Source organism: Equus przewalskii, chromosome 15, assembly GCF_037783145.1.
Source record: "Equus przewalskii isolate Varuska chromosome 15, EquPr2, whole genome shotgun sequence".
NCBI lineage: Eukaryota > Metazoa > Chordata > Mammalia > Perissodactyla > Equidae > Equus > Equus przewalskii.
This window is the reverse complement of record NC_091845.1, coordinates 21,429,808-21,501,896: the sequence shown is the minus strand read 5'-3', so window position 1 is coordinate 21,501,896 and position 72,089 is coordinate 21,429,808. Positions and strand designations below refer to the sequence as shown.

Sequence of the window (72,089 nt, the reverse complement as noted above, 5' to 3'; positions counted from 1 at the left end):
GATTCATAAATTAATAAATAAAGACAAACCTATTAGAAAGGTTGTGAATCCTCACAGTTAACTTCTGAATAATGTTTGGAAGCTTTTTTTTTAAGTTGGTTATTTTGCACGGTAAACACAGTGACACCCATAGAAAGCATGCTCTCGAATCTGCAGAAAAGTCTTTCACTGATATCACCCAAATTTCAGTAAAATATTGATCTTGTTTCTCTTTGTCCTGAGACCACATCTATGATTAAACAAGGCTGAAATAGAAAAATGCAAATTTACTTACATAAGGTGAATTCTCATGAACAGTTGGAGTTGTATCACTCATTTTTATTCAGTTTAGGATTTTGGGGTGATAGTGGTATTTTTTCTTTTAAATTTAAAATATTGTTTATTTATTTTTAGATTTTCTAGGAGGTTTTTTTTTTTGTCAATTTAGAGACAGAATTTGTTTGTTTGGTTTTTTCTTTTTTTTGAGAGAGAGAGGACCCAGGTGCCAGGCAACTTCTCATAAAGGACCATCGTGACAGTTTGACCATGAAAAATGTATGCCATTGAATACCACGTGTTTCAGGCAATGGCTGGCCGCAGACAACCCTCCACCCCTAACATTCATCTCACCAATCTCCCCGGATTGCTCACTTGCCCCTTTGCAGCCAACCAAGAACTGTCAAATGTCCCTGTAGAGAGTCATCCTGGCTGCCCAAAATCCCACCTTAATAGAACACTTGCCAATCAGAGGCTATCTTAGCCTTTCGTTTTGCATGCCATGAAACTTACTCTCCTTTCTGACACCCTTGAACTCCCACTGAAATGAAAGTGATAGCCAACGGTTCCCTTGCAAGTTTATAAATAGTCTTTGTTAATTTTGTCTCAGATTTAGTTTTGTCTCTGACGGATGTATCCCCAACTTAGCACAATACCTTGCCCATAGAAGAATCAAATATTTACTCATTCAACAAATATCTACTGATTACTTACTACATGCCAGGCAGGTACTATTACCAGCATTGAGATATAAGATATATAATTTGCCCTCTGTCCAGTATACTAAGATTAATTCAAGAATTCCGTAAATAGTAATAACGTACCATTAACAATGCTTACTGAAATATAAACCTTCTTTTTGTAGTTTAGAGAGAAGTGGTTACTCTTTCACAAGCGTAATTGAAGCCAAAGTGTTCTACACAACGTCATAAAGTACTTGTGATGGAGAAGCAGCTCTTATTGTTGTTGCCATAACATCACCTTAGTATCTGTGATTAGAGAGGCATTACATTTTCAAATAAAAGAGGAAATTAGTTGACACTCACAGAAGAGTTTTCTCTAGCTGCTGAAATGCACTATCTTTTTTTTTTTAACTTCTAGAACTATAGCATAATTGTATAGTGATATATATTGATAATATTCCTCTTTCACCCATATTTTATATCTGTTTTCGTGATTAAGTAAAAAAGGATATTCTCAAAAAGCTAGCAGAAACAATGGAAAGCAAGACTTTATGCCAAATATAAACATATTTCTGTTTAGCAAATAGCAAGAGTATATAAAGCATTCCCATTTCTCTTCTCACATAACAGAATGTTCTATGCTTACTGTATTAGTTAACAAATTCAAGTCTGTTTATTTTGTTTGAAATTCCACTTCATCCATAAATTACAGCATTACACAATAACACCAGAAGGACAATATCACCATTGTTTGCTCTTACAATCATCTCAGCCCACAAAGTTCTGTTCCATTGTCAGCTTGCTGTCATCAAGCCATTGTGGTTTTCCTCTTTCCAGGGTCTCCCTACTAATATCATTCAATTTATTTAGACACTCAGCAATGTTTTTGCTATCAGTGCAGACTTCTAAAGAGCTGGAGCCCCAGTGTGATGACCACATAACCCTTGACTATTTATCTTTCCACAGTCATTATTTCCTGAGGCCCCAGAGTAGCTGAGTTGCAGTGTGTGCAGGGCAGCGGGGGGAGCTTCCCGTGCTGAAGCTGGTTCGTTCCATTGGACAATGAGGCCTTTTCTGCTCGACTCTCTCTCTGGCCACGTGCACAATGAGATGGTTTGGGGGGGCGGGGGGTTGGGGCAGATCATTTGTAACAACAATTCCCAAACTTCGTAGAGCGAGGAATTTTCAACACCCCCCCCCCCAAAAAATTGTACTTATTAGTTCTTTCTACTCCCTTTTCTAACTGCAAAAGAACTACAAGCCCTTGATAAATATATATATATGAAAAGTAAATCTCTTTTTCTCCCTAGGTTCCCTGTTCTCTTCCTTAGAATTACCTTCTTTTATCCACTCCACAACTATTTATTGTGAGCCTCCTGTGTGTCAGCCATGGGAAATTCAGAAATGACTAGGACAGAAACAGTTCTTGCCCCTGGGGAACTGAGGTCCTAAAAGGGAATAAGGATGTTAAGTTGTTTCTAGTTTTCTATGTTTTTTAAAGAATACTTTCTGTATGTATATACATGTAATATGTGTTCGTTCTCTTTCTCATTTTGAAGAACACAACTGGTGATTTACTATGCATATATTGTCAGGTTTTGTTTTATTCCTTTAACAGTATATAGAGGACATATTGTTTTACTGTATAGCATTCTTTCTCCTTTCCAAATAGCACCTTGACTTTTGGGGGGAGGGAATCACCTCTTCCTCATTTTGCATGCTCCTCTTGGGAATGGAAGTCAAGTCCCTTGTCCTCTGGTAAGCCAAGGATTAGGTATGCAACCCAAGTTTTCTCTCTTTCGAGTGAATCTCAACAAGAGTGACTCAAGGATTGAAACAATGTTTAAGGGGCACCGCCAACATCCAGACAAGAAGATGGGTGATACCTGATACTGAGTGGTCTGGAGCTGTCAATTCCTCCACTAAATATATTTCTTTAATTCCAAATATATGGGATTTTCTACTTAACATTTTGTTTTAGATTTCTAATTTAATTGCTAGTGGTCAGAGAATATACTCTGTATGGTTTCAACGCTTTGAAATGTACTGGGACTTGCTTCAAGGACCACTGTATGATCAATAGTGGTTATATTTATGTGTGCCTTTGAAGAATGTCTTCTCTAATTTTGGGCAATATTCTTTGTCCTTGCTTTAAATTAGGGTGACAAGTTGTGCTATTCAAATCTTCTACATCATTACCGATTTTGCTTACTTGATCTGTTGGTAACAGAGAAAGGTACGTTAAAATTCCCTACTATGATTATGGATTTGTCTATTTCTTCTTATAATTCTGTCAGTTTTTGCTTCATGTGTTTTGAGGCTCGGTTGTGAGGTGCATGCAAATTTAGAATTGTTGTATTTTCCTGGTGTGGTAAATATTTATTATTTAGATTGTCCCTCTTCAACTCTATTAGTGTTTTTGACTTAAAATCTATTTTGTGTTATTTCACAGCTTCCTTTTGGTTAGTTTGTATGGCATAAAATTTTCTTCTCTTTAGAATCTTTTATTTTTAAATCCAGTCAAATAGTCTTTGTCATTTAAATGAAGCATTTAGTACATTTATATTTAATGTAATTATTGATATATAATAGATTGTCTTCTATCTGTCCAGCCTACTCTTTCTTCTTTTTTTATTTTTCTTTTTTTGCTATTATTTTGGATGAATTAAAGAGTCCTTAATTGTCTCATGTTTACTCTAGAACTTGGAAGTTTTACTCATATTCTTTTGTTATTTTATATGGTTATTACATCCATCCTTGACTTATAAAAATCAAATATTAGTATTTCTAACCTCTCTATGGGTAATCTGAGGACTTTAATGCTAGCCACTTTGATGCTATTTATCCTCTACCAATTAATATGACATTGTGCATTTTAATTTTCTGTATTGCAAAAGCAAATAAAACAGTGTTACTGTTTTTTACATTTAATGTCCATTTTGACATATCCACATATTTACCATTTGTGTAGCTTTTCGCTCTTTTCTGCATTTTTCATCTGGGATAAACTTTCTTCTGCTTAAAGATCTCCATTTAATATATTCTTTAGTGAGCATCTGCTGGTGACAAATTCTTTTAGTCTTTTCGAATGAAAATGTCTTTATTTTCTCTTCATTGGGAATTAATGTTTTTAATTTGCCAGCTTGACAGGTGATAATGGTATTATACTGCTTTAATTTGCATATATTTTATATATTTACTACCTATTCTCTTTCTTCTCTTAGGTACTTAATTTTTTACAAGGTTAATAGCATCTTTTTTTTGGCAGAAGATGAGGAAAGGCTAAATTATTCACATAACTGAGGTTAAAGTATGATATATGTTTTTGGTAACTTATCTACTTATTGTGCCGGTGTGTCCATGCACACACAAAGACACAGGGACCTATGTGAGTTATGTATGGCTAATAAATTAACTCTTTATATGGACAAGCACACTATTAATGTTACCATGACTTCTAAACAATTCTTGACAGTCATTCTGATTTCACATGACAAATTCCTGGACCAACATCTTTTCCTCAACCATGAGATTCTTTGAGCATTTCTCTCTTCCCTGCAATGTTTGAGAAGAAGAGCTTTTGCTTTTGAAATTGCTTTGAAGGGAAGAGATAATCCTAGGTCAATAGAAACTCACTCCAACCAGATATTTTATTCTGAGCACTTCCATGAAAAGTTATATTCATTCCCTTACCACTCTACCTCCATTTAAGTTATCAATTTTGGGGTCACAGAGAACCTAAAACTTAGTGGTTTAGAAGAATTGTGGTTTATTATTTTTCACAGTATTTACATCCGGAATTCTGGTAGAGCTCATCCGGGCACTTCTTCTGTTCTATATCGGGGAGGGGGAGGATTGAGCTGGAAGGTCCAAGAAGATGTTACTTACTTGTCCGGCATTGCATCTCTGTGCCTCTCCATGTGTCCTTTCTCTCTCTGTGTGACGCCTCATCATTTAATATGCTGGCCTAAGCCCTTTTAGAGTTTGGCATCTGGCTTCCTACACTGAAAGTGAAAGGCCTCTTAAAGCCCCTGACCAGAGCTGGCAGAGTGTCGCTTCTACCATATTCTACTGGCCAAAGCAGGTCACAGGGCAGGCCCAGATTCAGAGGAGGGGAAATAGAATCTACCTTTTGATGGTTGGAGTGACATGCAAGTACATGGAAGGAAGGAATTGATGGAAGCCATCTTTGGATACTATTCACCACTCTCCCTTAGCAGTATTTTGTATTTCTTTTCTGAAGACCAGAACACATTGCTTCTTTCAAACTTATATTTATTTTAAAGCATAAATTAGAACATGAGTCGCGCATATGCTTACCCACTTGGTCCTTTCCTTATTGACTAAAGATAGAACAGACTTGTTCTAAACAGGCTGCAGTTCATGCAAAGAATGTAGGCCACCCCTATAGAAGCTTGCTTTATAATCAGGAATTCATATAATGTTTTAGTTTTTCATTTGCTTCAGCCCTCCTGGTATTAGCCAATAAAAGAATTATAGTTTTAATAACTAGTTGACACAGCTGATTTTATCAATTTTAATAAGTAATCAAACATGCCTAAAAGCAAAAACATCAAACAAATGATTTAATTCCCTAAAACCTTGCCTGTGCTAATCACGAAACTCAGTTAAATGACTAAGATAAAAACAGATTAGTGTCATTAGGCAAAAAAAGAACAGGCACCAATTACAGAATATAAGTCTTATCAGTTTGCTTAATAAAAACCTGAAATGCTAAATGAGCAGCTGTGCTCTTACACATTTGTGGAATGCTTCAGCCTCTTGTTTTTAATCGTCATCCAATGGAAACCATTAACCACAGCAAACGGAGGAGCAAGAGAACTTGATAGACATTTGCGAGCCTGCCCTTCCTTTATTGAATTTTCTCTTTTGTTCTTCTTATGAGACCTATGAAGTTTGACAAAAATGGAAACTAAGACTCACAGAGATGAAGTAAGTAGTCCAACGACCCACAACTACTGAGAGATGGAAGTGGGTTCCGACCCAGGACTCAGTTCTTAACCAAGTCCACTTGATTTCCTGCTTCCATCTGTCTCTCAAAGGTCCTGTCCTATTCTATCATCTCCTGGTGGTCTCACCATGGTACCAGGGAGAGGATGGGTGCTCAGTCTCATTGATGTCTTTCTCATGTTTTATTTTTTCTGGTAAACCTCCCCAACTTCCCTTGAATAACCTATTCATAATTTCTTCATATATAATCTCTCAGGAATAATTGGCTCATAGTAATTGGTACATAATAATTGGTATGTACTGCAGAGCACTGGTTTTTACACTTTGGGGTGTTACTCAGGCGTTCTTAACCTCCTTTAGCAGTATGGTGGAAGGCTCCTCAGATTAGTGTTTCTAAATCATACACTAAAATACAAAGGAAACCAATTTTATTGAAATACAGTTTAACTTAGTACCCCAATTTAATTTAGCTCAAGCAAAAAAGAAAAAAGTCAGGAGCAGGAATAAGCTTATTGGCTTAAATAACTAGACCAGGGATTAGCAAACTATGGCCCATGGCCAAATTTTGCCCCTTACCTAGTTTTGCAAAGTTGATTAGAACACTACTGCTTTCATTCGTTTATGTATTGTCTATGACTGCTTTCTAAGGAGATTAAAAAAAAGACAACGAAGTCTCCCATTTTCTTAAGCAGAACAACCCACTTCTCCCTAGCTCTTCCTCTAAACTCCATTCTAGGTCTCTGAATATCTAAGGATTTGGTCAAAGCTTTGAAAGTACCTATAGTTAGGGTCTGACCAATAGCATTCTTAAATTTAGGGCCCTTCTTCTCCCAGCCCCAGTAGATGTGTGGGGAGAGTTCGTTTTTTTCTCTTAGTCTTTAAAAATGTATATAATTTGTCTGTAATCTTAACAAAAGTCTACTTTGGCCCATGACTGCTTTCATTTAATCTGAAATTTGAGGGATGAAAGAGATCTCAGAAATGCGTATAAGACTGAAATGAACATAGATTAAAAGTTTTTTTATTATAGAAGTGAAGTCAATTGGTTAAGAGGTGTCTGAAAAGAAAACCGTGAGTATTTCAGTTCCATTTCTTTAATAGCAAAGAAAACAAATAATGGGAAAATCTGATAGTGCCCATTCAAACATGACCTGGGAAGGAATCCAAGAAAGCGAGCTATAAAACAACTAAGTCCCTTGCTCTTATGAAACGTGGAAAGCACAGTGATCTCAGACTTAAACAAGGGAATAGTCACTATTCATATTATGTTTTAGAACACAATTATTAAAGAGAGACCTGTGGAAACTTATTCTGGAAGTAGTAATTGAAATTAATTCCCACAGGTGACCGCACCCTGGCAACCACAAATGGCAGTGCTCTGAGTTAAAAGGCAATATGACCTTTGGCCCATAAGAGACAGGGATAATTGGGTGAACTGTCTCCACCCCCTTACCTGAGATCCCTTCCAGACAGAGCAGGAGGGCCTGCTGGTTCCACCCCAAGATCCTGAGCTGGAGTAGAGAGACGCAACTCAATGCGGAAATCATGAAGCTTGTAGTTATTTTCTAGAAGTAGCATCTGTTGGCTTCTGAGGAAGCTAAAACCTCCTTTGCCTACTGTGGTTGGCAGAATGATGGCTCCTTAAAGGTGTCCATCTCTTTATCCCTGGGGTCTGTGGATATGTTACCTTACCTGGTAAAAGGGACTTTGCAGATGTGATTAAGTTAAGGATTCTGAGATGGGACCCTGGATCATCCAGGAGGGCCCAACGTAATCACAAGCGTTCTGATAAGTGAAAGAGAGAGGCGGGGGAATCTGAGTCAGAGAGAGATTTGAAGCTACGACATCACTGGCTTTGAAGATGGAGGAACGGGCCACAAGGCAGGGAGTGCAGGCAGCCTCTGGAAGCTGAAAAAGGTAAGGAAATAGAATCTGCCCTAGACCCTCCAGAAGGAACCCAGCCCTGCTGACCCATTTTAGATGTCTGACCTCCAGAAATATAAGATGAGGAATTGTGTTGTTTTGAGCCACTGAGCTGCGGTAATATGTTACAGCAGCAACAGGAAACTCACACGGCTTCTTGCCTCTTTCCCCTGTACCTGCGAGAAGAAACTTGTTCCTCCTCAGTCGAATGAGAGGCCATGTATCAGGCCACACTTTAGAAGGTGTAACTTTGAGTACGATGTAGGGAAAAGTGGGCTTTTGTGTGGCAAGTTTTCTGCTTCTTACCTTTAGTTTTCTGTGGGAAGTTATGATTTTTTGTTTCTTAGAAGTTCTGGTTTCTTATGTTGCTGGGATGGCATAAGGGTCCTGGGGCCTGTTCTACCTTGGAAGGAGGCACTTCTTTTTTATCTTTAAGGAATTTGTTCCTTTATATCTACCTTAAAAGGCCAAATAGGGGTCAGCACCATGGTGCGTCCCTTCGGATCCCAGGTGCACAGCTACATCATCAAGCCATGCTGTGGTGGTAACTCACATATAAAAAAGTGGAGGAAGATGGGCACAGATGTTAGCTCAGGGCTCATTTTCCTCAAGCAAAAAAAGAGGAGGATTGGCAACAGATGTTAGCTCAGAGTGAATCTTCCTCACCAAAAACAAAAAGGCCAAGTAAAGAAGATTGTACCTTGGCCAAGCTTGCAGTCTCTGGAGCAAGACCATCTGGTTTTGAAATATACTAACTGTGATATTTTAGGCAAATCAGTTAACCTTTTCTTCTCATTTTTGAGTAAAGGATAATAGTGTCTATCTGAGGAGCTACTTAGGCAAAACTCTTGAACAATGCCTGGAACAAAGTACACGTGTTTATTATTATTAATTATCTAGATTTTGATTTTGGCTCTCTTATTAGGTTAGTAATCTTGCACAATGTTTTTAAACCTGAGTATATCTCAGTTTTTTTCATCTATAAACTAGAGATTTTAGTAGTAACCAACTCAAATGTTGTTATGAGAACTAAGATCCTACCTATATAGCATGTGGCACACAGTTAAGTGCTCAGTAAATTTCAGCCATACTGCAATTAGTGGGGCTCCAGGCAAAGGAGGCCAGGAGCCAGTGCTTAAGTTTCCCTAGGACGTAATTCTTCTTCCTCTTCTTTTATTTAGCCTTTCCTTGCCTTGCCTTTAAGATTGAAAAGACTAAGAAAGGTACTATTATATTCTTATTCCACAATCATGCAACTTAAAACTGGGGTCCTCAGCAATGAGATAGGGGGGTAAGAAGACACTATATAAACGTGGCACATCTTCCTGGAAAGTCAACTTTACTCAAAGGTAAATAATTTAACATATTTTTCTTTTAAAGTAAACAGGGATGTATTATGAAGGAGAATGCAAATTTTGCATGAATTTTTAAGAATAGGGTGGATTATTCAGCCACTTTCTTATCGAAGCTTTAGAAACCCAACTCAAACTAGCTTAAGCAGAAAAGACATTACTGCTCCTGCCATTTGGAACTTCGGAGGGCTATATTTCAGAGGCATGGCTGGACCCAAGGGGTCTAACATTGTCAACAGGAATCTTTACTTTTCCATCTTCCACGTCTGTTTTCCTTGGTGTTGGCTTCGTTTGCAGGAAGGCCCTCTCTGCTCTGATGGCAATGATGGTCTCTGTTCCAAGATCTACTATTTTTAAAGGGGAGAGAGAATCTCCCACTCCTAGTGCCCCATCTTGGCCTGCAACACAGGATTTTATCCAGGGGACAGAGGAGATGTAATTGGCTAAAGTAACCTGCCTTTCAGTAGGGTAGAGTGTCTAGGCCCTTACCTTGCCATACTCTCCCAGTTATGGAAATGTCTGAAAGGAAAATAAAAGACATTCTGATAACTGAAGAGGGAGGAGACGATTTCAGGAAAAACCAACCCTAGTCCACCATGAGGAGACTTCAAGAAAAGTTGCTCGCTTCTGCGGACCATGCACCATGATTCCTCAGGACATAAATTTATTCTATGCTTTGACATATTTGCTTGCAGTCTAGGCAAAATCACTACCATTCTCTGAGCCCACACATTCTAGCCAAATCCAAATGCATTGGTTCTTCTCTGTAGAGTAGGAGTGGGAACGAACACACAAAAGAGGCACTTGCCTGTGACTTCCTTCTCTGCAGAGTCTGAAAAGGTGCCATTTATGGAGAATGTGTTTGGGGGCAGAAACAATCGCCCTGACTTTCCTCCAACCCCCAATGTAACTTCTGGCCTTAATGCTCAAGGGTCTGCACTGGAACTGAGAGAAAGAGATTTTATTCATAGAAGTCAAGTGTATAATTTTGCATGAGTTGTCCATCTCCCTATTTCTCTCAAAGATTTGTGGCTTCAGCTAAAGATCCAGAGGTCTGTGCCCTAAACATCATACCAGCACTACTAAGAATGATTACCAGGTTTCTAAATTCTTCCCTTAAATAGATAAGATGGACTTGAGTTACCAAATCCAAATGAATTAAGACAAAAAGAGCAAATCAAGATGTAAAACCATCTTGAGACTTCCTCAAGCATTTTCCCAAGTGTTGAGGACACCACTAAATTCATGAAATGCTCTGTGAAAAAGTGTTGGATGATCAAAGAAGTGCCTCTCTGGGGAATTTATGTCTCGTATCTGCACGTTAAAGACTCTGAGAAGTCTTGCAATAAGGGTCCCTGTTTGGCTTTGTTTGACATAGCCTTTCTCACACTGATTGACAGCTTGTATAACAACTATTAAAATTTGGAACACTTTCTGTGAAGAAATGATGCCTCAAGTCCAGGATCGGAAGCTCAGGAAATTCTTGTTTAGGTCCTCAGTTATAGGCGAAGAGTATCCAAAGACTTTCAGGGGAGAGTTCAAAAGTACACCATGTGCATCACAGCCAGACAAAGCCTGCCATTTCTGCAGCATACAAGGCACTGGGCTGAGCACCGATTGTGAGTGTGTGATTAGGCAAATACCTGAACACTAAGCATAATAAATTTGGGTCTCAAAGTCATCTTTATCTAATTTATTTTTTTTTGCCGGCAAAGATTTACCCTGACCTAATGTCTGCTGCCAGTCTGCCTCTTTTTGCTTGAGGAAGATTCGCCCTGAGCTAACATCTGTGCCAATCTTCCTCTATTTTGTATGTGGGTCGTCCCGAAGCATGGCCGTTGGCAAGTCGTATAGATTCGCCCCTGGGATCCAAACCTGGACTACTGAAGTGGAATGCACCAAACTTAACCACTAGGCCACGGGGCCAGCCCATCTTTATTTTTAAACCTTTCCTTTATTCCTTTTTGTCCCCTCAACTCTTTTTCCCAGTAAAGAGCTAAAAGATTAAAAATTCAACAGGAATAAGATGATTTAGTGTCACCCTAGATGAAAGAGTACAACTTGCCGTGGGAAATGGCCAAAAAAGTGGAAATCATCCAAATGCCCCATATTTGCACAGATCTGCTTGTACTAACCCTGCTGCTGTAGACTGAATATTTATGTCCCCCGTCACCAAATTCGTCTGTTTAAACCCAAGCATCAATGTGATGGTATGAGGAGGTGGGGTCTTTGGCTCATAAGGGTGAAGCCATCACGAATGGGAATGGTGCCCCTATAAGAAGAGACCCCAGAGAGCTCCCTTGCCCCTTACATCATGTGTGGACATGGCAAGAAGATGACCATCTATGAACCAGGAAGCGGTCCCCCACCAGACACTGAATCTGCTGGTGCCTTGACCTCGGACTTCACAGCCTCCAAAACTATGAGTAATAAACTTCTGTTGTTACTAAGCCACCCAGTTTACAGTATTTTTGTTATAGCAACCCAAATGGACTAAAACATTGGTGCACCCATCTGGAGATTGTGGCATCTGTGGCAGCGGCAAATAAGTCAACACAGGCAACCTTGTCAAGGAGGTGGTGTTTATCCCAGACCCTCCCCCTCCCTGTGCGGTGTGGGACCCAGAGCCTTCAAACTGCCCATCTTCTGCTGCTTCCATACGTGCATTTCTCTCCACCTTCGAACCATCTGATTGAGTTGACTTGGGTCTCATTCCTTTCCCATTAGCTAATGGGAATAGTAATAATAAATAATGATAATCACAGCAGTAGAAGCTACTCTTGATTGAACACCTTGCCCAGTTGATGAGGCATGATGCAAAGTAAGCTCTTTATAGACATCATTCATATCTTCTCCCCAACAACTATTTGAAATATGTATTGTTATATAAACGTACATTGTTGTATACCAATGAAGGGATTTGGATTTAGAAGATTCAAGCAAGTTTCTCAGTTCCGCAGTGAGATAATGGCAGAACCAAGTTTTGAAAGAATTGGTAATCATGAGTGAAATGTCTTACCTACCTACTCATAATATTTGTATTTCAGCAACGGCATGCTGGAGATCATGACTCCCTGGCATCAAGGAGGGAGCTAAAAGTGCGAATTTTCTTTTTCATGGGAAATGACTTTAGAGATGTTTTTCTTTTTACCACATCATTTATTCATGGAAAGAATTCCCTGTGCGTGTGTGTTTATGTGAAAGGGGTAGAAAGGGAAGGAAGACATGAGGAAACTTTACTCAGTAAGAGGCTACCAAAACACACTTCCCGTTGGTATCATTCTATAATGAGTTTTTGTTTTCAGTTAAAAATGTACCTTTTTTTTGTATCGAATTTTCTTTTATTTCTGTTTGGTATGTTTACTTTTTAAGAAAGAAGCTAGCATATGACTTATCTTTCAGCCTTGTTAACCTTTTGCTGTTTTTAAATTGTTTACCTTATTTTTAAAAATTTCATCTATGAAGTGATAAAGTTTATCCACTTATAAAATAAAACATCTGTGGCAAAATAAAGAAGCAGCAAAATGCTAAAAGAGCAGTCAAGAAAAACAAAGTTTGTTTAAATAATGCCAAATGGACGTCTCCTCTACCTGATTGAGTTTTTTTACTTTTCAAAACCTCTCTTTGATATTCTGTAATTAATTGTCATTAAAGATCCAAACAATTTTTGGCGCAACATCTCAGAGGATTTCTCAGATTGTGATAATATTAACAGGGGAGAAAAATCAGCATTATTATATATTTTATTATGTCTGGATTGTTTTCAAGCCACTGGAGTAATTGGCCTGTAGCCTGCTCCAATTAATAAGGCTTTTAAATGCGTTTCTACAAATCTGCTTTTTGGAAGCAAAAATCTTGACTTAAAAAACTTACTCACAGCTGAGGTTTATTGCTATGCATGGAGAAAGCCTGGGAGCCATTTCTTTTTAATAATTATTTTCAAAGAGACCTGTGAAAGCATCAACATTTTTAAAGAAGTAGTCCCTATCAAGAGAAGAAAGACTTTGAGATCTAAACACATTTAGCCACCACCATAGGTGAGAGTCTCCTGTCACCTGCTGAGAGAGAGCGCTTGCTGGAAGGCAACATCTTCACAATAAGGGCCTTTGTTTTTGCCAATGTAAAGTTTTTTTCCTCCAGTAATCTGTTGTCCTTGAGTTGGGGCTGGAATATATGGAGATTTCTACAAACTGATTCTTTACGAAAACTCAGAAGATTCAAATGACAACATGATGCCCCTCGCTGGCCCCCAAAAGTACATAATTTGATTTCATTAAGGAATTGCGTTGTGAGATAGCCAGTACAAAAGAGAGACAACCAATTATTTCTAATAGTCATCGTGGGTTTTTTTGGTTCTTTTGCTCTTTCAATTGGGAACATTTATGGGACTAATTTCATTTCTTATGGCAAAATCTATGTAGTATGTTGCTTGCGTCGTAAATTCCAAAGGCAATTCTAATTGACCAGATGAAGTAAGGTCCCTTTGGACTTAAGAATCTCACCATTTCACTTTGCCTTCCCAGATTAGTTCTCAGGAATATCATTAAAGAAGTCACTGATTCTGACTAAATTCGGTACACAACTAAAGGACTTGTAAGACTCGTTAAGTTCCATTTGGTTTAACTTTCTTTTCTTGCAACAAAATGGTAGCTGCCATTGTTTTCAAATGGAATAGTTTCTGTGATTTTTAAGTAGCTTTTATTTTTATTTGTTTATTTTTCATTCTGGAGATGGAGAAAGATTGCATGGATAGAATTCTTGCGAAGAAAAAGTTGGGTTGAAATTTTCATGTGATTGCCTTGAATTAAAAAAAACGGTTAGAGGAACTGAATCCAAGCTCCCTCTTGATGTGACATTCCACTAGATTCTACAAGATGACATCACAATAGCAAAATCTCAAGTCATTTCATCATCTCTCTCCTGAAGTTGGCTCCTTAAACATTATTCATTTCAGTAGAAACTACCAAATAATTTCCAGTCTCCAAGGCTGGGAGACTTATAATAATTTTTTCTGTGTTTTCCTTAATTTTTTGTAGCCACAGCTTTCTTCTGTAGCTATTCCTCATTATAGCTGCCATTCAAAACTCATATCAAGGAGGCAGTGTTCATAGTACACAAAAATTTGACTCTGACTCTGCTGTACCGTCCCCTCATGCTTCTCCTTGACTCAGTAGCTATCAATGTCTCCCATTTGTCCACTGGCACAAATTGAGCTATATCTGCTTGCCTTTTGAAGCAAGATTTGCTCCCCATTTCCAGCTCTTAGCATACACAGTTCGTCTGTCTCTCTGCTCACATTGAGTCCTCTCCTAAAATGTCCACACTTTTTCCTTCTGCCTGTCTTAATCTGATCTTCCCATCCAGCTTTGTTTCAAGCTTCTCCTTCCTATCCTCTTCCCAACCATTATCATCCACACCGGTCTGTCCCTTGTTTCAGATATATTTCAATCACTAATAGGTCCAAATCCCATTATGCTATGTCCATTTAGTTTCTTTAGCTAGAATGGCAGCTCTTTGACTCAAAGAACAATGTCCCATATCTCTTTTGTATCCCCATAGTGACTGGCACAAGTCTAGACATATGGTAGGTGCTTAATATGAAAGAAGTATCTGATAAATGGGACCAATGCATGATCTTCCTAGTTTTCGCTGACATGCCACGGTAAAAACACAATAGTTAGCTATAATTTTTCATGATTTACCTTCCTTGTTTTTCACAAAGTCACCTCTTCTATTTGCCTCAAACTAAAAAGTAGGAAGACGTATCCTTTCTGATTGGAATAGAAGCTAATAGATCATATTAGACCAGCATCCCAAGAATAGTAGTAAAATTAGCTGAGATTCATAATCTTAATAAAAAGTAAAAAAAAAAAATTAGCTGATATTTATCAACAACTTATCATATGCCACCAAATGAAATGGAGGATGGAGGAAGTAAGATGTTTGCCCAAAGGCACAGAGCTAGAAAGCTCAAAGCGTCTGATGCAGATAACCAGTCGCAGCCTTGCACTCTGTTGCCTCTTGGCTGAATCTTGCTTTGCTCTAATCCGTGTCATTCCCCACAGGGTCCCTGAAAGGTATATGCATGGAAGAGGCAAAGGAAGGCATCACAATGCTCTTTTATTAGCTGGGACTTTGACTTCAAACCTCAATGTAGAATTGCACCATTTAGGCTGGTCTCACTGGACGGCTGATTTGCTTTCCAGAGATGAAAGCCTAAATCAGTTAATCTATTTTCCTTTATCTCATGCAAGTCTTGGTTCTTACATTGATGGCAAAGAAAAGAAGATACAAAGGAAAAGGAGTGAGAGAGGTGAAAAATTAGAGAATGTTTGAATCCTCAGGTCTGTTCAGGCAATGTGGAAAGAGGTAAGAGAAAGATGGCCTGAAGTCTTTTGTTGTCATGAGCTTGTCCCATTCTTGGTGAAAGAGGTGTAGTAGGTGCTGGAAGATGCCTTGGGCTTCCTACAGAGGCCACCATGAGCTAAGATCCACTTAAGTGAGAAGAATCTGTTATTTTAGAATGAAATTGGCCAAATTCTGTAATGTTTGAGGGTTGGTAAAGTTTTGAGGCACACTTGCTTAAAAGAGTCTAGAGGAAAAGATATCTCGAAATAATTACAGCGGTTTTATGTTAATACTGACCCTCCAGTTGTTTTTGTATTTAATGGGCTAACAACCATATTAAATCAGAAATCCTATTATCAGAAAGAACTTAAAAAACAGGCAACAGAAAGGAGAACAAACTAGTATAATGGAAATGACAAGCAGTGAAAGTTCAGTGATTCATAAAAGTGAAAAAGGGGGAAAGGATTTTGGAATATTATTCAATGACACAATGATATGTTCCTTAATTAAATATTTTATTTTGCCAAGGTTCTTTCTTTATTTCATGAAAGGAAATAGTGTCATTGGAAGATGATATTCCGTGCTGCTCTCCAGGCATTGAATACGTTCCCTTTTAACTTCTGAGAATAGGCTTTCTGATTTAAGATAGTTGTTAGCTCATTAAATATAAAACAATTTGAAGCTCAGCCATTTATTTCTTTTATCCATGTCTTTTCCACTCCTTCTTCCCTTCTGCCACTCTCTGTCTCTCTGACTTGTCTGTGTTTCTTTCTGCCTCTGCGTTTCTTTCCCACTAAAGTCAAGATTCCCTGGTGGTTTAGTAAATCTGTAACAAATAACATAGGGTATGGCCTGGGCAGAGACGAAGAGATGACAGACTGCGGGAGTGTTGAAAACATATCAAGTCCCTGATCACCACAGACAAGTGGTCTAGACGAGGGTTTTTTCTTGCTCCGCAGCATCCTGTGGGAGGAAAATAGTTTGCTTGTTAAGGTCAGATAATACAATGATCTTATAGTAGGCTGAGAGATGCTGAGAGCCCCAAGTCTCTTTCGAAATTCACGTTGGTGGGCATGGAGTATAAAGGAGCTGGTGTCTTCTAAATTCATCACACTAAGATTTCGAACTGGTTGGCAGGTCAACATAGTTGGAGGAAATACACTAATTGGACATAATTGTGGGATTGTGCACACATGCTGTTTTACCCTCTCACTCTCTTCTCACCTTTTTTCTCTTAGCGTAAGAAACATTGAGTAGCTCCAGTGAAGAAAGCATCATGGGACGGTGGCATAGGATAGCAGGGTGAAATAGCATCACTTCAGCACTGACTCCTGGAGGCACTGTGCTTAAAATGGGAAAGGAGGGCCGGTTGTGAACGCATTTTAACAAAGAAGTCTGTGGCCCTGCAGATTACTCTAGCGTGCAGGAATCGAGTTATTGAGGCATTTTCATTTGCCATAATTTTCTTTGAAGTTGGATGTTTCTAATGATTTATTTCAGTAGTTAACTAAAATATTTGCATCCTATTTAGGCAAAGTAATGGAGAGGACAGCACTCTGGACTTTGAAGAATGGAAATGGGAGAATTGAGCTTAGAAAAAATGTATCATCAGCCATGTAGAAAGCTAGAATTTGGAATAGACTAATTAATTGTGACTCAGTTTTTGTTCTAATACCCTTGAAGACATCAGACGTTAATCTCTCCTCTCTCCTTTGGCGAATCTACTGAAAAATTTAAGTGAGCGAGAGGTGGACTAAATTAGAGTTTTCTTGAAAGCCATGATTGAAATTTATCATCAAGCTTGGGCTAGGTTATCCCTCAATGTACCAACCCACTAATTTTAGAAACCTTCCTTCTTTGTCCTGAAAAATCAATTTAATGTCATGAATAATTTTTTTTTTTTTTAAATCGGGGAAATTGTAAAGATTGTTGAGTGTTGGAGGGATTGGTTGAGAACAACAAATACTGGTTTATTTCAGGATAACATTACCAACGTGGATCTATCCATTTATCCTCTTACACCAAATCTATTCTTAGACCCATTCATTCCCAGATGTTGCCATCTTTGGAGCCATACATCATCAGAGTGAGGTGCTCTTATAATGTATTGCACTAATACATTGTGCGAAGGACAGCACTGATGATAAATTTCTTAAATGATGGTGCTGTCTAAGGCTAATGACTCTAAGAGCAAATGCAAGGTAATGCAGTAATTTCTTTTCAGGCCCCAGCAAAGAATACAGAGGACATCTCAAAACCATTTTCACCTGAGGGTAATATTGAAATAGACAGTATTTCAAGGCCTTCACAACAGACACTTTGGCAGTATTAAGGCAAATGTAAATGGCTTTGCATTTTCAGCTAAAATTCATTTAATGCTTTCCCTCTTGGGAATTAAGTCTTTTTTTTCAGTTTTGGATATTTCTCTCTTGAAGTTGTTTCTCTCTCTTTGTGGCTATGATGTGCCTTGTGCTTCTTTGAATATGCAGTGTTTACTCTGAGCTCTCTACTTTAAGCAGAAGTTATGTTCCCAAGACATTGTTTCTGTGATTGCAGCCAGAGGGATGGACTAACTGGCAGGATTTGTGGCTGAGAGACTTTTGTTCTGGCAAAAGGTATGTGGGTAGATGGCAAATTCCTGTGTGTGCCACAGAGTTGTGTCACATCCATGCCCAGAAATTGTCTGGTTATTCATTAGTTGGGAAAGCAACAACTCTAAACTTGAGGCATTGAGAGGCAAAATGAAACATTTAATGGAATATTTTGGTGGAAGCCATTCCTTTGGTCAGTGTGGTGTATTCTCTTTGTGCTAAAGACAGCAAAAACTGTGACCAAATCATTTCTTAATATTTGGGGGTGAAGCCTCTCCAGATAGGGTCATTCCCATTCTTTGGGCATATTCAAAGTAAAATATGTCTTATGTTTTTCCAAGAGAAGAATGTAAGGCCAAAGATCATCTATACAACGGAGTTTCCTCACTGATGAGAATGATAGTGACAATTGCTAAAATGTATTGGTCATTGCTGGCCACTACTCTGAATGCTTCCCTGCATTATCCCACTGTATTAAGGCAGGTACAATTTTTAAGCCCATTTGACAGATGAGCAATTTGGGCTTGGAGAAGATAAGTCACTTGCTCCAGGTGACATGGTAAATCTGGCATTGGACCTTCTGACTCCTGAGGCTATGAGCTAAACCATTAAACTATTTTGCAGGCTCATGAGTTTTAAAATTAATTCTATGTCTCCATCTACACCACAATGAGAGATAATGAGCATCCAGCCATAGACTGGATTTGAAAATAAATAATTTCATTGCCCAATTCATTGGCTTTTACCAGATGATAATCCATTTAATCCATACTTTTTTCCAGCCTAACATGTCCACAATAAGAGTCAACTCTTTCCTCTTTAACTAGATGTCATATGAAATTTCAAGAGTTTTAAAAATGCTATTACCCTTCACCTTTAAATAATGGGTGAGACCAGTGTGGAATATTTTCTTGCTTTTTTTTTTTGAAGGTATGCTTTTTGGCGAGGAAGATTGGCCCTGAGCTACCATCTGTTGCCAATTTTCCTCTTATTTTTTTCTCCCCAAAGTCCCAATACATAGTTGTGTATCCTAGTTGTAAGTCATTCCAGTTCTTCTATGTGGGATGCTGCCACAGCATGGCTTGATGGCAGTGTGTAGGTCTGTGCCCAGGATCCGAACTGGTGAACCCCAGGCTGCTGACGTGGAGCTCATGAACTTAACCACTCAGCCACGGGGCCAGCCTTGAAATATTTTCTTATTCTATCGTCCCTTTAAAGTTCTCCTCTTTCTGTTAAGAACTAGAAGAGCGGCTCTAGACTTCCCATTCAACCAGAAGGCAGCATATATTTTTACCAATGGTGCCTTAATTTGTTGATGAAAATGGTTATGTGTTGAGTTGAGTCCTTTGGAGTAGTGATTGTAACTTCTTCTAACAGGAAGATTTGGTTTGCTTGTGGATTGCATCAGAAATCATTCTTTATCCATCTATTACCTGATTAGTTCTCACTTCTAGAATTGTTTTCCTGAATCCATATTTATTCTAGCTCCCTTAATTGTAGGGAAAAAATCCAACCTTAATAATCTTTTTAAATGAACTTAATTTTGGTTCATGCTTTACAGAATATTTATCTTGTATGAAAGCACAAAAGAGTTGAAATGGGATGACCATGTAAAGTTTTATTTGATATTTTTGCCAATTTGAACTGATGTGAATAAAAATAAATAATAAAATAATAAAAATGGTTACCTCTTATGAGTGCTTAGTTTTAGGTAGCAAGACAAGTGTTTTATAAACTTTGTTTTTCATTTGACATGTTATTTGTTTATTGTCCTAATCAGATTTTCCATTTTGTAACTCAAGTGATTAAGAAACTGGGAACTGGCCTCTGACTTTTGTTTCTTTCTTTACTGATTTTCTTTAAACTGGAACGATACTGGGGGCCACCTTGATACTGGGGGCCACCTTCAGAGACAATATTAAGCAACTAGTTCTGATGGGTGATTATCTTGCTTCACTTTCTACAAAGATAACCAGAGAAGATATGTATGGATCTCACCATCTCCCTGAGAGGGGTCACTAACATTTTCAGAATATAGCTACATTTGTTTAGTCCTGACCATATGCTACATATTCTACTAAGTGATTGATTCTACATTGTTTTCTCATTTACTTCTTACATCAATACCATGAAGTGGTTATTAGCAACCTCATTTTACAAATAAGGAAACTAAAGATCAGGGTGTTTTAACTAGGCTGCACAGCTTGTAAACATGTGTTTGTCTAAGGCCAAAACCCATGATGATATTGTTCAACGTGACCAGCTTTTGAGATATCGTTCAGGAACTTTAGCTAAGGATAATGGCACAAAGTCTTGTCATGTTTTGTTTTGCAATGCACATTTAATAAAAATATTTTATTATGTTTTAAACTTTATTAGTAAAAACATTTGAAATATTTAATAAAAATGTTTTCAGTCATTAATGCATTAAGGTCACAAATCTTAAAATATTTTGATGTTTGCCTTCTAAAAATAATGCAAAGGATGGTATAAATCAACAATTAAGTCTTTTTCTTCCTGGTTTCTACCGCTGCCATCACACTTGGTCTCCTGGTATCTTTCCCCCAAGCAAATCACAAAGCACTATTAAAGAGGCACAGGCTTCCTTCCTCCCTTCCTCCCTTCCTTTCTCCCTTCCTTCCTCTCTCCCTCTCATCCATCCTTCCTTCCTGCCCTCCTTCCTTCCTCCCTTCCTTCCTTCCTCTCTGCCTCCCACCCTTCCTTCCTTCCATCCTTCCTTCCTTCCCTCCTTCCTTCCTGTCTTCCTCCCTTCCTTCCTTCTTTCTTCCCCTTCCCCCTAGCTCTATTGATATATAATTGATACATTATATTGTGTGAGTTTAAGACGTACAGTGTGAAGGTTTGATACATGTATATATTGCAAAAAGATTTCCGCAATAAGGTTGGTTAACATCACCATCACCTTACATAATAATTGGATTTTTTTCTTGTGATGAGAACATTTATCATCCACTCGCTTTGCAACTTTCAAATATGTAATACAGTATTAACTATAGTCACCATATTGTACATTAGATCCCCAGAACTTATTCATCTTATAATTGGAAGTTTGTATCCTTTGACCAACATCTCCCCATTTCCCCTGCTCCCCAGCCCCTGGCCACCACCAGTCCGCTCTCTGTTTCTGAGTTCAGCTTTTTTAGATTCCACGTATAAGTATTTGTTTTTCTATGTCTATTTCACTTAATATAATGCCCTCAAAGTCCATCCAGGTTGTTGCAAGTGGCACAATTTTGTCTTTTTTAATGGCTGAGTAGTATTCTTTTGTATGTACAAACACCGTGTCTTCTTTATCCATTCATCCATTGATGGACACTTAGGTTGTTTCTATATCTTGGCGATTGTGAATAATGCTGCAATGAACATGGGGGTACAGATATCTCTTTGAGACAGTTATTTCATTTCCTTTGGATATATACCCAGATGTGGGATTGCTGGATCGTATGGTGGTTCTATTTTTAATTTTTTGAGGAACGTCTATACTATTTTCCATAGTAGTTGTACCAATTTATATTTCCACCAATCGTATACAAGTGTTCCCTTTTCTCCACACCTTTGTCAACACTTGTTATGTCTTGTCTTTTTGACAATAGCTATCATAACAGGTGTGAGGTGATAGCTCACTGTGGTTTTGATTTGCATTTCCCTGTTGATTAGTGATGTCGAGCATCTTTTCATGTACCTGTTTGAGCCACAGGCTTTAAATCTCTTCATTTATGGCAAGTCTGGCCATGAATTGCCTCATTTGTTTCTTTTCCTTTCAATAACGACCTCTATTTTTATGTTTTCTTGCCAGAAAAGGTGATCAAAGGGAAACACCATGTTCAAGATGATGTTTAAGATAGCTGAGATGCTTCCATTTCTTCTTCTACCCTTGCTTCTGGATCTGAAGAATTGTGTGACCTAATTTGAACCTAATCCTGTCTACGGAATCCCTTGGCTAATAATTAGGGATGGTTTGAATTCAATTGGGCTATCGAGTCAACTAAATGCAGAAGTTAGAACCCATTATTTTGAAAGATACTGCCATTTATAACTTCTAGCCACAGAATTCTACAACAGGTTTTGTTCATTAGCGTAATTATCCAAAGTGATTCAAAGTCATTTCCACTATAGTCATTCCTGAGCCATCTTGAGAGGGCGATCACTGCGGCAGAGGAATCCAAAGAAACTGACCCTTACCTTGAAGTGAAAACCTGAGGTAATACCCTTTTCTCTTTCTCATGTGTGGTGTGAAATATTTAAACCTGGATCTAAATAACAATAGTATTTGTAATATCTGACTTTTGCAAAATAAGGATTCTAAACAACATTGGTAAATTCTGTAGAGTAATTGAAATTTTGTTGCTCTCCAGTGCTTATTTTTTACAACTGACTCACTGGGACTAAATTCAAATATATAAGAGGGCTCCACGTATATGTGGTCAGTTGGTTTTCAACAAGGATGCAAGACCATTCAATGGGAAAAAACCAGTTCTTTCAACATATGCTGCTGAGAAAACTGGCTATCCAAATGCAAAATAATGAAATTGGACTCTTACCTTAAACCATATACAAGAATTAACTCAAAATGGATCAAAGACCTAAATTTAAGGGCCAAATCTAAAAACTCTTAGAAGAAAATATAAGGGAAAATCTTCATGACATTGAATTTGGCAATGGCTTCTTAGATATGACACCAGAAGCATTTGCAACAAAAGAAGACAGATAAATTGGACTTCATCAAAATTAGAAACTTTTATGCATCAAAGGGCATTATCAAGAGAGTGAAAACGCTACCCAGAGAATAGGAAAAAATATTTGCAAATCATATATCTGATAAGGGATTAATACACAGAATATATAAAAAGCTCCTACAACTCAAAAACAACAACAACAAAAAATAACCCAATTCAAAAATGAGCAAAGAACTTAAATGGGCATTTCTCTGTAGAAGATATACAAGTGGCCAATAAGCACATGAAAAGATGCTCGACTTTATTAGTCATTAGCAAAATGCAAATGAAAACTACAATGAGATACCCCTTCATATCCATTCAGATAACTATTATTAAAAAGATAGAAAATAATTATTGTCAAGGATGTGGAGAAATTGGAGACTTTGTGCATTCCTGATGGGAATGTAGAATGGTGCAGCTGCTGTGGAAAACACTTTGGTTTGGATGTTCCTGAAAAAGTTAAACAGAGTTACCATATGATCCAGCAATTACACTCCTAAGTATAAACCTAGAGAAGTTGAAAGCAGGAACTCAAACAGGTACTTATACACCAATGCTCACAGCAGCACTAGTCCCAATAGCCAAAAGGTGGAAGCAACCCAAGCATCCATCAACCGATGAATGGATAAACAAAATATAATATATACACGCAAGGGAATATTATTCAGCCATGAAAAGGAATGGAATTCTGATACATGCTACAACATAGATGAACCCTGAAAACATTATGCTAAGTAAAATAAACCAGACACAAAAGGACAAATACTGTATGATTCTACCGAAAATGGGCAAATTCGTAGAGACAAATGTAGACTAGAGGTTACTAGCGGCTGGGAGAGAAGGAGAATGGATAGTTAGTGTTTAATGGGTATAGAGTTTCTGTCTGGGATGTTGAAAACACTCTGGAAGTAGTGGTGATGATTGTCTAACATTGTGAATGTAGTTAATGCCACTGAATTGTGCACTTAAAACTGTTAAAATTGTAAATTTATGTTATATGTATATACATGCACACACACATACAGAAGTGGGTAAAATACTGCTTGGCAAAGAAAAGACTAGGTCAGAACTGAAACGTAAAGCTAAGTACAGGCATTGTTATAACCATAGTGGCTATCAGCTTTAAAAGACGGTAAATATTTCCGAAGGGAAAAGAATCCTTACTTTAGGTGTATGCATGACCAGTGGCTTATTGCTAAGCTTTGCTAAATGGCACCAATTTGACTTTCCAAGAGAGTTTGATTACAAGATATTAAAAGACCGTGGGCTTTTGGAGTCTGACATGGCAGAATGACTGTGCGCTCAACAATAAATACGACCACCAGCACGGGGCCAGCACAGGGTATGTGCTCTACAAACAGCTGTTGAATGGATGTCTCACTCTACCGAAAACCAACAGCTGCATAATAATTTTATTTGAAAGATTATTTATGAGTTGTGTGTTGCACATCTTTGTGTGCAATGCACATTTTTCCAAGCCACAGTTTTATAAAATGGAAAAATAATACAGACTGGCACAGTCAATCAAAGGCACGGGAATTCTCTTTTAAATTTATAGAAATTGGGGAACATGATTCTTTTAGGGCTGAGAGATGCCTGGAATTAGGATGAGACTGCTATTGTGATCAGCCAATTAACATTTCTAGGCTGCCCTTCCGAACAACCACCCATATTTGTATTGAATTTATGTCAGGGTACATCAAGCAAACAGGAGGAGAAGGGTACAGAAAAAGATTAATTTGAATAAGCCAGAAATAGAAAAAAATATAGGAACTTGCTTAAATTATTTTAAGGGTAACTTTTTATCGATTGAGTTTATGGCAACAAAATTTAAAAAATATAATAAAGATGTATTGGATAGTGACTTTACATACATATATATATATATATATGTATATAATCTCCACTTTAAATTCCTTCAGCCTAGAGGACTTTGCTCTCTGTGTCTTTTACTTATTACTTTTAAAATTACAAAAGCCAGGAAGAAAACAACTTTACTGTAGCATTTCGAATCGAGTCTAAAATATTTGGTTCCATATTTGACAGCTAGGGTTGCAGATCTTAAACTTCACATTAATGAGTTGGTATCTTATCTTTTTATCTGTGTTCAAATGTGGCCTTAGACATTTAGTATCATGGAATGGCTCAAGAAAAGCTTTACGGATTGATTCGCTCCACACACATTTGAGGAATTCTAGCGTGGACCAATGGCTCTGCTTGCGAGACACGCTCTCTCGGAGCTCAGAGCTGGAGGGAGAGAGAGCAGTAAACAAATAAGGACAGTAAATTCTAGTAAATGCTGCAGGAGAACTCAGCATGGAGGGGTTTGCGAGAACGCCCGCCTTTGGAGGAGTAGGGGAAATCTTTGCGAGGAAGGTGCAGCAGATGCTTTGGGGGACCTTTCATCACCTCCCCTCCTCCCCTCTGATTCGGTTGCTCAGACAGTGCATGGTTCTGCAGCCCTGAGAGTGTGGGCTGTGCCTCTCAGCTGTTCTGCCCGAGAGCTTTCTCTGAAGCCTCTGGACATTGAAGTATAGTGCTGACTGCCCAGGTAGTTAATGCCCTCAGGGGCAATCTCCCACTGCCCAGGAGGAATGAAAGCCAATAGACCAATGCTGCAGTCCCCCCCAGCTTTAAAGGACCAGTTCTAAGAAGTGTTCTGTGTGGTTTTCAGAGGTCCTGACAGGGCGTATAGCAACAACCTTGAAACTGCAGCTTTATTTACTTTTTCTTCTTCCCATTTTCAATTTTCCCACCGTGCACTCCTGCTTCCTGTGATCACTTCCCAAATATACCATTTGAACTCCAGTCCTGGACTCAGGTTCTGCTTTTAGAAGAACCCAAATGAACAGAATGTGACGTCTGAGCTGGTGGATGGAGCAGTGGTATAACATCACCAAGGTCCTGGAGTGATTCTTGGAGGCCCGAAAGATGATAGGATGTGTGGGGAACAGTGGGAAGGTCAGAGTGTGCTGGGCTGAGGGATCTGGGGACGGGGTGAGGCTGGAGAGGTGTGTTGGGATCAATCTTGAAAAATCTTACGAGGCGTGGGAAGGATTCAGGGCTGTCTTGTAAGTGACAGCAGATAACATGCTCAGCAGGGATGTCACGCTCAGAGGTGAGACACAGGAGGCAGGGTGAACAGTTAGGAGACATCATAACACTCCAGGTGAGAGAGGATAAATGAGGGAGATTCAGTTATGAATGAGGAAGAGGAAACAGCATGGAGAAACGTGGAAGCAGTGGACTCCATGGACTTGGTGATTACATGGAGGGGCGGAAGGAGAGAGTGAAGTTGAAGTTGTCATTTAGATTTTTAGCTTGTCAGATCAGGCGGATGATGATGCCTCTTTCTGTTGAAACCTAATCCCCTAGGTGACGGTATTAGGAGGTGGGTCCTCTGGGAGGTGACTAGGTTGTGAGGGTGGAGCCCTCTTAGTGTTCTTATAAAAGAGAACTCAGAGAACTCTGTTACCCTTTTCACCATGTGGGGACACAGCAAAAAGGTGGCTGTCTATGAACCAGGAATTGGCCCTCACCAGACACTGAATCTGCTGGTGCCTTGATCTTGGACTTTCCAGCCTACAGAACTGTGGGAATTAAATGTTTAAGCCACCAAATCTCTGTTATTTTTGTTACAGCAGTCCAAATGCTAAGACACCATCCTTATGTGGAGGGCTGGATTGTCAGGTAAAGTTAATAAAGTTGTTGAGCTCAAAATGTGGAGGAGCAGTGGTATAACATCACCAAGGTTATGTGAATGCCATCTTAAGGTGTTTGATTATATTAACCTGGCATTCCATGTTAAGATTTATTACAGTTGAGAAAAATGGTCAGAGAATATGACTTAGCAAGTTTAAAACGCTAATCTATTGATTTGCTATGGAGTGGCAATATATCATGGGTGTCTGGTAAATTTCTTAGTTGTGGTAGTTTCTTGTTAACCTCATTCAAGAGAAGTCTACAAACTTCTTGCGGATCTTAGCGTAAGGTAATTTATACAAACAGGAATTTTGGCATCCCGGACTCAAATAAAGCTTTAGAATGAGAGTCCAGGTAACTGTCATTCATTGCAGATGTAGTTTCAGTAAAAGCTGAAAAACTGTGATGGAAATTTAGAAGTAAATGAAATTTCCTTAAAGCACTGGTTTTTATATTAGACTCTTGTGCCCCACACACATTCAGATAAAGCCTTTGTGAATCAATAGGGGTTGAGTGAATAGGGGCAATCTGTCAAACAAAGCTGAAGCTGGAGTCAGAAGAGCATAGCTTATAATAGGAGAACATGTAGGGTGAGGCAAACACGAGTAGAGGTTGGTGGCTGAGGAGTTGAGTAAAACTGGAAAAGAGTGAAATGGTTCAGGAGCTAGTAGGCATTGTCTCTTGGGTTGGTTTCACTGGAAGCAGAGCCTGAGACAAGGATTCGGTTGTATTGTTTGATTTTTGAGGGACAGCTCCTTATGACAAACCTGTGTGAGAGAGATAGAAGCTGAATAGGGAAGGAGAAAATCCAAGCAAGGGTACGATGTCATATAAAGTTTAGCCACAGTCTAATCCATAAAGATGTACTGCCTGGGCCCTTTGAATCCTGTATCAGTCATTGGCCATCTGCGAGTGGAGAGCCTGGGGATAACCTCCTGTGATGGTTAATTTTATACATCAACTTGGAGAATGATTTTGGATGAGATTAACATTTAAATCTATGAATTTTGAGCAAAGCAGATTGCCCTTCATAATGTGGGTGAGACTTGTCCAATCAGTTGAAGGCCTAAATACAACAAAAAGACTGGCTCTAGAGCAAGAGGGAATTCTCCAGCAGACCACCTTTAGACTTCATCTGCACCATCCGCTCTCCTGGGTCTCCAGCTGGCTAGCTCACACTACAGATTTGGACTTGCTAGCCTCTATAACTGTGTGAGCTAATTCCTTATAAGAAATTTCTTTTATATACACATCATATTGGTTTATTTCTCTAGAGAATCCTGAATAATACACCTCCTGGAAGTCTCTGTCTCGGGGGAGTTTGCTCCCATCTGCCAAGGGCAAGTCTTCTGCAAAGGTCACGGGTATAGATTGCCCTTTGTAGTAGTCCTCGCAGCAACTGATGGCTTTGAGCTCCAGCAGGGAAAGGCGATCTTGGTGGAGTAGCTGTCTCCTTCAGGGCGCATGCATTTGGACGTCCCTTCCATGGAGTGCTTGGAAAATGATGCAAGAATAAACAGTAGTGAATTACAATTATTCAGTGGCAAGTTAAGTTTATGGCCCTTAACAAATCCCTCCTCCCTACTTTATCAGTTCTTGTGAGGCTCCTTGAAGCAACATTTGTTAGTGTGACAGCATGATACTGTGGTGTAAACTTTTTGGGCTTTGAAGTCAAAGAGACGTACGTTCAAGTTCCAGCCCCGCACTGACCCACTGAGCAACATTTACACGTGTAACTTAATTTCTGGGTTTTGATTCCACGTCTGTATGACAAATATTACCATAACCTCACAGATGTGCCATGAAGATTCAAATTAAAATTGATATCATATATGGAAAGCAAATAAATGTCACCTGTGAATACTGAGCTCTTCTGTGCCGGACAGTGAGTTAAACAACTTAAAATTGTTATCAGGTAAAATTCGCACAAAGGTTCTCTAAAGTAGATACTATTCAACTTGTTTCCTAACGTGGAACCTGATGTGCAGCCGCGTTAAGACACAGGCCCAAGGTCACCAGGCTGGGAAGCGAAGGAGCTGGCATTCTTCCAAGTGTATGTCCGGAAGTAAAGCCCTGCGATAATGTTCAGCTTCTGACAAATAGAAATTCTAGAAGCCTTGAGAGTTGGTCACTCCACAGGCATAAGATCCTGCTCCAGGGATCTGAAATTATAGGCCACTGCCGTGGGCGCTCCCGGCCCTTGGGAATGCGGCAACAAGGGTGATGAGGAGTGGGGCTGTCAAGGATTCTAGCCGTTGCCATTGCATCTTGAGTCCAACGTGTCCGACGTGCCTCATGCTCTTCCCACCGCCTGCCAATCATCTCAAATTGCATGGTGGCTTGAGGAGGTGGGTAAATAGAATCAAGGGCAAAAGGGCGCTTCTAAAGTTCTTTTTGGTATGTCATCCTCAGGATGCGAATCCACGTCTCTGGGGTCGAAAAGGTCACAAACAGAAAACCTGCTGCACTTCTGAGTCTTCACAGATTTCAATGATTTGGTCCAAATCCAGAAACCATCTTGAGACAATAAAAAGGCTGCTGAATGGGAACCAAGCAGGACGGCTCAACTCTCACCGAGGTACCAGAGGCGTTTAATTTTCATGGTCTTACAATAAATTTAAAGGCAAATTATAAAAGTAAGGCTCAGTTTTGGTAAGGCTCCAATTTATGTGCTTCGGGCTTCTTCTAACTAGACTGTGGGGGCAGCGGGCTAAGCAAGTTTAGATTTAAAGACTTTTGCCAAAGTGTCCCGCATGGAAATTTCCTGCATTTTGTGGTGTTTCCAAAGGCATCTCCTGGTACCCTCCTAGGCCTCATCTCATCCACGGGTCTGGAAAGTGGGCCGTGACAGCTGGAAGGTGATGTTTTAAAGGGCCAGTGCTAAAGTTAGGGACCAAATCACATTGTCTAATGCATTTGGGAAATCAGTATCTGTTTTGGTGTTAAAATTTAATTATCATTTTAGTTTTTGCCTCTCAAGGGAAACTGAGGCCTGCAAGGGAGCTGCTATGCATAGTGATTAGGATCTCGGAGCCTCGGTTTCTTCATGTGCAACACGTGGATGTCAATCACTACCTCATGGTGATGTTAGATGGAATAAATTCAACAATGATTGCAAAGCCCTCAGCAAAGTTGCTGGCATATATTGAGGGCTAACACAGCAATCATTAACAGGAGAAAAGTCGTCTGTTACAGGATGAACAAAATCTTCTGTAAAGCATGAGATTGAGAAATAGAATGATCTGTGGGTTGACTTGGACAGTAGTGGACTCTGGTGTCCTGACTGAATGACTGAATGAGGTGGCCTTTGAAAGGAGAGAAAATGGACGTCTTGTCTTCTCTGAGCTTCTGCCAACACTGAAAAGGCTGAGGAACGGTTTCATGGTGTATCAGGGTTCCGTTTTTAAAACTGGTTGCACACATCCCTCATTTGAGGGTCCTGTTGGGTAGTTTAGGAGAGAAAATGAATGTCTATGTTCTTGAAGGCCAATTTGGGAGTGCAAATGTTGGATTTGGGATCTCATTGGAAAGTCTGTGTTATTTAAATTTCTAAAGCGAGCCCTCTCATGTGACCTCAAGCTAATGCGTGGGTCTGCTGGAATAACAGCTTTGAGTAATTTCTTCCAGCAGTGCCTACTAAGTAACCCGGGATAAAAGTATTGTTTTCCCATGAATGGTGGAATTGTCAGGAAGGTAACAAATTGCCCCAGACTTTTGTTGGTGCAACGGAATTCAAGCTTCTTTCAATTTTTTTGGACTTCCAAAAAAAAATCTTTGAGAGACTACTGTGTGGCAATACTGCGTGCTGGCCAGAGAGTCTATAGATGACAACACAGTGTCCCAGAATCTTGCCTTATTTTTCTTTTCCCTCCACCCCCACCCGCCATCTCTCACCAGACAGAATAGGTGAAGAGGTTGAGTTGTAGATCTCATTTCTCCTGTTTTGCTGCTTGTGAAGTCTGCCAACAGAATCCACCTTGACAAAGTCAAGGACTGTGCGTTTAATGTTGAACTGAGTGAATAAATTATGCATGAAATTGTGCCGGAGTCTCTAGTGTGCAGAATTGCTCCTTTTGATATGAAAGGTTAATTCAGAAAGGAGTCCAAAATAGCTGGAAATTGTGGGGATAAGTGGATAGTATTCACTGTTGTGAGCTGTTATTACTAGAAATTGCATTCCCTCTCTGGCTTCCCCGGAGATTTCTCTTTGCCAGTGAATATAAACTGTACTCAATAGAATAGCATTTAGGAGTAACAAGAGTGTATGTCCACACACAATAAAATATTCTAATGGCGTTTTAAAAAGAAGTTGTACTTTTTCAGGTATATCATGTACCCCAAGGAAGAATTTCTACTGCATTTAGGTCAAGAACAAGGCATAGCAAACATAATGAGTTTTGGACATATATGTATTGTAAGGGGCTGCCTGGGACTCCTGTTTCTGAGCCTGGGCTGGTCATGCCACTGATTAGTCATGCAAGCCTGGTTTCTGATAAAGCCCAAACCATCCTTGCTTAAAGAAGGAACCACCCCAAATTGTTTTTATCACTACAGCTTACACATCCAGCTTTAATTTAATCTTTGGTAAATTTATGAAGTTCTTCAACCTATTTCACTTAAATGTCCTTTTTACACACATCCTTATATCATTTTTATGTTAGTTCATTATTTCCAGCAGAAAAACGTAGCTGTCTGGAAAGCTAAATTTGACTGAAAATACACATACACATATTTTTGGAGCTTGTTAGAGACTCTTTTTTGTGTTTCCATCACAAGGGAACGGAATTGAGCCACCAGACTGTGGAAGTTGTTTATTTTTGTCGCTCTTATGTACATTTTCAGAAACCATCTACTTCTTAATCTACACCAGGGACTAGTAGTTTTTTTCTCTAATTATAAAGTGGTCTCATTTCTGACCTGGCGTAGTTTTTAATTTTAATTCCTGGCTTGTGTTTATAAACTGTTAGACTACATTATCCTGTTGGGAACGTTGAGAGAAAGGCTTCAGTCTTTTGTGTTGGTTTTAACAATTAGATATTCATTCAGTGTCTTAAAATGTATTTCGGAGCAACCAAAGATGCACTTTTGATGTCGTTTTTTTTCCTTCTGTGTTTCACTTATGTATCTATTTCACATTAGTGATAAAGCTTGTAAAACTCTGGATGGGTGACGGTGAATAGTTGTAGTAGTATTATAAAACCTAACAGGAGTCAACAAAATTGATACAATTACTTTTTTTAATGTATTTTTTTGTTTCAAATGTTTATGTGGAAAAAGATATAGAAATCTTGGCGTAGGGAAGATATTCCTACAAATTTTGGCAGATGCTGGGTTAAAATAAAGTAGTTGCTCATACAACACGGTGTCTGGGTTTTTTTTTTAAAGTGCTATTTTGTTGCTTTATGGCATTACTAAGGAGCGTTTAAAATGTCTAAACCTTACTCTACTCATTAACGCAAGAGAGTTGCGTTTCTTTATTCTGCTGTCTGCTATTCTGAGTTCTGGACAGCAAGTTGGTAAAATGGCCTCTTGTCACTGGAAATGCTCTCTCGTGAACAGTGAGAACATGCTGTGCCTGAGGGCTGCAAACATTTTTTTCATGTGAACCTGGATGCCCCAGGCTGCTAAAACTCTAGAATTAAGGCCCAAGGCAGTATGGAATTGTGCGTAACATTCCAATGACTTGGTTACAGCGATGCCTACTCCTGTGATATTAGATACTACGTATTCAAAAATACTTTGGCCAGCCAAAGATGGCTTCTGATGCAGATTCAAATGCTTTCTGCAGATCAAACTGAAAAATCAATGCATAAACAACTTTGTAGCATTGATGACAGGTTTCCAAGGTAGTGAAGAGATCGATTAGTGTCTGATTATAATTTATGCAATTCTGCAAGATAAACTAAGTAGGAGAAGTTTTCATAGAATTATGTAATATACACCTACACACATGCATGCAAACAACAAAAACCAAGGTTCTTTTAAGAGAGGCTCAATCTAGCATTTACATATATTTATATATTATATAAATACGGTTACACATATTTTATGTGTATAATATATAAATACATGTAATTATTTTACATATAAATATGTGTAATTTTACATATAAAACAAATAATTTTAAATAAATTTTGAAGGATTTTAATTAAATTTAAGTATATTTATATGATTTTAAATACGACATTTAAATATATTATTTAAATATGTTATTTAAAATTATGGCGACAGAATGTTCACTTTTACCCCAGACATTTTTGCAAGCAAGGAATCACAAAGAAACAATTTAGAAGCAAATGGAGAATCTTTTCCGCAAGTAATTAATACCTTTAAAAGCATGTTTGAAATAAGTAGTTAAGCAAGACAATCAATCTCTTTAAAAGCTTCCAATTCACCAGAGGCCCATTCAGCAGCACACACCTGCTCACCAACAGTCCAACACCCTGACACCATCAACATTTTCTTTATCTACCCTCCTTTTTCTTGAGGGAGGGGAAAGTAGATACTCATTTTCTTAAAAATTCATACATCCCCACTCCCTCCAAGTTCCAAAAGCATGATGCATTCAGTTTTCATTATGAAGGTGACTAGTGGATATTTAGACGGTTGCATTTAAAAGTGCATGTATTAAATGCACATAAAACGAAGAAATTGTTTGTGAAATATTAAACACAAGCGTTCTTTTTCCCAGTTGTTGAACACAAATATGGGCCTGCCATGCACGTGTGTTATCTTGGGAAAATCTGTAGCTTTGTTAGCCCTTCTTTAAATCACACAAATTATCCCTTTTACCTATAAATGATCTTTTCTTTTGGTAAGTTTCCTTGAGTAAATATAACTTCTCAAAACCATAAGTAAGTTAACCAGAAATGCAAGGAAAAAGTAACTCTTGTTCAGAAGTGATGTATCTTTTTAAGCATCATTTGGGGGCAATATAAAAGGCAATTTTAAAAATGCAACTAATCTTTAGAAAAAATATTATGAAAGGACTGTATTAGTATTCTGTCGTGTTGTGTTAGCAGCCATTTCATGGGAAAGATGTTTCATTTCAAGGGAAAGATGTTTCATTTCAATAAGATCCTCCACTGCAAGAAAATGATTTTTTTCTTCTTTGGCACAACTCCAATAGTTTTTTTCTTTCCCCTCCCAGTGGGTGAAATGACCTGAGGGGAAAACACAGGTTTTTTTTGAAAGAACGGATTTACAGGTAAATGTGACCAATGAAAATATTTGAAGTTAAACAATGAAAATCAAGTGATTGACAGAGATCTTCTCGGTGAGTGGTTTGGAGTTCTGCTGACTGGTTATAAGGAATGATCATCTGCCCCAAATGGTGAGGGTGCTCATTTTAATCTATTGATGTTGGGTATTGATTTTGGAAGATTTGCAATATGATACATGCCGTAGATATTTTTTCAGCTGGCACCAAGTGTATCCAATGCTAATATTTATTTTATTATTCATTGAGTTCTTATACTTTCCAATTTTTAGACACAAAAATTGATATTTACTCTTGAAACACTTAAAGAAATCAGTCTCCCCACTATTTGGAAGAGTAGGAAAACTGTTTCTTTTTTGGTTGCAGTGTGTATTGGTTTCCTATTGCTATTGTAAAAAATTACCACAAATAAACAATACAAATTTATTATCTTACCATTCTAGGTCTCACTGAGCTGAAATCAAGGTGTCGGCAGGGCTTCGTTCCCTTCTGGAAGCTTGTTTCCTAGTCTTTTTCACCTTGTAGAGGCTGCCCACGTGCCTTAGCTCGTGGCTATCCTTCCACTGTCAAAGCTAGCCATGTTGCGTCTCTCTGACACTTCTTCTGTAGTCACCTCTTCCTCTTCCTCTCATCTCAGCAGGAAAAGAACTCATGTGATTAGCTTGGGCCCACCCAGATGATCCAGGCTAATCTCCCATCTCAAGGTCCTTAGCGTCTGCAAAATCCCTTTTGCCAGGTAAGGTAACATATTCACAGGTCCTGAGGATGTGGATGTAGACACCTTTAGGGGATCATTATTCTGCCTATATGCACAGAAAGATGAAGAAAGTCAACAGCAATAGCAGTTACTGTCGTTTATTTTATTTGGTGCCTCCTTTGTGCTCTTTACAAAGGTGACAACGTATGGTGCATAGTAGGCACCCAATAAGTATTTGTTGAGTGAATGAGTGAATGAGCCAAGGATTGATTGATTCTTGTCTTTATTCATCAGATGGCATTATTTGGAGCATTTAGCAGAAGTGGGAAGGCACTCCAGGATTGATTACTAGCAGAGAAATGGAGAGGTTTTACAAGAATTTACTGATGCTTACAAGCAAATGCACAGCTTGGTGTAACATTTTGCCAGAGGCATGAGAATACAGTAACATAAATGTCAGGTGTTGGAATAAAGTCACTGTTCACGCTCAAAGGTCAAAGTGCCAACCAGTTTACTCATTCCCTGAAGGAAATAGGCCGCACAAAGTACACGACTCTGAGTCGTTCCTTCAACCCTGTGGAATATTCGAGGAGGGAACAAAACAAAGCTATGCACACACGGGGCACCCAGAGTAATCCAGCATCGTGGACGATTCCTCTTGGCCACGGTCAATGGAGCCATGAAGCTTCTTGTAACTACTGGGGTTTGGATGGGATGAACCTCACGTGTCTCTTTGTGAGTAAACAGAGCATGCACCTGCCTTATTTTCTACTTCAGAGTCGGTATCCTGAAGCGGAAAACGCTTCAAATTTGGGTCAAAAGATCTGCATTCAAATCTTGTATAACCGGGTAACACAGAGCGTGAGTAAAATAGAGATAACAATATCTGCCTTATGGATTGATGCAAGGATTAGAGATATCTTTATAAGGGTGTTAGTACAGGAACAATGAATATAATAGGCACTCAATAAATAGCAGGTATTTTTATTATTATTGCTATTTTTTAAGATTTTATTTTTTTCCTTTTTCTACCCAAAACCCCCTGGTACATAGTTGTATACTCTTTGTTGCGGTTCGTTCTAGTTGTGGCATGTGGGACGCTGCCTCAGCGTGCTTTGATGGCAGTGCCATGTCCATGCCCAGGATTCGAACCAACGAAACACTGGGCTGCCTGCAGCGGAGCGTGCGAACTTAACAACTCGGTCACTGGGCCAGCCCCTTTATTATTATTTTCATAAAATTTCTCAGCCAGCTTCTAATTTTCCTGGTGATGTGTTATACAAAAATATCATTCATCTCAGATAAGTAGGCACACTTTGGTTAAGAGTTGAGTCCCTGGATTTATTCATCCACTTATTCATTCATTTTTTTCACACATTCCTAAATTCCCTTTTGTTAATTATGTACCACGCTACAGGCTGTGAATACAATAATGAACAGAACAGATGTGGTCTCTTTCGTCATAGAGTTTGCAGTCTAGTGGAAGGGAGAGGCCATTAAGTAAATAAACAAATTAAGGTTCATATCCTGCTGCCATAACTTACCCGCTGTGTGGTCTTGGGCAGATGACTGTACTTCTCTGATTCTCTATTTCCTCATCTGTAACTGAGGTTCATGGGACTTCCCTGAAAGATTGTTATGAAGATTAAATTATATAGGGCACATAAATGTTTAGCATAGTTCTTGGCACAGAAGAATTATTATTTTATAACTTTTTTTGATTTTGGTAATTAAAGAGGACATGGTTCTATTTTTGAGGAGGAAGTTATGTCCTTGACAGGGAAAGCACCAAATAGCAAATAAACATTGAAAAAGTGAGACTGTGTCCTAACTTACCCTCCCTAATCTCTCAGACTCAAATTGCGGAATACCATTGCTGCTAATGCTGTTGCTCGTCTACGCACAGCTATTACTACGATTGCTCTTGCTACTCTCCTCAGCTCTTACTGAGGTGTTGCTCTGTGTCAGTCACTGTTCCAATCACAGTGCCTGCGTTATATTTCATGCACATCACAGCCTTGTAGGGTGGATCAGGTGCTGTTGTAGAACCCATCTCACTGCTAAAGAAATGGAGGCAGGTGAGTTGAGCCCTAGATCTACATCAACAGACTGAGTGGCCGGAATTCTAACCCAGGCGGGCTGACTCCAGTGTCCGCCATCCTTTGGAAGGAGGCGGGATGTGGGATAACTTTCCAATGAGATAAATTTCAGGGTGGAGGATGATGTGAAAGGAAAAGAGGAATGAAGGGCTGAAATTTCACTTCGCTGCTCTAAGATAAAAAGAGATATACGTTGTGTGCTCATTATGTTCATTCTCTGATCAGACATTCTCTAAGTGCCTCCCAAATTCTGGGCGCTGTGAAAGGAGATTGTTTGTGTCGTCAAGGAACTCTCAGTCCATTGTGGGGACAGGTGGTGACTACGAACAGGTTGTTAACATAGAGTACGCTGCCGGGTGTAACAGAGGTCGGCGCATGTGGTACTTGGGAAAGTTCAGGGCATCTCCCCTGGCCCCCGGTGGCCAGGAAAGGTTACCCAGAGGAATACATCCTGAGGAAAATTCAAGATTTGCTCACTAGAGCCTGAGAAAATTATTTATTAACATGTGTGGATGAACGTGTTCACGATGGTAAAGAGCACAGGCTTTGGAGTTAAAACCAGCTACTTTCAAACCCTGCCTCTGCCATCTTCTAACTCTGAACTTTTCCCCATTAAGTCCTTGGAGTCCTCATCTGAAAGATGGGAATAATGAGAGTACCTTTTTTTTCGGATTGTAGTGGAGGCTACATGTAAACTGTTGGCACAGTGTTGACATATAGTAAATGTCGATAAAAGTTGACATTTGTTATCATTTCTCTTGTCATTGTTGTCACCATCATCATCATCATCCTTATCATCATTTTTTCAGAAATAAGTCCCAAACAGCAGGACAGGTAACAAAGGAAGTTTTTAGTTGTTACTGAAATATTAAGAAACATAGCACATGGTCTTAATTTTTAAAGCTTGAAAAATTTCAGACATTTTATAAGTCCCCGTGAAGTCATACAAATATATATTACTGGAACTGGCGTGTGGAAAGAGCACAGTTTGTTTTTACCCCAGTTGAAAATGTGCAATGACATAATGTAACCCTTTAAGATAACAGAAGCCAGCTGCCCCATTCATATTTGAATATGAGTCACCTTCCAGGGAGACTTGCAAGATTCTATGTGCCAAGCTGGAAAAGTAAAAATTGCTAGCAAGGCGGGAAAGAATAAATTCACACTTGGAAGGAGGTATTACAGGCTAGAGGCCCCATCCAGCCAATTCCCTTTTGGAGCGGAAAACTGCACCCTAGTGGCCAGAAACAGGAACTGCAGCACCGTGGCATCATGCACGGTCTGTATTTTTGAAACATGGAGCCCTCTTCACATTTTGGGAACCCTTTACACTTGATTGAAAATATTTTGCTTAAATGGCACATGTGCCCAGGCACAAACGTAGTCTGCTGTAATGACAAAAACACGGTGTGGTTATTTCCCCCCAAGGCCATGGTGTTGGGTTGGCCAACCATTTCCAATATCTTCCAGTTTAGCAGAGCAAGTCTCAGAAAAAAAAATAAAGACTAAATTCTTGACAACAGGGACAACGAAAGAAAGGCCTGAAATTTCAGATAATGGCTGTCTTCATGAGTGTTTGCTGAGAACCTGTCAGAAAGAGGATGCCTGTATGTGGTGCTTGGGAACATTTTAAAAATTCATTACATCTGTAAATTGAATTAACACATAGACTATTGGATGAGGTTAGAAGGTTAGTTTGAAGGAATGACAAACTGCTAATTAGGGTTCCCCTCATGGCTGAATCAGATTTGCTATGGGTCTGTCCCTGTGAACTTTTACCTGAATGATAATTCAGTGATCAGTAATCAGTTGGTTGAATCAAAACCTGGAAGGCACTTTCATTTAGGCAGCTTTGGACAGGCCGTGGCATATGTCCTGTTGCACAGAGTAACCCATGCCACTGAAAACAACAATGCTCACGAAAAATGATAGTGGGCACTATTTGCAGGAACAGAGTCAGATTGTTAGGGAAGGTGAAACAGCAAGTATAAAGGTGAACTTGAATTTTGCCTTTCAATAAAATCTTTTGGAGGAAAACTTGGCCATAGGAATCCTACATTTTGACTTCTAATTCAGCTTCTATCAATTTAACAGCATGATTTAAGATGTATATAAGAATTTAACAGTGAAGATGTTCAGAGTAGCATTGTTTATTTTAATGAAAGATTGAAAATAATATAAACATTTATAGTAGGGATTGATTAACTAGATTATAAACACCCATACGATGAAGTATTTTTGTGCTGTTAAAGGGGTTTTTTAGAGGCATATTTATGGACATTTAAAGAAGTGCATAATATATTACTAAGCAAAAAATAAGATGGTAGGTCTGATTTTGATTATACTAATGATCACATTTAACTGGTATCTTTTTGTACAATGTTCTTTATGTTAAAAAAAATTGTGTGGTGTCTTTCCTATTTGACCTCTTTCCATTTCTATTAACTTTACTATTAAATTTATTTTGGTCGAGTTCTGATGTTTGATTTCTTAGCTGTGTAAAATGTAATATTTAATTTTATTAAAGAGAATTCAAAATATGTAACTTATTTATTTTCTTAACTCTATAACTACTTATTCACAAGAAAAGCAAAAAAATTATTGCCCACAAGAATATTCCCACTTTAGCAATGTTCCCATAATAATCTGAGTCTATTGTGTACTTTGGATGGCCAGCCTAATATCAGTGTGACTCCACTGCAATGTCAAGAAACATATTTCGTAGGATTAAGTGGCAAAGAGGCACCGCTAAACCTACTTAAGTAAGAGCCATCCCATCTCGCCTCTGCCCTGTCACTCCACCAGCTTCCTGCAGTTATGGAAGAAGTTGGGAGAGTGAATGATAAATGATGTCATGTCACCATGAACACTGCTTCCATTAAATGTATAGGAAGAAACATTTTATAATTTCAGTATTAAATTTCATTTGTGCATTGCATATTTGTTGTTATAATTGTAGCAAGCATTGGTTAAATGTGAGATTCTGGGAATACCATTCCACCCAGCATAATTTAGTGAAAGACATTTTAGAATGGCATTCTGGCATTAATGTTGTATGAGATGCTACTTACACATATATGCATGTGTGTTAAATCTGAGTTTCTCAGACCGGGCACTGTTGACATTTTGGACTGAGTAATTCTCTATTGTAGAGGGCTATCTTGTGCCCCGTAGGCTATTTAGCAGCATCCCTGGCCTCTATTCACTAGATGCCGGTAGCATTCCTTGTCCTCCTCTCCCTGAATTGTGAACAACCAAAAATGTCTGCAGAAATTGCCAAAAGTCACCTGGGGAGGGGCAAAATTGCCCCCGCTGGAGAAGCACTGGCTTAGATTGATATACATGTACCACAGTGTTAATGGATATTAGTTTGAGGTGATGAGCACGTAAATATCTCCTTTCTGTTTGTCTTGTTCTAATTTGTAGATTAGATGTGTATTGCTCTTATATTAGAAAAAAGACCAAAAGGCAAGAAATCCATAATAAATGAATCAAAGCTCTGCAGAGCAGAACATACAGTCTTAGATTGCTCACGGCCCTTGGAGATGGAGAATGCGTTGCAATTTGCAGTCACCTGCACACACACATATCATTCTTTTGGAGACTTTGATTTTGTGAAGCAGGTGGATAGAGATTATTCCCTTCTTCCTTTACAGATATAAATGCTGAGGTCAAGATCAAGGTCATCCAGGTGGGTAAATAGCAGATGTTGCACTAGACCTCCAGCCTCTTGACTCCTGAATTATATTAACCACGCTCTGGGGCCTATAGCCTGTTCCATGTGTGACCTGTAGGCCTGGCTTTGAGTTGTGTTTGTCTCAGGGACTGGTGTGCGTATCCCTGTGGTTAGGTGGACTGTAATGGGGAACTAGAATTAACAAATACAGAAGAGAGCAGAAAGGCGAGGCATCTCCCCGTTAAAGACGTGAGCAATGATGGGTCTCAGATGGACGACTGATTTCCTTGACTGACCTCCCACACTGAGTCCCAAGCCATCTTGAGATTTTTTAATACACAAGGAGACTGACAAGTGTCAATTTTGTGAATTATGAAATCATTTATGTACTCAGCTTTTCTATCCTGGATGCATATTTATTTTGAGAAATTTTAGTGGAATTAATTCACCTACTGCCAAGGGAAACAGACCCTCCCAGATTTCCCATTATATTAAGTTTCTGGGCTCTCTTTTTTTTTATTGGTGCATTTCCTATGCTTCTATTAACATAATGGGAATTAAGCATGTGCATCGGCTGGTGCATATATCCATATGCTGGGAATTTAATTTCTCAGTCTAGGTGTGTCTTGGATAAGGTACAGTAATTATTATTACCCATTAATATCAGAGTGCACTAAATACCCTGAGAAGTAAATATTTAATATTTCACACTCATTGCCTTTTTTTAGTTTTTAATTTACTGTGTGCATAGCAAGCAAATTGTACATCTTCTCTTCCACCAGTCTTAAAATTAAGCTCCTTTAATTTTGAATAGCATCTGGTTGTCAACCGCAACCATTTTGTTTTCTTACACTGAATACTGAGTGTTCCAGTGTATCCAAAAGGGAGTCAACATATAGATACAGGTGAGGGTAAGACATCTTTAGATTTTAATTCTACTTTCAATTTTAAGAGCATTAATACTTCACCCCAGTGACTACGCTTTTAATTTATCCTACTGTGCTTATGTTCTCACATTTCAAAACTGATGAATGAATGGGGAAGGAGGGAAGGCTTTATGTAGTGTTGGACTTGGCATAATTCCTTTAAAAGCAACTTTAGCCATCTCTGGATCTTGGAATGCACGGCATAGAAGAGAGTCCAGTACATAATTTGGTTCTCCAAATAATTCTTGAACTAATCAAATCAGTCTGTGCCTCATAACTCCTCCATTCCTCCCCTTGGCTCCCTTGTCTGTTGACTTTACATCTTCTCTTGTTCTGCCCTTGATTTGACCTTCAAATTTGACTATTTGCCTTCAGGGTTGTGACTTTCTGTTCTATCTGTGACTTAAGTCTGTAAGGCTAAACCATGACTGTGGTCACTACTTCTGACATCATTAACCCCAAAAGCTAAAGGATGGGTTCCAATCGCCCACAATTTCTTTTAGCTTGGATTTAGGATTGCACATTCAGTTGTGCCCAAAAGCCAGACAGGTAATGTAGACATATGGAATATGCAGTGGGCAAGACAATAGGGAGTGGTGAGGACTGTGGTGAACTGGAGCATGCAAGACCTGTGCAATAGAAGTGGCTGCTCCATTTCTGCTCAGTGTTGCTATTTAGGAATGCATACTCAGAGTTGCCAGATATTTTTATTTAGAGAAAGTGAGAAATCATGGCTTTTGGTTGAAATATCTCTATTTCCAAATGTGACAATAAATTCCTAACTTTAAAAAACACTATTACATATTTATCAAGGAATTTTGAAATTTGACTGGATATTTGATGATGTTAAGGAATTAATATTAACTTTTTTGGTGTGATATTACGATTATAGTCACCTTTTAAAAAATGTCCTTATTTTTTAGAAATATTCACTGAAATCTTCACAGGTGAATGATGTAACGTTTGAGATTTGTTTCAAAATGATCCAGGGGTTAAGGTAGGGAAGTGGATATTAATGAAACAAGGGATACAAATGATGCGACATTGACTGTGGATTGATAATTATTGAAGCTGGATAATAGATGGATATATGCATATTTAAATTTGTATTTTTTTTTTTTTTTTGAGGAAGACTAGCCCTGAGCGAACATCTGCTGCCAATCCACCTCTTTTTGCTGAGGAAGACTGGCCCTGAGCTAACATCCATGCCCATCTTCCTCTACTTTATATGTGGGATGCCTGCCACAGCATGGCATGACAAGCAGTGTATAGGTCTGCACCTGGGATCCGAACTGGTGAATCCCAGGCTGCCGAAGTGGAACATGTGAACTTAACCGCTGCACCACCAGGCTGGCCCCAAATTTGTATATGTTTGAAGTTTCCATAATAAAGAGCTAAGGGGCCGGCTCCATGGCCAAGTGGTTAAGTTCGAGCGCTCTGCTGCGGCGGCCCAGGGTTCAGATCCTGGGTGCGGACATGGCACCACTCGTCAGGCCACATTGAGGCGGCGTCCCACATCCCACAGCTAGAAGGACCTGCAACTAAGATATACAACTATGTACAGGGGAGATGGGGAGATAAAGCAGAAAAAAAAAAAAAGTTAAAAAAACAACATCACCATAGGCCAGATTTGACCTCAGGAGAGGTCTCAGATCCATGAATTTTCCTATATATGTCCCAATCTATTTATGTTTCAATATGCCACGATGTTTGGTTATAGTAGTTTAAAAAATTTATTATAAATGTACCACTCTGATGCTACGTGATCTGTCCCTCATTCCACAAGTCTTGAACTTTTTTGAACAAGTACATGTTCATCCTGTTTATTTTGTAAATTTTTAAACCTCCAATCATATTCCCTTGAGCTTTCCTCTTTCCAGAAGATTTTTAGTTTCTCGTTATTCTCTCCTCGTATAAAAGTTCTCAAATTTATCAACATGCATTTCAGAGGCTTTTCGTGGAACTTTTCTCTTGTGACCCATGTGTCTCTTCTAAGGCACGTGGGATTTTGCACAAGTTCCAAAGGTGTCATGTGTTAGGATAAGGAGAGATTAATTTCCCTTTTAATTTTGTGACCTTTCGTAATTATTTCTCCTTTCTCCTCTATCAGGATCTCAGTCTGCCTATTTATTCCTCCCTCTTTGGACTGTGAACTCTTTGTGGACAATTGTGGTTTGCCATCCCGGTGCCGAGCCAATGCCTAGTGCACGGACAGCCTTTCACCGATTCAGAGAGATTTAGTGAACCTGCCTTATTCTGCGGCAATTTTTTCCTTATTTCTTCTCACTCTCTCAACTCTGCTTCTTTTTTGCTAAAAGTGAGGTCTTATTCTTGTAAAAGAGGAGAGTAATATCTGAATGCTCCTTTGGGTAATGGCTGTTTTGTTACTCTCCAGGCACTGTACAGACTGGTCCAGCTCCCATTTATTGATTAATTTTGATTCCTCTTAGCAAACCTCAAAGTGACAGAGGGCTCCTTGAAATTCCTTTTGCTTTTTACCAATCCCAAATTTTATAGCCTGCCTTGACAAGCTCTCTTCCTTTGTTCCTTTATTCAACAAGGATTTACTGAGTGCCTACCATGTGTCAGGCACTGTTCTAGACGTGAGGAGCTGGTAGTAAACAAAACAGACAAAAATCCCTGCCTTAAATTAATGAGCAAGATGAATAAAAACTGGATCTTAGCAATGGAAAGAAGGATTTCATAACTTCTTAAAACCTATATCTGTTCATGGACAATTATGGTACCTTTCCGATTTTCTATTTTTGTTTTCCTTTTGAACGTTTCTTTAGAGAGAACTCTTCCCTCTTTTCCTCTTTTTAAGACCCATTTGATGTTTCACATATCATCTCTCTCTCTCTTCCTTACAAATGTTAATGGAAATATACTGTCTAGGTAGATAATGAATTAATAAAATAAAGTTAAATAACATTAAAATTCATAGTGTCTCTATAAAAATGTTTATATTTCACATATAACGGTTTTATTAGGTCTAAGACACAGTGTTATTTAAATTAACAAAAGATTCTCATTCATGTTAGAAGATAAACAGCCCTAATTTGTCTTTTCTTCCCACTGTGAGTATTAGGCGGTGTTCAATCCTTATCAGTTGCATTTGCTTTTCTTATGACAGGAGGCGATGTTTTGATGCCAAAGTTAACTGGTGCTGTATTGAATAAAAGCCTTATCTATATAAATGAGCTAGTTTAAAAATACTATGGCATTTAGTCAACTAATCAGCTATGAAAGTAGCTGAATCTAGAGAAAACATTTCTCTGCAAGACTTTTCTAATCTGTTTGTGTCCCAAAAAAGGGCGGCAGGAATTTGTGTATGTGCTAGCCAAAGAGACTTGAACAAAGAAAAAAGAAATGGCTTCTTAATACTCCAACTAAGTTACATCAGAGCTCTTCTTTTCAATTACTTTGTCTCAGAATGACCCTGCCCAATTTTAGTCAAGCAAGAATGCAGAATAAATTTTATGGAGGATTTTTATTTTTTTATTGGAGAGGGAGGTGATGACAATGAACTCTAACTACGCCCGTCTCTTCTATCTTCCTTCCTTCCCTCTCTTGTTGAATGTTTATTTATCTTCTTTTTAAGGTTATCTGATCTTAAAAGGGTGGAATATTTTTAATTCATTTTAAAAGAATGTTTCCATATACATTTAAAAAAATTTTGGATTATTCTTGTAGGACTTTAGCACAACACTGAAAATTTGGCATCTGCAAGCATAATTCAACGAAGAATTGTCTTTGCCTTGTTTGAGGACATTTAGTTTTGAAATAACAGCATTAGAGTCTTTTGAAAATAACAGAACATGAACAGAAAATTATTTCCCTTGGAAAAAACTGTAGCTAATTTTTCCTTTGGCTGATTTGCTGCTGAAATCACACATTCGTATAAATGCCAAGCTATACATATGCATATACATATGTATATGGATGAGCACGTGTGTGTGCGTGCGTGTGTGTGTGTGTGTGTGTAAAATTCCACTCTACAATCATGCTATAAATTGGAGAATTTGTCTTTTTAAATTAACACTCATTCATATACAGGTCAGGAAGTAATGCAGAATGTTGGTGTTGCTAGCACATTTCATCCAAGATTTCAATTAATTAAGTTTTACAATTCCCCCATTCAGTGGGCAAATACTGTCATTATCTCTCCTTTATTGATGGAAAATTTGAGAGCAAAATCTCATTCAAGGTCAAACAAAATCCAGGTCCTCAGAGCCAAAGTGAAAGGAAAATTTGAGACATTTATTTGATATTTCAGTTGAAGATAAGTATTTGTTGACTGAATAAAATATACACTAAAAAAAAGATTTGGGATCTGCATTGGTCAAAATATCTCTCATTTCTTTTCCTTTTGGGAAGAAGGCCATCGAAGCTGTGAATTTGGTTGACCTTCATTCAGCCTGAAGAGAGTCGATGGGGAAAGGCAGCTACACATAAATGGAGGCAACTGAGGCTTGTACTGCCCTGGGAGAGCAAGAGGGATGGAAGCAAGGGGCCCAATGCCTCCAACCCAGTTTGTGGAATGCAGGAGGGTCCTGCCATCGTAGAGTAGAATGGGCGCTTAACTCTATCGCATGAAGCCGCATTTCTGCTTGATTTATTTTGAACATGCAGTTCCCGTTTTCCTCAGTTTCGGTGCAGTAAAAGTTCCACCTAACTCAGAACAGATTTAGATATTCTGGAAAGAATCACCAGATTTAACAAAAGGGTCTCCTAAAAATTCAAAGAGCTATGGGGAAAATTACTGATTTAGACACTTTGAAGTATAATGCATGTCCTGGGCCCAGTTCTAATCTCAGTCCATAAAAACCCAGCGCTGGCTTTGTGGCCACAAGACTGAGAAGTAAGAATTTTGTTTAAATGGATATTAGGTAATTGATACTGTTATCACTTAACTTTCCAATAGTCACACAATAGGTCATCCCTAGGAAATATTCTTTTTTTTGAGGAAGATTAGCCCTGAGCTGCCAATCCTCCTCTTCTTTTTGCTGAGGAAGACTGGCCCTAAGCTAACATCTGTGCCCATCTTCCTCTACTTTATATATGGGATGCCTGCCACAGCATGGCTTGACAAGTGGTGCATAGGTCCACACCCGGGATCCGAACCGGCGAATCCTGGCCCCTGAAGCGGAATGTGGGAACTTAACTGCTTCGCCACTGAGCCGGCCCCCGTAGGAACTATTCTTGTCCAAAGTTCTTTTCCAATTACATGGTCTCATCTGCTCTCTATAATAATAGAGGACCTCCATTCAGTGAACAACTTACTACTTACCAACGACTGTATATACTGTCATATACTTCTCACAATAGGTACGTTTTATTTTAAATCTCATTTTACATTTAAAGAAACCAAGGTAGAGAGAATAAATAATTGACTAAGAGCACACAGCTGTCCTGAGATAGCATACAGATTTAAATCTGGTCTGCAGCACTCCAAACCCTAAGCTGACAGGAATTGTCACTGTCCTTGCCAGCAGGCAGATTTTAATGTACCCATTTTATAGATTGAGGAAACCAGGAGGTTAAATGACCCGCTTAAATTCACAGGTCTCTAGTTTTTTAATAAAGAACTCATTACACCAGACTGTGAACTTGTGAGATGATAAAAATGTGTGCTGGCTAGAAGGTTTTTCTATGTATTATTTGTAAGGTGACATGTTTATTGTACAAATAAATAACGATTGAACTTGAATCAATACAAATTCAATTTTAAAATACAGGAAAAGAACATTAGGTAAGCATTTTAGACAGAGATCATAAATTCAAAATTTGGTTTCCAAGGTCCAATTTGGTTACAGAGGGCTTTTCAGCTGTTTTAGTGAATGACACAATCAGTTATTCATTTCTCCTACAAATATTTAGAATTGCCAACTGTATATTCATTATTAAGGGTGATAATAAAAAAGTCAAAGATAGACTTTGTTGAAGTTCTAGAATTTCATTGGTAGTAAAGATCTGCTGTATGGGAAATCATGAGTAACAAGACACGGGGAGGTGCTGTGTAAATTCATAAGCAGAGAACCACCATTGTCTGTTGGCATTAGTCAAGGATGTCTTCATGGAGATGGCTGATCTCGAGCTGTGTTTGAAAGGAATAAGAGAATTGCGGTTTGGTGAGAATTAGATGTGGCGGAAATCACTCTATTATTGCAAGGTTTATCTTTCTTTGCCAGCATATTAAGTGCCCTCTCTATGTGAGGCACTGTGCTAGGCTGGGGATACAGCTGTGAGTATGATACACAAGGTTTGCTCCCTCATGGATGGTACAGCGTAGAGAATAAACCAACATTAAACAAGCAGTTACAAAGTCTGCGCTGTGAGAGCCCAGAGCAAAGGAATTGGCCATAACATGGGAGTCAGGCAGGCAAAACCTTCTGGGGGAAGTGCTTGGATCACATGAAAAAGTCGAGAGATGAGCTGACTCTGGTTATGAGCAGTAGAATTCATATCTAATAACTTTTGATGAGTGTCCAACCTTCCTCTGCCACTTTGGCCATTTCTAAGCAAACTTTTCTGCTACTATTGGTGACTATCTAGAGAGTTTAAGTTTATTTGAAGGTTGTCCTGGGAAAGATATTATGAGGGCTCAATTGTTTCCATCACTTCCTATTTAGTGGTCACAAACTGGGAGGAGGTGCTACTGGCGTCTAGTGGGTAGAGGCCAGGGATTCTGCTAAACATCCTACAATGAATGGGACAGCGCCTCTCCCCACTCCCCCACAAAGAATTATCTGGCCCCAAAGGTCAATAACGCTGAGGATGAGAAACTCTGATTTAGATATATGAAAACTTGGGCTGAGTTTGGGAAACTGGGTAGTTCACAAGGGCAAAAGCTTAGGATATGTACAGATGTGGAAGGGCATTTCAGCTGGAAAGAAATGTTAGGTTAAAAATGTCTTATTGTAAAGAATCATGGATGCAGCTCAGCTGAAGTTGTTTGTACTTATTTTAATAAGCAATGGGGAAAGGCATTTCAAGTTTCCAGGTTGGGGCTGAAGCAGGTGGCAAAAATGAACTGTCTTTTAGAAAGATGAGTCTACAACATGTGTAGGATGAGAGGAACAGGGAATGAGTGGAGGTGGGAAATTATCTAGATTGGAAGTCATGGGAGTTTAAACTAAGGATGATGACAATGGAGATAGGAAACAAAGAAGGATGTATACCGAGACGCTACAGAAGCCATGGCTTTAGGATGTGGCTTATGGAAAGGTTAGGAGAAGGAAAGAGGGAAGGCCATTGCAAAGGTGAGGACTTGGCAGCAGCCCTGGCATTCATGAGAAACAGGCATGGCAAGAAGAGGGCTTTTGGGGAAAATAAAATCAATTTGGGTTTGGGCACATTGTGGTTGAGATGTTGGCAAGACCTCCAGTTTGGACCGCCTCGCTGGTGAGCTCAGGAGCCAAGAGCCATGACCGGGTCTGGGGCTCATGCTAACATGTTTCTTCTAAGCCAGAGGTCCTAAACTGGCAACATGCAGGCCCCATCTGGACTACAGATGTGTTTTGTTTGGCCCACATAGTGTTTTAAAATTCTTTAAAATTTCTAACAACATACACATCGAGAGCCTGCATATAGAAACCCATCTTTTTAGCTCCTCTTGAAATATCAGAGCATCTGGCAGTTTTGAGATCTCATAGTTGCCTTGCTGCAGCCTGAGCTAAGGCTCAGCTGCCACCTTTAGACAGGGCATGACGTCTCCAGGTTGTCACAACCCACCACTCCCTATTAAATTTCACCTGGCCGGCCCACCACACACATTTACTTTACTTGCCTGGAATCTGAGTTCGCAACCCCTGTTTTAGGTTATGGTTGCATCACTTACATGTCTTTGGAGGGAGCTTTCTGGAGACAGGTCGCCTCAACCTCTGCCCATTAGCACATTCCTTCCACCTGTACTTCCTCAGTTGGGCCTTATTTGCTTAGCATCTCCCATTACTCTCTCCAGACTGACTTTCTTCTGCTGTGGATATACACAAGTCTCCGCTAACTTGCAAAATCTTCACTTGATCCTGCCACCGCCCATGATCCTTTGTCCTGTAACTCAATTATTTTGCTGAATGAATGAATGATTATGTGAGTGATCGAACCTACCGATTACCATTCATTTCTTTGGGATCCCCATTTTCTTGGTAACTTTCTGAACGTGTTTGTCTTTTTCCAACCTGCTTTTCAAATCCTGTTTCCTCTGCTTGCCCTCTGAACTACTTAGCTATTTACCCCCATGGGTTTCCTTGTTCTTTGAGTAGGTAGCACATATTCTCAGTGGCAGCAGCTGTGGGTGTCTTGGGAAGTTAGCCCTTCCCAAGATGCCCATTGGCTCCTCTTTATCTAGGCAGGCGTCTGGTCTGTATGCCTCCTCTGCAAACACAGCTTCAAACATGTAAGCCCCTGAGATATCCCTTCCCCACAAACAGATTTCCATCCTAAGTCCCTCCTACAGGGAAATCCTAGAGCTGCCAGCACACCTGCCTTCTTCCACTCTTTTGCTAAACTCATCTCATTCCTCTGGAAACCTGTCTGTCCTCCTTTCTGGTAATCTAATCCTTCTCATGGGAGACAGTACCACAGGGTGGTTCGGAACATGAGCTGTGAGTCAGACTAAACCGAGCTTGAGTCTTAATCTCTTCCACTGGGTTGCTGGGACGCTCATCAGCAAGATGAGGTTGTTTTGAGGACTAATTAAGTTAATATTTGTAAGGGGCTTAGCACAGTGCCTGGCATATTTTAAGCATCATTAGCATCAACATCGTTATTCTTCATCATGATTCAAGGCCCACTGTCTACAATAAATCTTTTCCAACAAGGTTGGTTCTCAGGTCTCTCCTCAAATTCCTACTCTGCTTCTTGTCTGGGCTGTTCAGAACTCACTCACTTTACAGTTCATAATTATATGACGAGGCTGTGAGGTTTCAGAGGGCCAGGACCATGTTTTACACCTCTTTGGGCCCCAATCAGCATATTCTAAGTGCCAAACATGTACACGGCTTTCTACGAATATTTGTGGGGTAAAAAACTATCCAAGACTGTGAAGCACAAAGCTGTCTTAGAGCAGAGTTCCAGTCCCTTTGTGTTTAATCAGAAGGAAAATGTTTCGTGTTTCTTATCTTATCTATTGTGCTATCTTAAGATAGGACTAATAAGCTATCCCAAGTCCTAATCCAGTAGACATTCTCAGGAAACTGGGACTTGACACTTTAATTAAGAACTTGTAGTTCAGCATTTGGCCAGAAGATGGTGCAGTGTTCAAGGGATCGTTCCCTCTGAAAGTCAAAACTAATTTTAAAGGGACGAAATTGCCATCCGACCAAGTCTATAAAGAAATAGAAGAAAGTGATGGCAATTCAGCTTTGACACCATCCTAGGGCTTAGCAAGTGTCATCTTTCATGTAATTTCTTACTTCCTACTGCCTAACATAATGAGCCGAAGGATTCTTCTAATTAGCTAAATATTATTGTACATCAGAGTAGGGCCGTGCTTCCTGTACGTTCTTATTTGTGTTTTGTCAGCCAAGGGAGGAAAGCCGTTAGAGGCAGGAGCAGATGTAAGAAAGGCACAAAACACGCCAAGAAGTCATGCACTTCTTTGCTACTGATGAGTCATTTTCCTGTGCCTGTTTTCATTCTGATATTAGTATGAATCCTTCACGTCAACATGTCTGACTGGAAAAATCTTTTGCACGTGGTGCATGTATGCATGGTGTATGTCCAGTGTATGTGTGTCAAAGTTTTCTCTATGCCTGAAAAAGTCACATGACTAGGCTTTTATTCCTAAAATATCTGGCGTAAAATCCAAACTGACGTCATCTTCTCATTATTTTTGTTTTCAGAAATGAACTGACCCAGGCAAATAACATTGCAGTCCACTTAAATTTCTTGTTTACGTCGATTGGAAACTAATTTAAACAGAACACTCAAAGTTGGTGCCGATCAGCCATCTCCTATCAAGTTTGTGTATCATGTACTTGCTCCATTTTTTTCTACCATGTAAAGTCTTCTGAAAATTGAAAACTAATTTATTATCGTGTAGTTATTAGCACAATCACAAAGGAGGTCACTGGTCTTTCCTTTAATTTCTGTCACAGGCTGCAGGCCGTTATTATGCTAAATCAAGGATACGGGGAGATAATTAACATAGCAACTCTGGCAAGTTTAATAGGTGAGTGATGAACATTGAGAGTTGGGTTTCAAAATCCATGTCTTAATTACCACCCGCCTGAACGCGGTGATGAAGCGGTATTCCAGCACGTGTATTACAGATACCCTCTGTCGGGCCAAAGTTTCTGTGAGTAGTCTGTGAAAGTATTATTCGATTGAGAGACTTCAAGGCAAGGAGCTAAAAAGGGTTTTGTGTTTTGCTTTAAAAAAAATGTGAGAAATCTTAAGCCATTCCGATATGTGGCTCTTCCAGAAGCATCCACTCCACTGCAGCTCCATTGCCGTTCTCACCTGGGCTGATGTTGTCACCCAGGGGACATTGGCACCATCTAGAGAGATTTTGGTTGTCACAACTAGGGGTTGGGAAGAGAACGCTATTGGTATCTAGTGGGTAGAGGCCAGGGATGCTGCTAAACATCCTACAATACCCAGGACAGTCTCCCTACAGCACAGAATTGGCCCAAAATGTCAACAGTGCTGACATTCAGAAACTCTGCCCCAGAACCATCCACTTTACCAGTTGTTGTTTTTCACCGCTAGTTGCCAACAGGTGTCACCACAGGCCCTGATGTATCTGCAGTGCTGTCAGAGAGAGAGTCCATAAACCCTTGGAACATATGGAATGAAATCCCAACAGCAAAGCTTTTGTGGAAGGCAGTTGCATGCTGGTGAGCTGAGGCCTATGTAACCAAAATTGATCAATTACACAAATTAAGCATAGCCCTTAAGGAATTTATTTTATTGGTCTGGACATCTGTTGCAGTATTGTCCAAATCCAAAACTCAAATGGTTGCTCTGGTTGCCAAGTTAGGCAAGAAAATCTAGTAGCTATAAAAGTACAACTGAAAACCCTATATTAATATCACGTCCATCTGCTGAATGTTACATAAATACGCAGACTTTTTATTTTCCTTGGGAATAACATTTATTTTTACTGTGCCCAGTTTGACATTCTTATGACATTCTGTTCAGTTTATTACATTGTAACTTTAAATGTTTCTTCAAAAATGCATTTATAATGTTGTTGTTAATCTTTTTTCAAGGGTCTGTACCACCTGCTTAACTTGTAGTTAAATAGAGGAGTCCTTTTTCTTATAGGAAGAATGGGAAATCTTTGGACAAAGAGGCTCAGAAAAGATTTTGAGTAACACTTGCGTAGTGTAAGGGGAAATGATATAACAGCCATGAATGCTAATATTCCTCCTGCTCTTTTACAAGTTGAAATGTAATCTCCATTTTAAACTAAATTAGCATCATTTCCAAACAGAGTATCAGATTTATATCAGATTTACACAAGCACATCAGATTACTATTAACATGTAAAACAGTCTCTTTTAGGCTGTGGGTAAAAAATAGATTGAAGAGAATGATTTGATTTCCACTGTAATGTCAGGGATTTAAGTTAATCTGAGTGGACACGTTTAGGTGGAGCGTTGCTCCCACACTGAAGAAACAGCAGGTACGGGCAGCTTTACCTTACGAACCTGTTGTGATCCTGGCACGACGAAAACCTTGCCGTTATAAATACATCTGAAAATCATGATGTTGCTATCATGTCCATCTGCCGAATGTTAAATAAATATGTTGGTTGGTTATTTAAATATGTTGAGTGGTTAAGCCAACTGGAAAATTATAGGATATGTGTAGGAAAACTTAGAGGACAGTTTTGTTCATGTTTTTTTTCCTCCTTCATTCTCATTTTGTGTATTCACTGAAACCGTTTTCAGTAGTCAGTTATTGAATGGATTGTAGTCTAGTAATAAGACAAACCAAGGTGGTTGGGGAAACTTAAAAAACAAAAACAAAACCTAAAAAGACAAACAAAAAAATCAAAGCAAACAAAAGTTGGCACAGGCTTTTGGGAGACGTCCTTATGGTATTTTCTATTTTAAAAAGAAAATATATATATATAGCATTTCATCAAATTCATTTTAAAGTACATTTTTAATTGCAGAAGCGCTACATGCTTAGTACAGGACATTTAGATAATATAAACTAAAGAAAATATTAAAAATAAATATAATTTTATTTATTTTAAATGAGCTGATATTGACCCTAAATTACAAGGGTGTAAGATTCAAGATAAGGGTAACAATGAGTGTTGTTTTTTCTTTTCTAGAAAGTCACGATTAATTGACTGCCATTCATAACAGAATTCTCGTATCTCCTCACGCTTTTGGAACTAAAGAAGGGAGAGTTATCTGGATAAGTCCCAAATAAATTCAGTTTTAGGGAAACACATCTCTAATCTTAAAAGATAAACTTTCAGAGAAATGAAGATGTCTGTGGGTCTGAATTGGCCCTAAAGGCGAGAGGGAACTTTTATACATTGGTGGCCTAATCTTGTGTGAAATAAGATGAGATGCTTTTTATAGTTTTGCTTGTACTGGAAAGGGAGGAGCATGGTGGAGAAATATTGGGTCACCTGCAAAGAATGTTCGTGCCAAAGACTGCCTTATAAAAACGTGGGATGAGTAACTCGTTGAGGTAGGACGGCAGAAAGGAGAATCTTCCAGAGGCACGTGAGACTGACCTTGTCCCCCTGCCTTTGCTGCTGTCAGCCCGTTGTCTTGGGCAAATCAGTTACTTCATTGGTGAAATACCCAATATGGAAACTGTGTCACAAAACAATTTTGTGGTGGGGAAAAGAAGCCTCTAAAAAGGTCTCCATCGCTTAGAATTCAGCATCGTATCAATATCTAGGGGTCCTTGTGATTTATATTCATGCACCCACTTAAGTAGATGGATGGTTGAGGAGAGGAGGTAACCTGGTTTTGGAGAGAGCCACTCAAACCGTCCCAACTCGGAATACTTCTTTGATTCCCAATAGTCTTAAAACCAACAGGCGTTTTCTTTTCCTGTTATAGAACTGCTGCATTTATTGAAGTCATAAGCCCGGAGTCTATCTTTAGACTCTTGATGTAATTTCTGAATCACCAACCATTTCTGAGACCACAAGATATTTAAAAATAAGATAAGAAATATTGACTGAGACTCCCTGAAGCCTGCGAGGGAAACGCAGATACTGCGGCCGAGGTTTACAGTGGAATTTCTCTCCTGTAGTTCGTGCACATTGAAAATGACAGGATCCATCCCAAGGAATAACTTAAGGCCTGATCCACTTAAACGGCTCCAAGTGATTTATCATAAATGTGCTTATTTGGAAGGTTTAGCAGTAACTGCTTGTGGGAGGTGGTGGGGTTAACTACCAAAATTGTGCATAACTTGGATCCTGTGTATGGCAATTAATCAAGAAATTATATTCTTTGACTTTCTAACAACCCACGCAGAGTGCTACATCTGTGGCGTGTTTAAATAGAGAGAGAGAGAGAGATGAAATATTTCTTCTAATAAAATGCTAATGGTTTTGTTTTGGAGAAAAAATATTGAATTATTATGGTGCTAGATTTACCGGGATGAGGGTTTCTCAAGTCACAGTCAATAAGTACTTAGGATAGAAAACCAACTATTTCCTGAATACTATATTGCAGTCCTTGAAATGCCTTCAGGATTATGGCAAGACCCCTTTATGACGCTGAGGTGAGAGCACAGGAATAAGGGTTGTCATAGAGGACTGCAGCATCCAAGGCTATTACTGTGGGCATCTGTTATATTTAACCGAAAGCACATTGGAATATGTTAATAAAGACAAGTAAGGCATTGCTATTTATTTGTGGTGTCCTTCACAGGCATATCTCGCACCTACTTAGTCACTCCAGTATTTGGGTTTTCACAGCAAGGATTAGTGAAGAATGTCTCCTCTGCTTAGGAACCCAGAATCTTACAACTCTCCTTGAGGGTTACTGTTACAAATTCAATTTCTGACTACTTAAAAGAGACCCCACAATCGAAAAAGGAAAATTCTCAGCAACAGCGTGGCTCTGTAATGTCACTTACACTCCAACGGGCCTTTGTGATGTGGTTCAAACTGTTAGTTTTAATGTTTTATTTTTCATTCATTAACTTTTTGAAAATTACAGTTTAACAAATGTTTGCAGAGCATCTCTTCTGTGGAGGAGATAGAGAAATGGCATAATACTTGATTTCTGCCTTTCAGGATCTCACAGTGCAGCAAAACAGAGAGAGTTATCAGAAATATTTATGATGTGGTAAATGCAACATTAATGAAATTGCCTGGTGCTGGTCGCTTACCATATGCCAGGCACTACATCAATATTCTTTTTTATAGACAAGGAAACCGTGGCTTGGAGAAAGGTCAGATCGTGTAGTTAACAAGAGGAGGGGCCAGCCTTTAAAGGGAGGTCTGTGTGGTTCTGGCTTCCATCCTCACACTTCACTCACTCACTCTGGTAGAAGTATGTACAAAGCACTACCCTAGGTCACAACTGACATTGATACAGTGCTTACCATGTGCCAGGCACTTAGCACCCATTGCTTCACTTAATCCTCACAGTAAACCAATGCAGTAAATACTGTTATAATATTATGCCTATTTTGCAGATTAGCAAACTGAGGCTCTGAGAGGTTAAGCACCTTGACTAAGTTCTCGTAGGTTGTGTCAGAGCAGCAATTTGAACATAGGCTCTTAACCACTAAACTCTATGCTATGATATGAAGAAGACATTGTTTCTCCCTGGAGTGGTGGGTAGCTATAAAGATTGGGGCAAAGAAGGTGTATAAGGCCATCCAAGAAAGTTAGAGAAATGGTCTTGTTGAGGACTTTGAGAATGATAATGCTTATGTCAGACTTTAATCTGAGTCAGTTGAAGGATGTGTTTTGAACCTTTCAGAAATTTTTCTAAAAGTCGTAGATCTGAATTTTAGTGAGAATCTGTTCGATTCCTTGCATTGTGAAAATTCAACACAGTGTCTGGGAATTCAGACTTACAAAACTCATTTAGAAGTTTTTTGTGTCCTTTTTTACTTTTTTTTGAAATAATTGTGGATATATAAGAAGCTGTAAGAACAGTCGAGAGGTACCCTATACCCTTAACCCAGCTTCCCGCAATGGTAACATTTTATGTAACAGTGCAGATCTAAAGTGGGAAACTGACTTTCACAAAATACTATTAGCAGGACTATAGTCCTTACATGGATTTCATCAGTTTTCAGATGCATACTACTGTTGTGTATAGTTCTGTGAAATTTTATCACATCTATGAATTTGTGTGACCACCTAAAGGTAGCTCTTTTTCATGCTGGTATAAAGAAAAAGGAAAGTAAAATGTTTTGAACAATCAATTGCTTTGTTGTTTGGCATTGTTATATTTGGGGATTACTTTGCCGAATAGTCAACTCTTTTAAAATAATTCATGCTTTAATGGCATATTACCATGATGCAAGAATGATTTTTCCATAGTACAAAAAAGTTACACTATATGGAAAATGACTCCCCTCAGAGGTTATAAAATTATTCCATCAAAAAAAATAAGGTTCCCATACACGTAGGACTTAAAAGCTTACCTGTTAGATTTCATTTCTAAACATTTACAGAGGGAAATGACAAACTCTTGACTTTTCTGTGTATTTCAAATGCAATGAGCAGTCACTACCATATTGAGGTGTGTACTGAAGGACGTGGCCTTACATTAACGTGGGCTACTGTTCATTGTAATTCCGTGCTTTTTATTTTGTAGCTCTTTTTTCTCAGAAGGATATGCAGGTAAAAACCCAAGTTTTCAGTATGTTCCCCAAAACCCCAGAGGCATGAGCTTAAAAGGGGTTAAATTTTAATGAAAACATACCTTCTAGTCAATGTGCTTTAAATTATAATTTTAAAAGCCAATCATTTTCTTTTTTGACTGACATGTGGCATTTTGGAGAAATTTTTAAATCTTCAAAGTCTGTAAGAGATGAATTTAGGGGGCTTGCAGTTACTGTATTTAGAACAGAAAAAAAAAAGGGATAGCTCCTAGTGAAGGGGTTGAATCAAAATCATTTGTGATTATACATCACAAAGAGACACAATCACAGAACATCCATTTATATGTACATCTGTGCATTTGCCTCTGACCCCAGCGCTCTGGTTTCTGTCTCCTTTCTTTACAAAATCTTCAGTTATGCGTAGATGCACACATTAGAGAGGAAATTGGGGCTAATGATTTAGGAATGTGCTAATTAATTCTCATTATGTCCTATGAACCGAGAGAAATAAGTGAAAGGTTGTCTACATATGCATATACACTATGTATATTTTCAACACTGTTTTTCTTCTGAAGGAAAGTTATGCTGTTTTTCCCCCTCCTTCTTAGGTTCTCACACACAGTGACAGCTACCAGCGTCCAAAGTGCTGACATTACGACTTAGAGATGTGATAAAGAGCAACATGTACTGCATTTTCTGTAAGTAAATGTGGTTCCAGCCTGGAGAGAACGGACGTAATCAGATACCTGCTCTCCTTGAGTTTCTTAATTTAAGCATCGTGGTTCCTAATTAGCAGTTAGATTGCATCCATTGTTATTTCATCTTTGGTTATCAATGATGATCAACCTTTGCTAAACAAAGATATGTAATCATGTTAGGGACACTCATGGATTTTTTTTTAAGGGCTTTAACATTTGATAATAGGTTTTCCAATAGCTTGAAGGGTAGCTTTTAACATTTCTTTTCCAGCTGAAGTATTTCCTGAGTTCTGTCCAAGCCCTCTATAGTTAAAGAAAAGGCTTTTTGACACTTAATAGACAATGTTGTGGCTTTTTTTCCTCTTCAGACAAATGTAGAGGCATTTAAACAGCCACATTGTACTATCGTAATTGAGACACCTTGCAGCAATGGCAATTATAGGGTGACTAGTGTCAAAAATATTCAGAATAAATTGCATTTTATCTGATTTTTTAAAACTTTCAAAGTTACCTCTCTCTTCTCTACCTCTCTCTTTTCCTCTCCTCTTTCTGTTTTATTCTTTCTTTTAAATATTAAGTAAACTCTTTGCATTTCACATTTTATCCAAGTTGTCCCGATTTTCTCTGGGTTTAGCAAAACTCCAAACGGACTACCCAGATCAAAACAATCAGTGAGGACTAAGGTGTTCTTAATTCCTGAAATGAAAACAAAATAGATGTTCAGGACGTTCTGTTTTGCTCCGGCTACCAGCTTGGCTGCTCGCTCTGAGAATATTCTTGCTTCCAAGTTAGTTCCAGTTCTGTTTATTCCGTCCTGAGCTCAGTGAACTTTCCAAAGCTATCCTCTTCAAACAACACGTTTTTTTTTCTGAACTGGAGTTTATTTTGTGCTGAGCCTTCATTCCGTGGGTCCCGAGAATAATTCTAGCACAAAGGAAAACTCTCTTTCTGACCAGTGAGAGAAAGAGGAATCTGAGAATAAGGACAAAAATTTCAGCTTTAATCAAAAAAGCAAAGGGCTTGGGAAAAGAGAGGAAAGGAAAAAAAAAAAAAAAAAAGAACTGCAAAGGTGAAAATAGAAAAAAATAAAAAAACTTTTAATAAAGATTTCAGGACAAAGCAGGTATCTGATGAAGTATATAGGCAAAATAAACTCAGCATATAAAGGCCACATACTTGACACACTTTTTAACTGCCAGGTTATTTTAATTTGTGAAAGAAATACGTATTTCTACAAATTTGAATGTGGAGCAAATGTTAATGTGTTGAAACCCATGATTTCTTGATTGGTAGTATGAAATGAGGCAATAGCCTATTGAAGTTCAAAAAGGCAGAAGAACTCTATCCTTTATTTTAAATTTTCAGAGTGGGAGATGAATAAAAAATTAGGACAGCGTTAGAGTACGGGACTCCAGTGGTCATAGTTATGAGGCCCATGACAATGGCAACCGCAAGATCATATTATTTAGACCTAAACAATTTGTGACTGTAAATGTGCAGGTTGTTGTGTCCTCGTAGTCTTAGGCGTTTGTACATTTCTTTTAGAGGCCACAGAGAGCAAGAAAACAGCTAGTTGAAAAGTGAAATATTCAAGCCATGAGGAGAAAGAAAATCTATTGTCGTATTTCATGTACTCATTTATTTGCTGCTTCCGTGCTAGCCATGGGGGATACACAAGGCAGCACTATATAGGGCTTGTCTATAATACTATAGATAGTATATCTATATACTAGGCAAGACATGGTTCCTGCCCTCATGGAGCTTACAATCTAGCAGAAAGATGGACCCAGGAAAAAAAGTAATAAGATAGTGTGATGAAAGGGGCGTAGTGAGTGTTACAGGAGCACCAAAAAAAAAAAATGAGGTTCTTGCTTTAGTTGGCTTTTCCCAGTCTCACTCCGTTTCCTCGCTTCTCTCTGTTTCTCTTTCTTCTCTCTTTCCTCCTTTTCTTCCTTCTTTGTTCTACTCCTTCCCTCTCAATCTTTCTTTTCCAACAAGAATTCAGTCCCGATCATTTTAAACAGAGAAACAGTCTAACATTATTTAGGAAGAGGCAGCATAGCACAGTGGTTAGAGCCATTGGCTTGGCAGGGTGGCCCGGAGCAGAATCCTGGCTCTGCCATTAGCTAGTTTACAACCATGGCCAAGAGGAATTACCTCAGTTTCTTCTTTTATAAAAAAAAAAAACAGGGCTAAAAATACTTACTTCACAGGAATGTTCTAAAGATTAGATGGCATACTGTAAGTCAAGTCGCTGGCTCCGTTCCTGGCAGAGAGTGACTGTGCTAAAATTGTTGCCTGCTACTATATTATCATTGTTACTACTATTATTATTTTTCTTTTATGTTCTAGGAGCAACGTCTATATTATAAAATAGCTAGGAAATAGTGAACGCTGTATAAATTAACTGAAAAATTTTCTCTAAAAACAACCTACTAGCTTTGATATTACGTAACTCCTTATCTTTCGTTAGTTTATTTTTGCCCATTCACAAAAGCAGGGTTTTTGGATGTTAAAATTAAAAACCATTTCTGATAAACTAGGTTTTTAGACAACCACTTAAAGGCTCTGCCACAATAGATACGGTTGCTGTCTTTTCCTCTGAGTATTTTGAGGACTAAAGATTGAGCCCAATTTCAATTAGCCCCTTTAGGAGACAGGGACATTTGTTAACATTTACCTTGATTCAGGAGTAACTGAGACACATTACTCAGTGTCCCCATGTGGAGTAACATGATGAGATTTTCTTGTGTTTCATGAAATCAGTCTTACAGTATTATAGACAAACCCCATATAGGAGCTGTGTGAACATATATTTCTATAATTTGAAAGCACTGCAGGTGAACTTTCAAATTAAAATTGTCAGTCATTTCTCCTTAATCAGGATGTCTTTTGGTCAGTCTTCATGAGCACTTTTCTATTTCAGAAGTGAAAAAGAAAAGTGCTCTCTGCCCCCAACAGCCTAAGATTTAGCATCACCAAAAAAATCTCTCTTCCATGAATGGTCCATTGACTCTCCTGCCTTCTGTTTTGCTTGCATGGTTCAATGTGCCTGAAATGCCGTTCCCTGACGGGTTGAAATGTTACTTATCTTTCGAGATCTGATTCCAATGTCAATGACTGTGTGATTTCTTTCTCAATCCCCCTGGGCAGATTGAACAGGTCTTTCCTTTGGATCCCGTAGCTCTTTGTTCCTCTCCCTGCTACAGGATGCTGCATAAGTAAGTGTCTCTCCCCTCCCCCCGCCCCCCGTTCACCATGAACTCCTTTATGGTGGAATCTATGTCTTATTCATCTTCCCAGGAAACTGTTTTCCTGTCTTCAAGGAGTTCCCAGTCCGAGCAGGGAGACAGACATATAAACACGCAATTATATTTCAATCTGGAAAGTGATATAAAACAATTGTCTAAATTAGTGCACACAGATGAGCGCTAATTTACAAAGAACCCTGCTTTTCTCATGTAAGAAACGAGCAGTCGGCATGTAGGTGTAGTGTGTTTCTTAAAATAGCAATGTTTTCCCAGTGTTTGTATCAATATTTATGTTGTTGCTTGTGCTCTGTTAAAAAAAAACAACAACAAAAATTCTCAGATGATATTGTATATCTAATGTTAGTGGGAGGAATTGAGGAGTCTGTTGAAACTGTGACAGACGACAGGAATGATGCTCAGTACCCCAAATCAAATAATCACTGAACCTTAGCTGTAAGCTAAGACTTTCAGTGACATTTATTTGTTGAATTTTGCCACTTTAAATTGCTCAGTTTGGCACAGACTTTTCAAAGTATTTATAGTTTAATTGGTATGTGGTTTATTTTAAATTATAGTAAAATGACCTGCTTTCCAAAACCTAATGTTACCTTAAAAACATTGTTGTAGTGGTGAAACATATCAAAATGTTCTTCTAAAAAGCAAAGAAAGGCTTTCAGACAAACACACTGCCCATATCTCAGTATGTTTGCTTGTGTGGCTCTCCTAAGACCTACTCACACATTGTTCTCCCTTTTATATATGGCCAGTGTTTGGGGCTTTGGGGAAATTTTTTTTTCAGTTATTGTTATTTTTTGATGCTTGTCTTTTTTTTTAATAGTCACTCTGAGTCAAATTACAGCAGGCTCATAACACCATAACCTTTACCCTTATATAGCCAGGCAAAGCTTTCCGCTGTTAAGTAGAACTTATGAATACTTTAGAGAAGGAAAGCATTTCTATTCTTGAGCAAACTTGGAGAGTTTAGACACATTATTTTGAAATGTGCTTCCTTAAAGTCAGAAGAACTTAATTAAGTTCCCAGGGTTAATTGTTTCTGAAGTGTTAACATGTCATTTGTCTATTCAAACTCTAAAGCAAATCTAATATGGGATTTAATAACCTGTTTATGTGAATAGAAATTTGGGGTGGGGGTGGCGTGGGAGAAGAGGGAAGAGCTAATAGGCTTTTACCTAGTTAGTGGGTTTAAGGAAGAATTCTTTCTGTCTTCATTTGAAACAAAAGGCACATCCTATGTTCAAAACTCCTTCTATTTGGGAGTATAAATTGGGATGACAAGGAAGTTTCGGAACAAAACAGTATTTTTATACTTTGTTCATTTCATATTTATCACTAGCTTGTTTGCTAATTTTCATTTGCAAGAGGCAATTCTTCCAGCTAACTGGGTGCCTCAATGGGCCACTGATTTCTTTGAAGTGACAGTCTGTAAATATGCATAAAAAAGGGATGCAATTAGCGTGTGTGTGGTTCAGTGCCGCCTGATTCCATTGGCAAGTTTACCCACAGTGTTGATAAGCTACATTATCTAGAAAATTGGCCGCTGAAAAACAGCACCTCTGATTGCCAGCAAAGGTTCCAGATAACAGGGTGCTGAAGAGAAATATAATTGAGGTTGAATATATTAACCAAGGTGTCACATGCTCCTTAGAAGCTCTAATTTATCAGCATGTTGGAATTTTTATTAACATTTGGAATGCATTTCTACCACACTAATGAAGTGGAATTGGCAGTTCAGGTTTTAGTTATTGTCATTTCTGAGAAGTTAAATGTAATTTCTCGTTAGACACAGTTATGTAAATATATTTGTTCAGGGGCTAGAAAAAATTACACATTTTGCAAAATATAAATATGTTGTTAAGAGGCTGTGTGACAAATCAGTGGTGGCTCAAGTCCTGAAAACCAGCCATGTATTTATGCTGCATTTTGTACGTTACAGTTCGTCTTTGTAGGGGGAATTTGAGAGAAATGAAGGAAGCTTAATTTCATTAACTCTGCGACTGGCTCACCATTGTGAAAAACAGTTAAAAAATTAGCCACTGTTTTAGTGAGCTAGCAGTCTAAAAGGATTTTATGATTAAACTATTTTTTTCCTATTGAAAACTTGCTCAAATTACAAGGTGAATTAAGTGTTCATGGAAGATAGCAGCTTTTCTTTTTTTCATCCTTTTGGAACTGCCCAAGACTTCATTCATTTTCTAATTCTGATAAATAGGTTTTGAAAAACATTTCTTAACAATAACATTAATTTCTATCAATTAGAAATAAATTGAAGAGTGCAAACTTGAAATTATTTCAGGTTGCATATATATGTGATTAAACAGTATATTTTTTAAAGCAAGGGATAAAAATCATAAACTTTGGGATGATGAAAGAGGAGGAGTCAGAAATATCAGGGGAAGCACACACAGGCAGCTTCAGCTGTAGCCGTAAGTGACATGGTGGATTCAAGAGTATTTCATTATTATAATTCATAATTACAGATATGTAACATATGTTTGTATATATGTATATCATAACACAAAACGTTTTTTAAAAAGAAATAACTCCATTTTTATTGACTCATAATTTTGTTTTTCCATGGAAATGATTACGAATTGCAGTCCGTGGAGCACTGTGTATTTGTAACACGCTTAGTATTACTTAATTGCACACATCTCCGACCTCAGGGAATGACGCCAGTATTTTTCCTCCATGAGTAATAGATATGGCGGCCACACAGCAACGGTTCCCTTAAGATGAAGGGCCCACGTAAGACATTTTCTCAGCCTTCCCTTTGCATCCACCCCTTAGCAACTGCCAACCTTCTATCGTCCTGTAGGACTCCTAGTTTTATTCCTTCTCCTACTGGCTGTGAGCCCTCCTGGTTTTCCTTGATCTAATTCTTTACCCTTGCTGCAATTCTGCCCCTGCATCTTACACCTTCATCCTCTAGGCCTCAGCTATAATCTTCTGATCCCTTTCACCAATCCCATCCTAGGTTTGTGTGTGTGGAGAGGGGCAGGAATTGTGTTTCCCTTACCAGCAGGAACATCTGGTTGGGATCAGAATTATGGTGGGGAAGTCTCATGCCTGTTGGGTGGGTCCCCTTAAGCTCTCATCAAATAAGGCGTTTCCTAGGATACCCGCTATGGTGGATTCGGTCAGCTGTCACTTAGCATGTTTCATTCTTCTTCTAGTGTCATCAATTGGGTAGCTAAAATCTATGATTCCCAGACTCTTTTGCAGCTATGGTTCTGGAAGAAAATTAGTTCACACAGGTCCACACAAGTGCTGTTTGGAAGGTGGAAGGGAGAAAGGCAGGGGCATCATCCTGTGGCTTCAGCTGTTGCTTCTGGCAAGCATGAGCCTGAAGATGTTGGGTTTGTTTGCAGCAGTGTTCTAGTGCCCTTCACTAACTTCTTGGGGGTAGAGTCGCAGTGTTGGTGGCTCTGATCCTGGGTCATGCCTATGACACTGCATCTTTGAACTCAATAGTTCCATGGACAGCCTCCCAACTGATTCCCCACATTCTTGAGTGAGGCACATGTAGAAGATCCTCTGGTAGACTGGCTGTCTTGCCTCGCCTGCCTCTTTAGTCCTTCCAACAATTTTGCAAGCTCTTGATTCCATGTGTTAAATTCCTTTCTGCTTAAGGGTTCAGTTTTGAACAACTGAACTCTGATCAATACATCCATAAATCTGGTTCAGATGACTCAGTAATAGGGCCAGGTCCAGGGTGGGGCAAGAAAGGCACTTAGGGCACAAAATTTAAGAAGGCACTCGCTTTCAGGGTCATAGAAGTGTCTCCTTAAATTGTGTGTCCTAGGCACCTCCCTTGCCTCACCCTAGTTCCAGCCCTGCTCAATAATCAAATAGCAGATGTTATTTATTATAAAAATAACTAAACATCTGTAGCAGATGTTGGCAAAATACAACCCAAGGGCTCAATCTGACCCACTGCCTGTTTTTGGAAATAAAGTTTTATTGGAACAGAGCCTTATTCTTTTATATATTGTCTTTTGCACTACAAGAGCAGAATTGAATAGCTGCGACAGAGACTGCAAAGCAGAACAGATTTACTACCCAGCCACTTACAGGAACAACTTGCTCTCTGGCACTGTGGATATGCTTGATGTGTGGAGTCAGACTCCTGAGATCAAATTCTGGTTCCCCTCCGAGTCCGGTGAAGTTGCTCAAGCTCTATGCAGTGTTGTGCTGGAGTCAGCCGGAGCTGACTGTGTGCATCTTTCACCAACTCCACCTTCATGGATCATGTTAGAAGCTCAAAATCAACATTGGAAGGAATATTTACACCAGGAAAACTGGCAAATGCTACACATCAGGACTTCCCTAGAGACGTGGCAATTAAAGATTTGCTGCCTTCATAGATGTTAGATTTGTCTTCTTCAAAATGATGTGATAGATGCCGTTCGTGCCTCATTCCATGTCATCTTTAACCACCACTGCATCCAGCACCAGCTGCTGCAGCTCACAGCTTCTACTTGTGGCCTCCTCAGGGGCAGTCAATGTCTTGTTGGTATAGGGGGTCTGAAGTCTGGCTCCCGTGCACCATTCTGTGGTGCAATTTGTGCTCCAGAACGCCACTCCTGCCATGGATGAGACCACGGCTAGACTATGCCTGGGACCACATTCTCCTTCGACTCTTTTGCCATCACTATCCTGCTTCACTGCTTTCATTACAGGTTGTTCTCAAGTGCTTGCCCCATAATCTGTACTAGGATGAGGAGAATGAAGCATCTAGAGCACAAAATTTAAGAAGACATTCACTGTCAAGGTCTAGAGAGTTGCACAACTATGAGAATGAGTGCCTCCCCAAGTTCTGTGGCTTAGATGCCTCGCTCTCCTCACCCTATCCGGGCCCCGCTTGCCCCAATAAGTTAACATACCTGAATTGCTGCTTTAGGCTTTTGTCAGAAACGCAACCTAAAACAAATGGGGGTAATAATGAATTTTTTGTTACCTATTGATTGTCGTAAGGATGAAATGAGGTAAGGTATGGAAAGCTCTTAGAAGAGTGACTGAAACAGTAATGGGTGGATGGACAAACACATAGATGGAAAGATAGATTAGACATATAGGTTTTGTACTTTTATAGATACTCTTCTCCCCACCTGAAATGCATCCTCTGCTTCTATTGGCTTATCCAAGTGGCACTTTTCCCACCAGGAATGATTTTGTCTATGAAACTCTTACTAGTTGCAGCATTCTAAATTGTATACCCTTACCCTAAGTTACATAACTCTGATTCCGACTCCATTGTTTTTTTGCCAAATGAATTGTTTTTCCCTCCTTCAATTGTGTCTATATCCTATAACTTATCTGAATGATAACTTACATAGATTGACTGACATGGTAAAACCAATATAATAATAGTTCAAAATTATCCTGAGCAGCAGTTTCAAAAAATCCAAACCGATGGCTTTGGAAATGTGGTTCTTGTGTTTTCTACTAAGTGCTGGAGTCTAAGGCTCACCCAGAGCCTATAGTTTCTTCTCAGCTCACGGAAGGGGATGTTTGCACTCAGTCTATTTGTACTGCCTACAAAAGTTGTTTCTCAGACTTTCAACAGGTTTTAAGTGCTATATTGGTAGAGCTCCAAAAATATTTTAGCTAGTTTATAAATCCTGTCACAGTCTGTCCCAGCACTCGGTTTAGTGTGTTTGTAGTTCTCATTACTACTTCTAATTTTATATTTGATTTGTTTACTAAAAATAATTTTTCTCCCTGACAAGATTGTGAGTTTCATGAAGGCAGGCTCTCGGCCACTTCTCCCATTGTATCTAGCCAGCCTTTCACAAAGCAGGCACACGATGAATGTATGTTGCCATGACCAGCAGAACGAATGAAATGTGTAGACTTGCACATTTCATTCAGGGCTTCAGTGGCATAGAGTAGGCTCAAGAAATATTTTCAGAATGAGTGAATGAATGAAGTCACTTAAAGAAATTCACCAGCATGTTCCACGAGGCCAGGATCCTTTCTTATTTGAGCTGGATACATCTCGTACTTTTCTACAAAGTGCAAATGTATATTCATGGGTCTTTTTCCTCTCCATACCTAAAATTGAAAAGGGGACACCACAAATTCTTCACTTCAAGTTGTGAGGAGAAGAAAGAATTTAAGGTAGGGATTATAGCTAAAATGATTAGTGGACACTCAAATGGCTCTATGGATTGACTCAGACAGAGATGGGCCCACCTCAGAGTTTTGCGGTAAAGGTGTAGTGCTGTGACCTGGTAGAAGCCTAGGTTGACTGTAACCTCAGCACAGAAGCAGGTAACTGGTGTTGAAGGTGTCAGTCAAATCAGTGCTAGTGTCAGCTATGTTTTCAAACAGTGTTCCTTGGAACCCTCGAGGGTTCCTAAGAGCCTCCTCAGAGGCTGCCTTATGATCTTGTTTGGAGGTCGGGGGTGGACAGGGCAGGATATTAGGGGACCCACTCTGGCTTAAATGAGAACAGTGCTGCTTCTATCTGTTAATGTGATGGGCACCTGCTTAACATTTAACTAAAAAGTGCTCAAAACCCATTGGTATAGATGGGCTAAGAATTAAGTTAGAACTCCAAATTCCAAAATCGGAGCATGTGGATGCTTGGACTCTTTCCAGGGGACTGACGTAATTTAACTTTCTGGACAGACAACCTCAATCTATTGGTTTACTGGTTCAGTAGTCAAACCAGTATCAAAATAAATACCCTTCAACAAAATACACACAAGCATTCAAATTCCTCTGTGCCTAACAGAGAAGTCATGGTTAATAAATACTTCCTCTGACCTTATTTTGATATTGGAAAAAATAAGTAATTTAACTTCTGACTTTACAGTCACTTTTCTGCCACTGGTAACAAGATCATTGTGTTATTGCCAGTATGGTGAGCCCCAGTATCCACTCACCTTTATATCCATGGCTCCCGATAACATTGTCCCTGGACCAAAGGTCCATTCATCCACCAAGTATTTATTGAACCCCTATTATATGCCAAGCACTGGACCTAAGGATAGATAGGCAACTAGGATAGACCTGGTTCCTACGCTCATGAAACTTACATTCTCCTGGAAGAAATAGAGTCTACACAAATAATTACATAACGAATATTTCAATATAGTTTTGATTAGTATCAGTAAGAAAAAAAAAGTCCGGTGACTTTAAGAGCTTTTACCAGAAGGAGCTAACCTAGACCAGGGGCACAGAGCAGTGGGTGGGGAGGATTTCCGTAGAAATTACATTTAAACTCAGAACTGGAGGATAAACAGGAGCTGGGCTACAAGTTGGTGGGGAAGATGGTTTGAGGAGGAATCATTGCTGGTAAATTCTCAACCTGTCTTCTTAGAAAATGGGTAGTTGAGCCACCTTAGTTTCTAGTCATTTGCTCGCCTTCACACACATTCACTTGCCAATGCTTACAGGGAACATAGCATAGTCAGTGGAAAAAATGTGGAGCAATGCAAACCTATGTTTGAATCCCAGCTCTGCCCCTTACTTAGCTGTGTGCTCTTGGACAGCTTTCGTATTTTCTCTGAACCTTCTTTGTTAAATAGGACTTTCGTTGGGGTGTGGGGAGAATTAGCAATCACCCTCCTAATGGCAAACTCTGCTCTGGCATGTCCCATGTACTAGTTTTGATGTATCTCATTTAATCTTCCTAACATCCCTATGAAGTAGATGCCGTTACTGTCTCCATTTCTCAGATGTGGAAACTGAAGCAAAGAAGTCAATAACTTGCTCAAGATCTCATTGGCTGTCAACTGTTGGAGCTAAGATTCAATATAGCCAGTTTGGCTCCAGAGTCTGTGTGTTTAGTCATTAACTCTTGGTTTGTAAAGCAGCTGGCCGGGTGAGCACCCAGTAAAGGAGCTGAAGTAATCCTCATTGCCATCTCCTTGGCTATCGGCAAGTCCAGGACCCTGAAGGCCTTTGCTGATCTCTGGAACTACTCAGGGACACAAGACTTACTGGAAGAAGAAGCATTTGCTTTTACTAAAGAGCTCAGGATTATGATTATTTGCCAGAATTGGTGTCTTGAAAGGCTTTTATTGTTTGCCATTTGGTTTTCATTCCGAAGCCACATGCGACTGTAACATAAACACTTGTGGAGGGATATCATTACTCTGAAGCTTAAAGTTTACATGTCAGCTCCCTGTCTTACAGCAAATGCTGCAGGTCATTTCTCTTCCTGTGTGAGCCAAGATGAGAACTCTGGAAAGACATTCTCATCCACAGATTTTACATCACCTACAGCCGTGACCTTAGCAACTGAGGGAAGAGCTGAAGCTGTCTTGCCCCACCTGCTCCCACCTTATAGTCACCAAATATTGCCATTCCCCTGCCTCCAAAGACAGGACCAGGACCTTCAATCAAGAGCTGTCCTCCCGTGACTGCTAGGTTTCCTTGGCTGCTGCTTGGTGTTCAGGGTGTCACAGAATAAATCTGCTTCAGTGCAATGGAGACAAATACTCTTCTTGCTGCCTTCTTTCTCAAAACCTTTCCCTGGCTAACTGCTACATGCCCCTCAGGTCTTAGTTCTACATGTCATTTTAGAGTAAAACTAAATACAATCTCCCTTCCCTAAATAAATCAGTCCTCCTATTCAGAATTGTCATCTCATCTTTACGAAATCTTCTTGTATTTATCACCCAGTACCATTATCTATCTATCTATCTATCTATCTATCTATCTATCTATCTATCTGTCTCTTTTGTATGATTCACTTGGATGTCTGTCTTTCCAGTGAAACAGGTTTAATGAATGAATGGGTGGAGATGAATGATGTTTAGGTAGGTATCTTTCCTACTGTTAGCCATTTCAATAATCCAGGCATAACTGGATCCTAAGTACATACCTTGATATTTGCTGTGAGATATGCCAACACATGCACTTTAGTGCATTTCTTTTCCCCGTCACACCCTCCCACCTTCATGCTTTTGCATCAGGTTGTTCATTACATGCCTGTCTCTCACTTTTTTATGTTGTTCTTCAGTATGAGATTAATAAACAAACTTCAGTGGGACCCTCAGGAATTCACCCAAACCATTTTGCCTGGAGATTATTTATTAGGGGTCACCCTTTGCTGCTGCAGCCTTTTCTAGAATCATGTACGGGTAAAGTGGCGAACAAGAATGGATTTGAAACAGAAACCACCATTGCGATTGACATTAATTAACAGAGCTGAGAAAATCTTTCATTAGGAGCGTTTAAATAGTGCAGGCTGGTTCTACTTACAAGGGAAAAAAAAGTGGCCTGTGAACCATTTAATGAAATTTGAAGAGATTATTTTCCTTTCTCCTTTCTCAGAGGATACATTGGGATTGGAGAAGATACATGTGTTCAGAAGTAGAGTCACAGAAAAGGGATACAAGGCCCCTTGCCTTCCTGCCTGTCCCCACTTCCCCTGGTCCCTATCCCTGTGTTGTATTGCTCAAATGGCAGCTCCCTGCATTCCAGAACTTTCCTTCCTTGTTACTTCTGTATTTTTCAATTCTACAGTCATAACCATGAGACTTTCAGTTTATCACCTACAAATAATAGCAACAACTACAAAATGACCCAACATCAATTGAGCTCTTACTGACTTTCAGACGCGACATGAATTATTTTTTTTAATTTACAAACAATTTTATGAGGTAAATATCATTATTATCTCCAAACTTACAGATGAAAATTGAACCATAGAAGAGTTAACCAACTAATTAAATTGATAAATTAATGAATCTGTAGCGATGGGTTACATATTAATCCCTCCTGGACAAAATGTGTGCATTATAATAGCATGTGCTTGAAAATAAGATGTCTTACCTCAGAATGGGTGGAGGTGGGGGTGGGTGATGAAGTGGGGGAGTGGGTGGGGAGGTAAGGGAAAATGTTAGTTACCGGATCTAAAAAAAGAGATCAAGAGGTGGTACTTGGAGGTGGCATGGCTTCAGATGCCTCTCAAATCAAACCATGGAGTGGATACTTTTTCCAACTATGTGCTGGACTTACTTATATTCAGAGTGAATGACCAAGTTTTCACTGAACTTCCTAATTCAAGGTTTTTTGACAGCCAAGAATAGCTAATAGTTTATCTGCTAATATCATTCTTGTTGGTAAGGGGTGACTTCTTGAAAAACTATGTAGGACTTCTTCTTGGGTTCCTCCTTTTCCATCCTTTCCTTAATGACTTGATCAATAACCAAGATAATTTATTGTCACTCAGGACATAGACAAATGTGGAGGAAACAGTCCTGTGAGGCTTGAGCATTTATCAGTTTCAGGTCATCCTTCCTTTGCTACATTCCCTCCATTTGGGGGTGGTCAGTGGGGCTAATTTGTTTTGGATTAGTGTCCTAATTTGATAGAGTTTTCTATTAAAGAATTTACCTTCAATTCACTCTTGGGGACCTCTTCCTGATATGTTGAATGAAGTCAATCTGCTCCCCACCCCAAATCCTACCTCTCCCAAATTTTATCAGTGAATTCCATATTTCTTCCTTATTTTGAAAACTAAGATGATGATTATTAATATTTTAACAGGTATAATATTGTGACCATTGTTAATGGACCCAATTTAAGCCCAAAGAATTATGTCATATGAGCTCCCTTGAAAGTCCATAATGCAATTACTATCAATTTCACAATCTAGTTCCATGCAAATAAAGGAAGGGATAAAAGTGACTTTATCATGGCAGCTGTATTATTTCCAAAAACCTTCCAAGAAATTCTTGTGGGGTGTGGCAGGTCATTTCAACAAGAGGTCAGTCTGTTATCACTAAGGAAAACATTGAAGGAAGCAAACTTTGGTACTGACAAAGAAAATCCCCTCATGAGACTGACTCGGTGACAACAGCCTTCCTTCCCTCTCTTCTCACATCTTTGTATGTTGCAGCTACACTTGACAGCTCTATTTCATGGACTCCTGGCTGTCCTCTGTAGGTGCGCTAATCCCTTTATCTTATGCCTCAAGTGTGAACTTATTTTCCCCTGCTGAAACCAAGACAAATTTGAGTGTTTTCAAAAGGATCTATTACCCAGAAACTAAAGTGAAAGAAAATAAATACAAAGACAGAGAACCCGGCTTGTTCTGCCCAGAATCTGATCATAACATAGTTGAGGTCTTGCTACCTCTTGACTTGACTAATAAAACTTACTGGGCACCCTGCCTGGTTTCTTTTGCCACATTCAGCCCTCT

At 39.1% G+C, this 72,089-nt stretch overlaps 2 long non-coding RNA genes across 4 annotated transcripts in view; one reads left to right on the top strand and one right to left on the bottom strand.

Moving 5' to 3' along the window:
• LOC139076130 (uncharacterized) overlaps window positions 1-1,152 on the bottom strand; it is a 1,666-nt gene extending 514 nt beyond the window's left edge. The window contains exon 1 of the long non-coding RNA XR_011527415.1: window positions 1,080-1,152. This is a non-coding gene — a long non-coding RNA (uncharacterized lncRNA). The remainder of the gene's footprint in view (window positions 1-1,079) is intronic.
• Window positions 1,153-15,347: 14,195 nt separating this feature from the next.
• On the top strand, window positions 15,348-60,877 carry LOC103550964 (uncharacterized). Of its 3 annotated transcripts, XR_011527414.1 has the most exons (7): window positions 15,348-15,553; window positions 21,941-22,345; window positions 28,977-29,142; window positions 51,027-51,157; window positions 51,282-51,355; window positions 57,567-57,656; window positions 60,810-60,877. It is a non-coding gene; the product is annotated as an uncharacterized lncRNA (long non-coding RNA). The 3 variants fall into 3 exon arrangements; XR_011527413.1 differs by lacking the exons at window positions 51,027-51,157; window positions 51,282-51,355; XR_011527412.1 differs by lacking the exons at window positions 51,027-51,157; window positions 51,282-51,355; window positions 57,567-57,656; window positions 60,810-60,877 and having other exon boundaries at window positions 28,977-29,200.
• The last annotated feature ends 11,212 nt before the right edge of the window (window positions 60,878-72,089 follow it).